We start from the raw sequence: 64,344 nt of genomic DNA on the forward strand, positions 1-64,344 counted from the left end.
TGGCTCAGAGAGCTTAGATGATGAGCTTGGTATTCCTTCTGTCAAGACACCAGGTGTACAGAGAGCTCATAATAATGTAAAGGCTCCATTGAGTGATCCAGTGGTATGCAGATCTAGCAGGGTTAGATACCCTGTTAAAAGATTTGGTTTTGAAGGTTATGCAGCTCACCACTATGATTATATGGTGAAACTAGTTGAGGATGTTGAGCCCACTTGTTTTGAGGATGTTGTTGGTCATACTCATAGGGATGCAACAATGGATGATGAGATGGCTGTATTAGAGGCCAATAAGACTTGCGATCTAGTATCATTGCGGAAGGGCAAGAAAGCTATTGGATGTAAGTGGGTTTATAAGATTAAGCACAATGCAGATGGTTCTATTAGTAGGTACAAAACTAGGCTGGTTGAAAAAGGCTATGCCCAGACATATGGCATAGATTATGAAGAAACCTTCAGCCCAATTGCTAGGATGGCAATTGTCAGATGTGTGATTTCTTTGGCAGCATCCAAAGGTTGGAGGTTGCAGCAAATGGATGTGAAGAATGCCTTCTTGCATGGTGATTTGCAGGAAGAAGTGTGTATGGATCAAGCAGCAGGTTATGAAGATTTAGAGCATCCCACGTATGTGTGCAGGTTGAAGAAGGTGCTCTATGGGCTCAAGCAAGCACCTAGAGCATGGTCTGACAAGATCAGAGAGTATCTTATCAATATTGGCTTTTATGTTTCTGATGCTGATCACTCACTTTATGTGAGAAAGGGAGATGCAGGCTTGGTCATCATAGTCATCTATGTGGATGACTTGATTATTACAGGTCATAGTGATAGTGGGATTGCTGAAGTCAAGGATTTTTTTAAGAAGAAGTTTGAAATGAAGGATTTAGGTGAGCTAAGGTGCTTCCTTGGCATTGAGGTGATTAGATGTGATGATGGTATATGGCTGTCCCAAAGACAGTATGGCTTGGATATGTTGTCCAAGTATGGTATGGCAGCATGCAAACCACTTTCAGTCCCATTGGAGCAGAATGTAAAGTTGAGTGCTAATGTTGGGGATGAGATAGAAGACCCTACTATGTTCAAGAGGATAGTGGGGAGTTTGATCTACATGACCATTACAAGGCCAGACTTGAGCTACGTTGTTGGTCTTGTGAGTCAGTTTATGCAAGTACCTAGAAAGCCACATTTGGATGCAGTCAGACGCATATTGAGATATGTGAAGTCCACATTACATTATGGACTTTTCTATGAGGCAGGTACAGATGTACAGGTGTTTGGATACACAGATGCAGATTGGGTTGGTAGTATGTCTGATAGAAGATCTACCAGCGGATACATGTTCTCTCTTGGTAGTGCAGCAGTTACTTGGAGCAGCAAAAAGCAACCTACAGTTGCTTTGTCGAGTACAGAGGCTGAGTATAGAGGTGCTGCTGTAGCAACATGTGAGGTAGTATGGCTACAAAAGTTATTGGCTAATTTAGATGTGCAGGTGGAAGGTCCAATTGTCATTTATTGTGACAACATGAGTAGTATACAGTTGGCTAGGAACCCTTTGTTCCATGCCAGGATAAAACATATTGAGGTACACTACTACTTTGTGAGAGAGAAGGTACTAGCAGGTGAGACTGACTTGGTGTATGCCAGCACACAGGATCAGATAGCTGACATCTTCACGAAGGCATTGGGTACAAAGAAGCTTCAAAAGTTTCGAAGCTTACTTGGAGTTGCAGAGATGCATTTGAGCTTGAGGGGGAGTATTGAGATGACAAGCTCAACACATGCGGACATTGATGATGGACCGCCTGGTTAGATGGGTCCACACATCTACACTTAGCACGTCGGTGATCATTATGACTCTCACATGGCCGTTGGCAGGGTACTGTGAGAGTCAATTACTGATCAAATCACTGCACCAAGTCAATAAATGACAGCCAAGACATGACCAGCCATAAACGGGCATAAATCAACACCAAACAATCATCAAGACCCTGAGCAAATACCTAAACATATCACCAAAGCATCTGTTAGTGAGTAGGCATACCCCTTGGACAGTAGGGCAAAGTATACATAACACTGGTAAGACCTGACACCAGTAGGTGTATGCTCACTAGAGTGCAAAGCTCAAGCTTAGGTCAAAAGCAATTCCAAGATATCAATGCATGAACCATGCAACATGTAAGTGTAAGAGGTCCCAAAGTCTCCAGTATCTGCAAAATGCTCAAATAGCATAAACCTCTTGCTCAATGTCAGTCAAGCATACAAGATGCTCCCACTGGCTCAAAAGGCGGATAAATGAGCTCAACAGCTCAAGCAAATCAAGTCAAAGTACCAAAGATAGGTAACCAAGACAATGCCTCAATAGTATTGAAGGTCGTAATGGAAAAAGCCAAGTCGTAATGAAAAAATCCAAGTCAATTTCCAACTGCTCAAGGAAATACTCAAATGAATGTCAAGACGAGCTCAAACAACTGCCATCCATAGCCAAAGCATAAAGCATTCACCAAGACATCATAACCCGTACTGGGTAGCCTAGGCATAAACCATGTCATAGATGAAATGCCAGCTGCAAAGAAGTGACAGTCAAACCCAAATCGAGCTCTAATTTGAGCTCAAAATCATTGCGGAGCATAAACAAGACATGTGGCATAGTCGAAATACATCATGACATCATACCGAGTAGCCGGAAGCACCCCGTGACCAATAGGCATAACCCAACTGTAGCATAAATAGCTTCAGCCCTGAAGTTTCCAGTAGCATATAACCTCTGTAAACTGAGCAAATCAATGCTCAATCCAAGCTCAAATCCATAGGCAAACCATAGGCATACATTTCCATATGTATAGGCACCAATCGGGCATAATCGGGCATCAAATGCCAAGACCTGTAAGCATAAAATTGAAGTAGCAGGTGGCTGCCCTATTTTGGACAGATCTGGAATTGCTCAAAACAGCCAATGGCTAAGCTAAATCAGCTCCAAATGTGTCTCACATAAGAGGCATAACATCCACAAGTGATCCGGTATCAATAGACATCAGTAGAAGCATCACATAAGCCATAGGCATACAAATACATGTTGTCTCAGACCTGACATCTGTTGAAAAATATTTTGTCATTAGAATTTGACAAATCCGACATCACCATCGTGTCCGAAGCGTACCAAAATCCCAACTTAGACTCTTACCTTGCCTGAATCGGGTTCCGAATGCCCAAGATATGACAAAAAGAGTGATTTTTGGGCCAGATTTTGAAACAGACGCAAAAAAACGTGAGCTCATTGGGGGGGTCTGCTGTCCCATGTGTCAACAATGGGGCCCAAAGGGGGTACAAATGGGGGCCAAAGAAGGCTTATACCAAGCCTCAACAAGCCTTGATAGGCTAAAAGCAAGATCCAGGTGAAGGAAGCTCCAAGAGGTGTGAGCTATGGCTGCCCATAACCTGTGAAAACCCTGTTTACCTAGACCTATGGACTGAAATAAATCTCTGAAACAATGAAGCAATACTTCAATGTTAATGCCTTGATGGTGCCTCAATATGTTGGGAAGAAGCTCGGGAAGCCGGGGAGTGATGGGAGCTCAAGAGAATGAGCTATGGCTGCCGGGAAGGAGACCCAATGCGAGTGGGGAGTCAATGGGAAGCTGAGAATGCCACGAGCCAAGCTCAAGAGTCGGGAAGCCGTGCTCTGATACCAGTTGAAAGGTGAGAAGGATCTAAGCTTGCACTCGAGAGCTATGGCGGGAGAGCAAGAGCAAGAAAGAGAGAGACAAGAAATGGGAACTCCAACAGTTACAATGTGTGACTGGGCCTTCCTTTATTCAAACTGTCATTAAAAGAATAAAGAATAAAGTGACAATGACGGGCACTCGCCACCTGCATGTGTCCCAAGGAGGTATTTTAAGATTTTGTATGGTCCACAATATCTCGAACTAAGCCTTTTGAATTTTCCGAGAGATAATGAGTTTTTCTTAGATGGAACCATTAGAAAGACCATGTCTTATTTCTTTAAGATTTGATTTGTTCTTTTTGGGTTTGTATAGACCTTTTACTAATCATAGGCTACCTTTATATCTTGACAATTTGTCTTGATTTGCTCTTACATGTCTTCTAGAATCCTTTCGAAGGTTTTAACCATCATAGTAGGGTCAGAAAATTGATAGGAGACAAGCATTATTATCCATATATGGTGTCATTCCAATGCTTTGCTCAAATGAAGCCATATAGGTGTATTACCAATGGGACGTATTCAATCCACCTTTTTGAATCCCTACTATAGTAAGCTCTCAAGACATGGTTGACTCTTTTTGTTTGCCCATTGGTTTGGGGATATAGGCCATAGAATCCTTGCCTAATCAAGGTAATCCTAGTAGCCACACTAAAAGTGTCAATATAAGTGTCTCTACAAAACCGTCGCTATATGTATTGCTATTTTGCGATAAAAATAGCGATGGTTTGCGACGTATATTGCGATGCCAATAGCGACACATGCAGAGAAATTGGCAACAGTTACAGAGAGAAAAAAAAATTGTAGTAGGGCAGCTTGTGTTGTATAATATTCTACAAATGAATTACATGTTGGGTACGCAATGATCATCAAGATGAGTGCAAAATGTACTTGAACCCACAAGACTGATACATAGAATAAATACAATATCGCTGATGAAAACTCATGGAATTATTGCAAGATACAAAGGATGGTAAGTAGATGTAAGGAATAGTACATGGAAGATGCTTCCATATATCATAGGACCAAAAAAGAAGAGGGTGTGTGCTCCACGAATCCAAGTGCAAGCTACAAATCCTTGCCATCGGAAAGCTCGCCTTGACACAAAGGAGCATCGAACGGACTCTGCAAAATGAACAACTACACATCAGTCTACCATACATAATGTATTTTTTAAAAAATAGTAACTACATACAAGAAAGATGATTGACTTACTAGGCTGCCATATGCATACAGTCTATCGATCAGTATAATGAGACCGTATCTCTCTACATATCAAGTCTCCAAGCCAATGGGATCGCGGTTTGTGATGGAGTGCTACAAAGAAAACAGAATACAACTGTTAGAAATACGATTATTAGTACAAGTGATATTGCAAATAAGAAAGTGAGAAGAACAAAAGAAAAACTTACAAAGTCCTTCAGATAAGTCCTGTGGCCGCCACTCCCCAAATGATGTATGACCCCTACCTCCAATCGTGCCCTCGCTGCCTTCCGCTTATTGTCGCCAACATCTTGGAGAACTTGTAGCCTCCTCCCTGAGTCTATGCCAATCATCTATGTCTAGCCACTCAGGCTTTGAGGCGCCACTCTTGAGTGCCTTACGTGCGTCCAATCATCTATGTGACATGTATGCACACATACACTCCATTATCCACCCAGTGGAAAACCTCTCTATTGTTGCGGTAGGTACCGAAAACTCCTCATACAAGGATGCCACTATATAGTCCTTGCTTTCCTTGGATATATTCTTTCAATAGTTCAAGATATTGTGCTAAAAAACTTGTTGGCACAACTCTCTCATGCGAGACAACACCCTCCTCCCCTTATCATTCATGATCACAGCACCTATCCTATCATCTACAAGGTATCCATACCCCTCTGGGGTACGTCTAAGGTGTGTTCTCTCCCACCTACGATCGCGCTCTTGGGCATAACGAGGAGACCCCTATACATTTGATGTACCCATAGAGGTGCTACCTACGGACGGCTGAGCAAAAGCCAAAGCCACTAGAGTAGATATTCCCATAGTTGTGACAAATCCTAGAGGTGACACGCCTCTACCAGAACGACGAGACAGAGATACTGCATCGGTGCCTCTACAACACCCATCTAAGCCACCCTCTCCGAAACCTGTACGAGAGCGAGGAGTAGCACCCCTATCTAGAGCCAACCGTGGGCTCACAACATCCACATCTCCATAGTACCCCCCGGAACTACTCCCTCCATTTGGGCCCATTCTAGAGCATCGACCTCGTCTACTAGAAACCAAAGCATCAGAGCATGTTAAAGTAGATCTCACGGAATGGACAACTCTTGGTCTCTACCTGCCATATCTCTGAATCGGGTCATATGATCTAGAGACATACGTGTGAATATCTCCTGCAACTCCTCGTCGCTCATCCCTCTGTTGGGGATAAAGGTGCCTCTGCCTAGCTGCCCGTGTATTACTACACTGACAATCACCGCCATTGCACACTGCAGGTGGCGGGTGCCCGTTACCATCACTTTATTCTTTATTCTTTTAGTGACAGTTTGAATAAAGGAAGGCCCGGTCACACATTGTGACTATTGGAGTTCCCATTTCTTGTCTCTCTCTTTCTTGCTCTTGCTCTCCCGCCATAGCTCTCGAGTGCAAGCTTCAATCCTTCTCTCCTTTCAACTGGTATCAGAGCACGGCTTCCCGACTCTTGAGCTTGGCTCATGGCATTTTCAGCTTTCCATTGACTCCCCACTCGCATTGGGTCTCCTTCCCGGCAGCCATAGCTCATTCTCTTGAGCTCCCGTCACTCTCGGGCTTCCCGAGCTTCTTCCCGGCCTATTGAGGCACCATCAGGGCATTGACATCGAGATATTGCTTCATTATTTTAGAGATTTATCTCAGTCCACACGTCTAGGTAAACAGGGTTTTCACAGGTTGTGGCCAGCCATAGCTCACACCTCTTGGAGCTTCCTTCACCTAAATCTTGCTTCCAGCCTATCAAGGCTTGCTGAGGCTTGGTGTAGGCCTTCTTTGGCCCCCATTTGTGCCCCCTTTGGGCCCCATTGTTGACACGTGGGACAGTAGACCCCCCAGCCAGCTCACTTTTTTTTTTGTGCCTGTTTCAAAATCTAGCCCAAAAATCACTCTTTTTGTCATATCTCGGGCATTTTGAACCCGATTCAAGCAAGGTAAGAGTCTAAGTTGGGGTTTTGGCACGCTTCGGATGCGATGGTGATGTCGAATTTACCAAATTTTGATGATAGAATATTCTGCAATAGATTTCAAGTCTGAGACAGTATGTATTTGTATTCCTATGGCTTATGTGATGCTTCTACTAATGTCTATTGATACCGGATCACTTGTGGATGTTATGCCTCTTATGTGAAACGCATTTGGAGCTGATTTAGCTCAGCCATTGATTGTTTTGAATAATCCTAGATCTGTCCAAAACAAGGCAGCCACCTATTACTTCAACTTTATGCTTACAGGTCTTGGCTTTTGATGCCCGATTATACCCGGTTGGTGCCTATACATACGGGAATGTATGCCTATGGTTTGCCTATGGTTTGCCTATGGATTTGAACTTGGATTGAGCACTGATTTGCTCAATTTACAGAGGTTATATGCTACTTGAAACTTTAGGGCGGCTGAAGCTATTTATGCTATAGTTGGGTTATGCCTATTGGTCACGAGGTGCTCCCGGCTACTCGGTATGATGTCATGATGTATTTGGACTATGCCACATACCTTGTTTATACTTCGGAATGCTTTTGAGCTGAGATTAGAGCTCGATTTGGGTTTGACTGTCACTTCTTTGTAGCTGGCATTTCATCTGTGACATGGTTTATGCCTAGGCTACCCAATACGGGTTATGATGTCTTGGTGAATGCTTTATGCTTTGGCTGTGGATGGTAGTTGTTTGAGCTCATCTCGACATTCATTTGAGTATTCCCTTGAGCAGTTGGACATTGACTTGGATTTTTCCATTACGACTTGGCTTTTTCTATTACGACCTTGGATGCTATTGAGACATTGTCTTGGTTACCTGTCTTTGGTACTTTGACTTGGTTTGCTTGAGTTGTTGAGCTCGTTTATCCGCCTTTTGAGCCAGTGGGAGCATCTTATATGCTTGATTGACATTGAGCAGGAGGTTTATGCTATTTTGAGCATTTTGCAGATACTTGAGACTTTGGGATCTCTTACACTTAAATATTGCATGGTTCATGCACTGATATCTTGGAGTTGCTTTTGACCTGAGCTTGGGCTTTGCACTCTTGTGAGCATATACCTACTGGTGTCAGGTCTTGCCAGTGTTATGTATACTTTGCTCTATTGTCCAGGGGGATGCTTTGGTGACATGTTTGGGTGTTTTCTCAAGGTCTTGATGATTGTTTGGTGCTGATTTATGCCCGTCTATGGCTGGTCATGTCTTGGCTGTCATTTCTTGACTTGGTGCAGTGATTTGGTCAGCAATTGACTCTCACAGTACCTTGCTGTCATTTATTACAGCAAGCATATAACTCTAGACTGACATGGATTTTTCATGCTGAAATATTCTGAAATGATGTACTTTCACTAGTACTTGGTGGGCAGCAGCTTTGGTTACACTTTTCTTGCCATTTTTCTCTCGATTTTGGTGATTTTTTTATCATTTTCTACAGTAAACAACAAGCAATTTTAAACTGTCTGCAATCTTCCAGCCTGCATTATGGCGAGTTCGTCCACTGATCATGCTATTTTCAACATCATTAAGCTTGATGGTACAAATTACTCTTATTGGAAGAGCTAGATTTGGCAGGTGTTGGTGTAAAAATCACAGATCAAAGGTAAGAATTTGGATGCCTCTCATGTGTCGCATGCTATGAAAGTTAGAGGTAGGAATGATGGATATGGAAAGCATGGCAGTGGTAGTGGTCATGGACGGGATTCTCAGAAATCTTGGTCCAAGTCTCGTGGGAAGTCACGTAGCAAATCCCATGGCAGGAATGTAGATGTTACTTGTCACCATTGTGGGAAAAAGGGCCATATTAGGCCACAATGCCATGAACTGCGCAATGAAAGGCGCAAAGATAAGGGGAAAAACAAAGTGCAGGATAAGTCTTCTGATTGCAACATAGTGCCTGCAAAGTCCAGTGTTAAAATTGAAGAGATCAATGTTATGTAGCCTGAGGATGTTGATGATGATTATATCCTTGCACCTTCTTCTAGTGCTTCGCAAATGACAGAGATACACTCTATGTATGCACAGTGTTGGCTCTTGGACTTAGTTGCGTCCTTTCATGTGACACCTTACCGAGAGTGGTTTCATTCATACCATACTTGGGCATTGGTGATGTTAGGCTGTAGTTTCCTTCTAGCAACAGTTTCCTTCTGGCAGCAGTTTTGTTATGCAGGATATACGTCATGTACTTTCTTTGACACGTAGTCTCATGTCAACTAGACAACTTAATGACACAGGTTATCATGTATCTTTTGGAGACTCTGCATGGAAGATCACTCGTGGCAGACTTGTGATTGCGAGAGAGATGCCAAGGCTGCCATATGTCTTTGAAGGGAATGAAAATGCTTTCTGATTTGCAGTACTTACCGCCCCTTGATTATGCATGTTTTGATTCATGTGAGCATTGCCTTTATGGTAGGCAAACTAGGTCTACGCATAAGAAGTCTCGTAGGCCATGCATGAGTGAGCCCTTGGCAGTGGTACATTCAAATATCTGTGGGCCCATGCTTTGTCAGTCTATGGGTAGTGCAAAGTATTTTGTTACGTTTATAGATGATTTTTCATGAAAAGTTTGGGCTTATCCCATTAAGGTGAAATCCGATGTCTTGGTTGTGTTTCAGAGATGGCTTGCATTGGTTGAGAACCGGTTTGGGTATAGGCTAAAATGCCTAAGAACAGATAATGGGGGTGAGTATGTCTCACATACTTTTGAGCAGTTATGTAATGAGAGGGGTATTAAGCACCCTCTACACCCCCTCCCAAAATGGTTTGGCTGAGCGGATGAATAGAACCATCCAGGAGCGTGTACGCAGCATGCTTAGCCATGCAGGCCTACCACAGAGCTTTTGGGCTAAGGCAATTAGTACATTTGTGCATATCATAAACAGAGCACCTTCTAGTGGTTTGGATTTTCAGGTTGCAGAGGAGATATGGACTGGAAAACCTCCCTCTTATGCGCATCTCCATGTCTTTGGATGTGAGGGATTTTGCCATGTGCCCAGGGACAAGAGAAGTAAGCTGGATCCTAAGAGTGTCAAATGTATTTTCTTTGGTTATGGGGATGCAGGCGAGATGGGTTACCATCTCTGGATCCGCAGGCGCGGAAAGTCATCCGCAGTCGTCATGTAGTCTTCCATGAAGACAAGATGCATAGGCAGCCTAAGAGAGTTGTTGAGATCCATAGGGTCATATTTCAAGAGGAGCCGAGAGCTCCCGCACAACCAGTTGGACAGCCTACAACTTGCAGCAGATGCTCATGGTCAGGGTGTTGGACAGGTAGCTGGGCAGGAGCAGAGCCTGCCATGAGATAGTCTACTAGAGACAGACGTCCACCTAATAGATTTCAGCCCTCGATGCATTATGTGTTGGTTACAGATGCAGGAGAGCCTTTCACCTATGATGAGGCTATGCGTAGGGGTGACAATCACTCCTGGGAGAGGGCTATGCAGTCTGAGATAGACTCATTGTATAAGAATGACACTTGGGATTTGGTTTCCTTGCCTTGGGCAAGAAGGCTTTGCCATACAAGTGGGTGTACAAGCTGAAAAGTACCCTTGGACACCCCAAGCTGGCATACAAGGCTAGACTGGTAGCAAAGGATTTTAAGCAGGAGCATGGTGTGGAATTTGATGAGGTCTTTTCTCCTATGGTTAAAATGACCACCCTGCACTTAGTCTTGGCTTTGGTTGCTCAGCTTGACTTGGATTTATACCAGATGGATGTCAAGACGACTTTCTTACATGGGGACTTGCATGATGAGATTTATATGGAGCAGCCTAAGGGCTTTGCAGAACCTGGCAGGGAGCACCTAGTGTGCAAATTGAAGAAAAGTCTTTATGGCTTGAAGCAGCCACCTAGGGAGTGGTATCATAAGTTCGAAACCTTTTTGCAGTCACAGGGCTACATCATGAGTACTATGGATCCGTGTCTTTACACAAAGAAAGCTCATGATGGTTCTTTATTGATTTTGGTACTCTATGTGGATGATATGCTGATAGCAGAGAAATCTCATGATGAGCTAGATGCTCTTAAGGCTTAGCTCAAGAAGAGCTTTGAGATGAAAGATCTGGAATAGGCCGCTCACATACTTGGTATGCGCATTAGACGTGACAGGCATCAGGGACTCCTCTACTTGTCACAGAGGGAGTACATTCATAAAGTCCTTGAGCTCTTCCCTATGCAGGACATAAAGCCTATTGGATGTCCATTGCCTTCTTATGTGAAGGTCTCACAGGCTGAGCAGAGGGCCGAGATGGCCAAGATTTCCTATGCATCTGTAGTGGGCAATCTTATGTATGCCATGATAGCCACTCGTCCAGATATTGCCTTTGCAGTTGGTGTTGTGGCATGCTATATGGCTACACCTAGCAAGAAGCATTGGGATGCCGTGAAGGGTATCATTGGGATGCCGTGAAGGGTATCATGAGGTACCTGAAGGGCACTGCAGATATGTGCATATGCTATGGCAGCCAAGATACAGGAATCGTGGGGTACACTGACTCTGATTATGCAGGACATGTAAATAGTAGGAAGTCCACTTTCGACTATGTATTCACCTATGCTGGAGGTGTTGTTTCTTGGATGTCCAAGGTGCAGAAATGAACGGCCCTTTCTACTACAGAGGCCGAGTATGTTGCAACCACTGGGGCTTGCAAGGAGGCCATTTGATTGGATCGTTTGGTTGCTGACCTTGGTATTGATGCTATTCCTACACTGCATTCGGATTCTATGAGTACTATTCAGTTAGCCAAGAATCCAGTGTTCCATGCGAAGACGAAACACATTGAGATGAGGTATCACTTAATACGTGGGGTCCTTGAGGACAAGTCTGTTGACCTTGCAAAGATCTCGACTGACCAAAATCCTGCAGATCTGCTCACGAAAAGCCTCTCTACAGAGCACTTTGCCTTCATCAGGAGGTTGTTGGGGGTGGGATGAGATGACGTCTTTCCTCATCCTGTTGTACATGTGTACATGTTGTACTATCTTTTTTTCTATTTTCACTCCTCACTAGGGAAGATTCGCCTTTAAGTGGGAGGTTGTTGGGGATAAAGGCGCCTCTGCCTAGCCGCCCGTGTATTATTACACTGATAGTCACCACCATTGCACACTGCAGGTGGCGGGCGCCCACCGTCACTTTATTCTTTATTCTTTTAGTGACAATTTGAATAAAGAAAGGCCCTGTCACACATTGTGACTGTTGGAGTTTCCATTTCTTATCTCTCTCTTTTTTGCTCTTGCTCTCCCGCCATAGCTCTGGAGTGCAAGCTTCGATCCTTCTCTCCTTTCACCCTCGACTCATCCTGCTCTCCAAATATCGTCAAAGGTAATCTACACAGACAGAAAATGATGTTAGCATAATCAATATAAAGATTTAAGTAAAGCATGATAATATAACTCCTGAAAAAAATGATGATACTTAAAATGCATATTCTAAAGTACTCTTAAAAGCGATTCATCAGAATTGAGTAGGTGGATGTAGCAAGTATGACCTAGCCTATGGTCCCATGTCAATCTCCTGGCACAACTCCGCATACATTGGAAGCTCTATAGATAGGTCACCATAGAAGGAGGAGTCCACTTCATTCTCAAAGAATTCTTGGCCTCCTGTCTTTCCGTCATCGTTACCCGAATCTGCCTCCTCTACACGCTCCAACGCCTCTTCAACCTCCACCCTCTACAATATCGACCCCTCCATCTACATACTCTTCTCATCTACACTGGGAACATCGCTTTCATCATACACTCTCACCCTCTAAGGAGTTGAAGGCACAACATACCACCATTGAGATTGTCTGGGGTTTTGATAGAAAATTACCTGTTCAAAATCACATATAAGAGTAATTCAACATTTGTGACAGTTCTGTATCGTTAAAAAATTTTAAAAAATAATCCATGCACCTGTTGACAATGGGCTGGCAAGACAAACCTGTCCCGCAGATCTGTCTATCTTTTCTCGAAATCTGTTTTCAAAAATCCAAATGGACCTCACCGTGAACGGTTGCCTAGCTCCTTCCAATACCACTTTGAACCACTGTATATCGAATATGATCATGGAGAAGCTATGGTAATCCACTGAGATAACACTTTGCAACTTCCCAACATACTCCATCTCATCTATAATGGTGTTTGGATCTGTGGCTCACTTCTCGAACTTTGCCATGACACTACAATCCGTCGTGGAGTGCATTTTGTCGATGCACCCAATGAGGAAATGTCGCTTGCACGACTACGTCGCACTGTAGATTTTGTACTATACATTGAAACGATTAGATTAGTTGTCACATATAAAATCAAGATATGATAGCTTATAAAATATACAGTCACCTTCGGATTACAGCCCCTTGAGAATTCCCACTCCTCAATAGAGACCTCCACCCCTTTGCAAGAAGCTGCGATCAAAGATCCATGTAACCCTCGCATAGACATAAACCGTGGCATCTCCTCCATGCCCTCAAGATATCAAATCGGTCTATGGCATGTACTGCGTCAAAATTTCGATCGTGCTTCTTTCCGATCTTTCCTGGCCTGCTCGTACCTAGCAAGCCATGTCTCCATGGATGCATGATGTAACATACAAAAATGATTCACTTTGTTCTCCATTGCAACATCCATCATCTTTTCTACCCCATTTTCAACCATCACATCTCCGGTCAGTCTATCATCATCCTTTAGCAACCATATCATACTGTTGTCTGAATCCACCATTGGTAGCCACTGCGAAATATGCACTAACGCCTCTGACACCAACCACAACCTTCAGCTAGGCTACCTTTTGGCCAAGCTCGTCGTTGCACAAAGCCTTTTAGGGTTTTCATGAAGCGCTCCAATAAGAACATATATCATGTATGGATGGGTCTCACAATCTCCACTTCATCTACAAGATATACCAGGAGGTGGATTTGTATTGTGAGCATGTTGGTGGGTAGGTACTTCTCAAAGAGACAGACTATCTCCACCACTCCCCACCTTGCGGATTCAATAGAGGATGTCTTAATCTCCTTCTATGAGATCCATTGCACTAAATTCGACAACCTATAAATCGCCCCGCGTATTTCTGGAGTGAGGCATCCCGTGATCACGATTGGTAGTACAAACTACCATAAATGAAGAAGCATTACAAATACCGACTAGACACTACATAGCAAAATACACAGGTCACTTACAATTGAGGTCAGTACAAACCTAACATATCTTACGCCAATCATGGGATTTTAGCCATAATGTTGGTGTCTTTAGAAAAAGTGGATCCGAGAACGCATCATACCCGTTGGGGTCTGGATAGATATGATCATTTGCTTCATAATGTGCTCTTCTTTAATGGATAGAACCCAAGGAGCACGAAGTAGTTGCAACCGACCATCAATGCTCGATTGTGGCCAAAGCATCTCCATCTTGCCTACCTCCTTCAAATCCATTTGTGCCCCTACAATGTCTCAATTTCCTGTGATGTGGTCTCATAATAAGTTGCCCACATTCTTGAAAATATATATGGGATCCAATAAGTGGTTGATCTGTAAAGTGGATCCAAGACGGCAATTTGTAGAAAATCAAGAACCACCGCAATCCATTTGGATATGACTCATGTGGAGCATTTTTAACTCTTACCAGCTTGGGCGTTCATTTGTATTGGAGGTCGTCCAAGAAAACCTTCCCTTAGTTCATGACCCTCGGGCACAAAAAAGTGGCATGTCCTTGATATATCATCTTCTTCATGGTTCATGACCTTCGAGAGTCTAACTGTGGCCCACACAATGGACATGCATGATAACCTGAGATAACCAGACTTGTCCCAACACCCCTATTTATTCAACACAAACTTGAATGAGCTATGAACTGTGGCCCACACAATGGACATGCATGATAACCTCCCAACACCCCTATTTATTCAACACAAACTTAAATGAGCTATGTTAGATATCACCAACGAGAATGGAAGCTACTTACCTGAGCACTTCCGAATCTCGAAAAATCATACATGGTCCATATGAGAATGGATCAGACCGTCGACTATCGTGCTTTGCTTATATCTTCCACGGTGACCCCCTCCTCCCACAAAATCTTAAGCTCATCAACTAATAGATAGAGATAGACGTCCATAATCTTGACTTTGTAGCGCCCACCAGGAACGAGCAAGCTAAGGATCACGTGTCCTTTCTTCATAGAAAGTCATGCAGGGATGTTGTAATTAACAAGGACTACAAGCCACACACTATAAGAAGTTGAGTGGAGACCAAATGGATTCACACTATCTATAGCAAGATCGAGCCAAAGATTGCTTGGCTCTCGTACAAATCTTGGAAATGTAGACTCAATGTGATTCCATGCACGTGAATCTACTAATATTCGTTGGACTCCATTTGTGAATCTATTCTACGCATGCCACGTTGTCAAGCTCGCCATGCCTGATGTACGAACATGTGACGTATACGTGGTATAAGTGGAAAGTATCTAAGAACTTTCTAAGGGATGGTTTGCCCTTGTAAGTCCTGTCGATACCTGTGAGCACTACACTTTGGACATGTCTCCATAGTCTCATAGTCTCCTCGAAATAGCACGCAATCGTTAACACATGTATGGATGATGTTGTAGTCCATACCAAGCTTTCGTAAAATATGTCACGTATCATCACGAGACTTAGGCATTGTATTTCCAAGTGGTAATATATAATACTTTAGCAATCTGAAAAAAGATCATAAAACACCTTGACAAAGCACAAGTGTTTTTTTATAATGGAGTCAAAAAGATCAACAGAGCGTACATAGAATGTACCTGAACAACTCGGTCACACTCACATCGCTTCACCCATATTTTGCCCGCACACTTAGGAGCACAAGTATCATCTTGAGGCAAGATACTCGATACCCATCATATAATAGTATGGCCGCTTCCTCTCTTAGCAGATCAAATGACTCGGTATCCATGGGCATCAATGCATCGATCATTGCCTCCATCTTATGTTCCAAGATTGGAGGAAGGTCCGAAAGGCTGACTGTCTCCTCTGATATCGAGGGTGTAGACTGAGTCATACCTTCTAAGTGGTGGATTGGCTCGAGCACTCCATCCATCGCATGCCCACAAACTCTTCTAACTGTCCCAATAGGTGCATTCCTCCTTGGGATGAGCACCTCCCTGTATAAATTTTACGAGCGCATCTAATGTTTTTGTATATGATATTCAATTAGTTTGTGAATGTAAGGCATGATTGATACATACTTTTCTTACCATTTTCTCAAAGTTTGAGACCGCCTAATCAATGATCTCAAATTGGAACTCATCGAAGCATCATACATGTTCTATAGACAATAGACGCTTTCGTTTGATTGCCAGCTTGCATTGAGAGCAAGCACAGGGGATACACTGATTGAGATATGCCTCACAATCTTGGACATCACGACCATCATCGTTCTCTATTTGGTCTACATTATGACAAATAATAGGTTTTTGTTTTCTTTCTCTTTCTCTTTTTTTATTTGCCTCTCTTCATCCTTATTTGCTTCTCTCTCCCCCTCTCTTTCTATAGATATTTCTTTCTTTCCGCCATCTTCCCACCCCACTCTCACTTCTTCTCTCGTTTCCTTTCCCTCCCTTCTTTTCTCTATGTCTTTCTCTCTTTTCCTCTCCACTCGCACTCGACGTATCTCGTTACAATCAAAATCAAAGATAGAAAATAAAAAACTCATAAAACAAGACATTGAAAGACCCTCTCTCCCCACCCCTCATTGTGCCTCTCTTCCCCCTCTACCTTTATTTTTCTATCATTCCATACTCTCTAATTCTCTCGTTGTTTCCATTTTTCTCTCTTCTTCTCTCTCGCTCTCTATTTGTTGTTTTCTCTCTCTCTCTTTTTTTTCCCTCTTTACGTCCCTTTTTCTCCCCTTCTCTTTCTAGCTCTCTCTTTTTTTTCCACTCTCCTTCCTCTCTTTACTTCACCCCTTTATCCACCTGTCCCTTCACTCTTCCTGTCTTTTTCTCTCCCCCCTCTCTTTCTTTCTCTCTTTCTCTTTCTTTGTTGCCTCTCTCTTTATTTCTCTCTGCCCCCTTGTTGTTTCTCTCACTCATTCTCCCTCCCTCCCTCCCTCCCTTTCTCTCTCTCTCTCTTTCTCTCTTTCTTTGTTATATTTCATACTCTCTCTCTCTCTCTCTCTCTCTCTCTCTCTCTCTCTCTCTCTCTCTCTCTCTCTCTCTCTCTCTCTCTCTCCATTTTTCTTCCTTCTTCTCCCTCTCTTTCTCTCTCATTGCATAACATTCTCAAGAAAAATAAACAAAATAAAAAAAGAAAGTAGAAGAACAAACCAAGAAGAGGCAATGTCCCTACCGCAAAGGCCCGAGGATGGATTTTTCATTCCTCTTCGCAACGTCCCCTTTTTCTCCCTCATACACTTCTCCCTCCCTTCGTGTACGATGGCGGCAGTGGTGGCGGTGGTGAGAAGCTCTCCTCTCTCTTTCTCTCTTCCTCTCCTCTCCCTCCCAAAGCTACGATTTTTCTTGTTCTCTCTTTCGCTCTCTCTTGAGCTGTTTGTGGCAAAATGCCGTGCTCGGGTTTTCAGTGCATTTTTTGCGAATTTTGACGCTAACATGGGGTACTCGCGCTAGTTACAATATGGTTTTATCTCCACCCCATCTTGCAAAGGCTCATGCATGTGATCGAGGTCTATTAACAAGGGCTCGATATATTACAAAAATATCAAGTTGTCCCATAAGCAACCAGACCATGTCCTCAAGGGTCCATAAGGAGATATTAGGGAATCACTTATACATAACACAAAGACTAAAAAGTTAAGACTAGACATGTACAAGAGAAGAGGAGAGTATTGGTCCAAATACTAGTATTAGAACTCAATCAATTGGCTCTAAAAATTGATATATTGAAGGAAGAGGTAGTCACAAGCCATGTGCAAGACATGTACTCAAAAGCCATATAAACTACCATAAGGCCAATAAAGGAGGATGATGTGAAGAGTTTAAAGAAGAAATTAGCCATAGCCAAAGCTGCTCTTTGTATATGTTTGCCACAGCATCACCCAAGACAAAATGGAATGTGCCAAAGAAGATCTTATCAAAACTTACCATGGATGATAGTGCAATAATCGAGAGATCAAATATATGGGCTTCAGCATGGCAACTACATTGAGAGAGTCATCTAGCTCTATTGTTAGACTTTAAGAGCTAGAAACGAAACCAATAGAGACACTACAATCACCAATAATGGTTTCTCCATCACTAGTTTTTGATTATCAACAGAATATGGACCTAAAGGACAAGTCTCAATAGCAAAGTGAGAAGTACACTAGTAGAGATCTCTTAGTGGATTCATTCCACCCACACCCAGAAGTAGCTAGCAAAATCATACAAACCTTCATATCCTCAACCAAGCATGTGTTTGACATTCCCTTGGAGATACTTGAGATGGAAGAAATTGAAGAGTTCATAAAAGTCTTGCATTTAGGAGATGGTTTCACTAGATAGACAAAGAGGCTTTTGTCAAGGCAAGAAAAGATAGCAATGCTTTGAGAGCTAAATACACACTCGGGCTTAAGGATGCTTGCAAGGACTACATGGATGCTTGGTTTGATTTTTGTAGGACAACTACAAAAGGGAGAGTTGTCTTGATTTGTTATCCTATCCAAGGTCGCACGGAGCTTCATTCGACCCTAAAAAGCATGCAAGGCTCAACTTGTCAAAATTCCCCAATGTCAATGCCAATAAGGACACTAACACCACTTACCTATTTCAACCAAGGGACTAGGTACCATCCTTTATTTCCTTCATTAGAACATTGCATTGCACAAGTACTCATCACTAGCGCACTTAGGTTAGAAAATACCCTTGGATAACACAAGGTTTTATTTCAAGTACATCTAGAAGACACCACCATAACTATCAACATGCATGTCCCTCCCTTTAGCAACTCCAAATCCATCCATTATCTCTTCATTATTTGTGTTCCTAATGTTGAATTCTTTGATGCTTACCACGCATGCTACCTCAAATTGGTGTGCCATGAGACTATCATTAGGTAATGTTAGCTCCAAATAGAGAAGGTTAACAAAAGGACTATGAAAACTTTACTTCAAAAATTCAAAGCCAAAGGGATGGTCAAAGCAATCAAAATGTAACGGAGGAGTCAACAAAGACTAGTCAGAGGACTAAAAGAAGCCAAAAGGATGGTCAAAACAACTAAAGAGTAATGAAAAGTGATGCCATGAGGCATATTTCACGGTGGATTCCGTGAGGTTTTACGGTGGATTCCGTAAACTTTGATGACCCTGGTGCGCAGATCGGTCGCTGTATGCTCGCGTAGTGAATGCCGGAAGGTCCCCAAGAACAATGAACTCTACTTTTTGCACAAGTTACAAGGTAAAAAGCATGAACGACAAGAGCAAGAGACCAATTGGGTGCAATCTCCCCCCATGCCTTGTGTGAGCGCTTCACAAAGCATGTATTTTATGTATATTTCATCTTCATGCTCAATAATAGCCCAATTTACAAAAATATAACAAGCTTTTAGCTTTTGAGTTTGCTTTTACACAAAAATAGGAATAAAGCTAATGGACGGTGCCCAAAGAGTCTGGCACGCCCAATACAATGTCCAAATAGAAATAACATAACCGTGCGCCCATGCGCATACAAAATAATAATAAATAATCGATGCCTCAATAAATAGGCATGACAAAATATAGGCGTGGCGCCTATCAGAATATAATCCATAGATTGAATACTCGCTATCCTCCAATGCTTTCCTCCGCCACTGCTGCTATCTCTACACATCAACTGAAGCATTCACAATCTCTAGTAAAATAATACAATTAAACCGACAAAAGTGAATACCTAGTAGTCTTCAGCTACATAAATAAATCAGCTGGTTAGAAATAAATCCTAACCTTAATTTATTACGAGTACGAGTGCGCACTCTAAACTCATAAACGTTTATTAATTTAATATGCATTTTGCGGAATCGCCCGCTATGGAATCACCCATGTACACACTAAATTAATGAAACGCCCGAAAAGGACAGGCGTCCCTATCAACTTCTCGCACAAAGAATCCACTTTGTGTATGAGCCCCGGTCATCAAAGTTTACGGAATCCACCGTAAAACCTTACGGAATCCACCTCAATTGCTATCCCACCCCGGGGGTATGATGCCAGGAGGCATATTCCACGGTGGATTCCGTGAGGTTTTATGGTGGATTCCGTAAACTTTGATGACCGGGGCTCATACACAAAGTGGATTCTTTGTGCGAGAAGTTGATGGGGACGCCTGTCCTTTTCGGGCGTTTCATTAATTTAGTGTGTACATAGGTGATTCCATAGCGGGTGATTCCGCAAAATGCATATTAAATTAATAAACGTTTATGAGTTTAGAGTGCGCACTCGTACTCGTAATAAATTAAGGTTAGGATTTATTTCTAACCAGTTGATTTATTTATGTAGTTGAAGACTGCTAGGTATTCACTTTTGTCGGTTTAATTGTATTATTTTACTAATAATTGTGAATGCTTCAGTTGATGTGTAGAGATAGCAGCAGTGGCGGAGGATAGCGAGTATTCGATCTATGGATTATATTCTGATAGGCGCCACGCCTATATTTTGTCATGCCTATTTATTGAGGCATCGATTATTTATTATTATTTTCTATGCGCATGGGCGCACGGTTATGTTATTTCTATTTGGACATTGTATTGGGCGTGCCAGACTCTTTGGGCACCGTCCATTAGCTTTATTCCTATTTTTGTGTAAAAGCAAACTCAAAAGCTAAAAGCTTGTTATATTTTTGTAAATTGGGCTATTATTGAGCATGAAGATGAAATATACATAAAATACATGCTTTGTGAAGCGCTCACACAAGGCATGGGGGGAGATTGCACCCAATTGGTCTCTTGCTCTTGTCGTTCATGCTTTTTACCTTGTAACTTGTGCAAAAACTAGAGTTCCTTGTTCTTGGGGACCTTCCAGCATTCACTACGCGAGCATACAGTGACCGATCTGTGCACCAACGGGGCTCATACACAAAGTGGATTCTTTGTGCGAGAAGTTGATGGGGACGCCTGTCCTTTTCGGGCGTTTCATTAATTTAGTGTGTACATGGGTGATTCCATAGCGGGTGGTGCGCAGATCGGTCGCAGATAGCTCACGTGGTGAATCCCGGAAGGTCCCCAAGAACAAAGTACTCTACCTTTTTGCACAAAAAAACCATGTAAAAGCTTGCACGACAAGAGACAAGAGACAAATTGGGTTCAATCTCCCCCATGCCTTGTGTGAGCGCTTCACAAAGCATGTATTTTATGCATATTTCCAATCTTCATACTCAATAATAGCCCAATTACAAAAATATGACAAGCTTTTAGCTTTTGAGTTTGCTTTCTACCAAAAATAGGAAAATAAAGCTAATGGACGGTGCCCATAGAGTCTGGCATGCCCAATCTCAATGTCCAAATAGAAATAACATATCCGGGCGCATAAGCGCATACAAAATAATAATAAATAATCGATGTCTCAATAGACATAACAAAATATAGGCGTGGCGCCTATCAAAATATAGTCCAAATGTCGAATACCCGCTAGACTCCAATGCTTTCCTCCGCCATTGCTGTTATCTCTACACATCAACTGAAGCATTCACAATCGTTAGTAAAATAATACAATTAAACCGACAAAAGTGAATACCTAGCAGTCTTCAGCTACATAAATAAATCAACTGGTTAGAAATAAATCCTAACCTTAATTTATTACGAGTGCGCACTCTAAACTCATAAACGTTTATTAATTTAATATGCATTTTGCGGAATCACCCGCTATGGAATCACCCATGTACACACTAAATTAATGAAACGCCCAAAAAGGACAGGCGTCCCCATCAACTTCTCGCACAAAGAATCCTCTTTGTGTATGAGCCCCGGTCATCTAAGTTTACGGTCACGGAATCCACCGTGGAATATGCCTCCTGGCATCATACCCCCGGGGTGGGATAGTAATTGACCTCAATTGCTATTAGCTCAATGTGGAGCTAACAGAGTGGGGAAAGCATTTAAGTCTCTAGCGTGCATCCATTGTGCTTCCTCTACAGGATGGTTCTTAAATTTTACTAGATATCTAGAATACCTTCGGCCAATTCTAGTGGTCATGTAGTCAGTGTCTATGATGGCTTCTGGTTCAAGTATTTCAGTCTCTTCTTCTAGTAAAGGTGGATTTTCATTAATCATCAACTTTGAAATTCATGGCTTGTCTTTTCTTGTTGGCTTGTTTGGTATATGATTGTTGGGCTTTAGCAATCATATCCTTTACCTCATCAAAAATACTGTTATGCATAGTAGCAATATCATCAGCACTCTGAATTCTATTAGACAAAGATGCAACAGGTGTAGATAATCTATATCCATAAATAACTTCAAAAGGTGCTTTCTTTGTAGATGTGTGGGGTGTATTGTTGTATGCAAACTGTAATAAATGCAAATGAGTATCCCATGTCTGAGGTTTAGAGATAGTGTATGCACGTAAAAGATCTAAAATAGTGCTATTTGTGGCTTCTGTTTGTCCATTTGTTTCTGGATGAAATGCAGATGAGAAATCAATCTTTGTGCCTAGATTTGCAAACAGTGTAATCCAAAAATTATTACAAAATCTAGAATCACGATCTGAAATAATCACTTTTGGCAATCCATGGTTAGTAAAAACAGTTTTCAAAAATAACTGTGCTGCTTGTGATGCTGTTAAAGTTTTCTTACATGCAATGAAATATGCTTGCTTACTAAATCTATCTACAATTGTCCAAATCATGTCATGGTTAGATTTAGTATTTGGTAAACCAGTAATGAAATCCATAGATATATGTTCCCAAGGTTTAGATGGAATAGACAAAGGCATTAATAATCCATACTATTTACCATGATGTCTCTTTATTCTTTGACAAATCAAACATTCAGAAACGAAATTAGATACATCTGCATCCATATGCGGCCAATAAAAATCTTCAGTTAACATGCGTAATGTAGAAATGATACCTCTATGACCTTGATATGGGGGACAATGAATTTCATTCAAAACAAAAGATCGGAATGGAATAGTAACACACAGTCTCTTTTCAAAAAACATGAATCCATCATTATATGACAATGAATCAACAGGAATGAAATTATTTTGAACTAATTTTTGCCAATCAGAATGAAAAGTAATATCCTGGTGATATGTGTCTTTCATAGCAATCAAAGAATCAAAAGATATAATAGAAATATTATGAATTGCAGGTCTTCTACTCAATGCATCAGCAACTACATTTTCTTTTCCAGGTTGGTATTGAATGATAGGATGGAAACTTTGAATGAAGGAAGCCCATTTGATATGACGGTCAGAAATTTGGGGTTGGCTAAGTAGATGTCTAATGCTTTGCTTGTCAGTTTTTATCATGAATTCTGAACCCATTAAATAATGCTTCCATTGTTTTAATGCTTGTACAACTGCTAATAATTCCTTGTCATAAATGGAATATTTGAGCTCAGAGGGTTTCAGCTTAGAACTAGAATATGCTATTGGATGGTTGTCTTGCACTAATACGGCTCATATTCCTGATCCGCTAGCATCGGTCACAACTAGAAAGAATGGTCTGTTAAAGTCAGGCAATTGTAGAACAGGGGCATTAGTTAATGCACGTTTCAGTAAGTCAAAGGATTTCTGCTAGTTTTCAGTCCATTAATAAACAATTCCTTTCTTAAGAAGTTTTGTTAATGGTAAAGCAAGTAATGAGAAATTACGTACAAACTTCCTATAGAAACTAGCAAGACCAAGGAATGAGCGTAATTCATGTACATTTTTAGGAACAGGCCAATGCAATATTGCATCAATTTTCTTAGGATCAACTTTTATTCCTTCTTTTGATACAATATGACCTAGATATTCTATTTCTGTCTTAAAGAATTCACTCTTTTCAGGATTTGCAAACAATTGATTTTCTTTCAGTAATTGAAAAACTAATGATAAATGCTCATAATGCTCTTTTTCACTTTGACTGAACACCAAAATATCATCAAAGAAAACAATCACACAATATTGATATTTCAGAAAGATACGGTTCATCATTCTACTGAAAGTAGCAGGTGCATTAGTTAATCCGAATGGCATGACTAAAAATTCGTAATGGCCAAACTGTGTCCTGAATGCAGTCTTAAATATGTCAGATCTATCTAGCCTCACCTGATGATATCCAGACTTAAGGTCAATTTTACTAAATATAGAAGATCCTTGTAGTTTGTCCATAAGGTCATCAACTCTAGGTATAGGATACCTATTCTTTACAGTGATCTTATTTAATGCTCAGTAGTCAATACACATACGATAGGTATTATTCTTTTTCTTGACTAAGAGCACAGGTGCACCGAATGGAGAACTGCTAGGTCGAATTAGGCCTCTATTTAGTAATTCTTCAACTTGACTCTGGATTTCTTTTTGCTCTATTTGATTGTGCCTATATGGTGCTTTGCAAGGTGGTTGTGTGCCAGGTATTAGATCAATCTTATGGTCTTCTGGACGTGTAGGAGGTAAACCTGGTGGTAGGTCTTCTGCAAAACAGTCCTTAAAATATGCAAGAAATTCCTTATGCCTAGGGTGCAGATGATTTTCCTTTGCATGCAATTCATTCACGCAAATGAGATATGATTTAGTATTCTTGCGTAATGCACGTTTTGCTTGAGTATGCGAAAGCAGTGGAAAAATATGAGATGCATGCATACCAAATAATGTAATAGATTTTCCTTGAAAATTAATATTCATTGTGTGTGTAGAATAATCTATATTTGGATTATGCTGGTGTCTCCATGGCATTCCTAGAATAATGTCACTTGACTGTAATGGGACAACTAAGAAATTTCTTCTTTTAATATATGGACCAATTTGAATTTCTAAATCTTCAACTTCTTGTGTGCCATTGTACCTAGTGCCTAAAAATGCAGCTTTTATGCGATAATGCGTAGGTACTGTATGCAATTTTAATTCCTTTACCAATTTTGCTGAAATAAAGTCATGGGTACTACCGTCATCATGCAAGATAGTTCTTTCTTTTCCATGCACCATACATTTCATAGTCAACAATGAATGTGAAGTAGGCATACCTGGTAAAGTGTCGGAAGTAGTAGTAGGATCATCCTCATCTTCAGTGAAATCCGGCATATCCTCATGCTCTTCTTCGTCCATAGCTCCAAGGTAGTTGATATGTGCTGATGGCTTCTTTGAATGACAATTTGCTGCGAGATGCCCTGGCTGGTGACACTTGTAGCATACTATTGGCTTGGCTTTGGTCACATTATTTGCAATGGCTAGAAGTCTGGGTACATTTGGATTTGCTTGTGGAATAGGCTTTGGATTTGGATTGACAGCGGATGGTAATGCAGGTAATGTCCAAGAAGCCCAAACATATACGTCCGCTTATGTGTCGTCTCTGGTACGTCTTCAAGCATGCGTAGCTGTAGAAGTGCATTCCAAAAACGCTCTGTATACTGTGGAATAGGCTCATGATCTCGCTGTTGAAGTAAATCCCATTGCTTGATAGCCTTCTCATGAAATTGCGGTGGAAGGAAATTTTGCATGAATTTCTTCTTGAATTCTTCCCATGTAGCAGGACATTCTATACTCTTGCGGACTACAGTCCACCAAAGTGATGCTCTGTCTATCAGATGATTAGTAACACACTTGATTTTATCTTTTTCGGGATAAGTTTCCTCATGGAAATAGTCATCAAACTGGCTAATGAATGATAAAACAGTCTTTTCTTCTCTTATGCCATTGAAAGTGCGAAACTTGAAACTTCGTTTACTTATCTTGGATTCCTTGCGAATGGTTTGTGCTTCAAGAGTGGCGTCGATGGTACGTCGAATCAAATCTTCAGCTTGAGGTTCTTCTTTATCGGTGGACGCTCTTTGTAGCTTTGTCAATTGCGCTTGCAAGGCTTGCCTAGCTCTTCGCTCTTCTTTCAATTGTAGCATGATTAGATCCAGCTTTTGTTCCATGGTAGGCTCAGGTAGGTCGTCTTCAGCCATAGGATCATCCATATGTGGGGTAGTCATCCTGTAAAACTCAACAAACCTTTCTCACTCAAAATCAGTTAGCGGGATGAGCGTAGCTCAAATTTGGGGTTACAAAGCTATGTATTTTTGGGTATTTCTTCTTCAATTTTCAGAAATTCTGCAATATTTCTGTCTCCATTTGCTGAAAGTACTTCAACGAACTTGTAGATAGGTAGAACAGCTTGTTGTGAACAACTTTTCAGTTCAGAGTTTTTGCATACGAACAAGTCTTCTAGGAGTTTTAAGCATTAGTCAGTTCTGATTTAGTCTGACTCGCAGAGTTGCAGACTTAGCAGACTTGCAGAGTTGTTGACTTACTGAACTTAGGCCGACTTGCAGAACTTGCAGAACTTGATTACAATTGACTTGCTGAACTTGACTTTGACAGCGCAGGACCTAGAGTTTGTGGACTTCCTTGTCCTGTGTGATTTGCAGAACTTGGCTTAACTTGACTTGGGTAATTAAGCTTAATAGCTTAATAGTTGATCAGGCGGCGTGAATTTTTCGTGGGGGGGGCCGTTTTTTTGGCCGCGCGATAATTTCGGGCCCATCTTCTGATACTTCGAAGTGATTTGGAGAAGCTTAAGCTTCTTTTAAGCTTTTAAAGCTTTGTAATTAAGCTTTTAGTGAAGAGGATTAAGAGTTTTCTCACTGGTTTTCAACGACTTGTTGATGGAAGTGGATGTGTGGTTCTCCGCCTGCAGAGCCTGGTCCTTCGCGATCTGACAGTGGAAACAGAGGTTCTTGATCGCCAGAAGTCTGTCTGTATCGACGGTTCGCGATGAGATTGACTGTAGAGCCCGTTTGTTCCTGGAGCTCCGCCTTCGCCCGAGATTGGTAGCGATTGGAAGCTCTTGATCTCTACTCCGCTCTGATACCACTGGTGCGCAGATCGGTCGCAGATAGCTCACATGGTGAATCCCGGAAGGTCCCCAAGAACAAAGTACTCTACCTTTTTGCACAAAAAAACCATGTAAAAGCTTGCACGACAAGAGACAAGAGACAAATTGGGTTCAATCTCCCCCATGCCTTGTGTGAGTGCTTCACAAAGCATGTATTTTATGTATATTTCCAATCTTCATACTCAATAATAGCCCAATTACAAAAATATGACAAGCTTTTAGCTTTTGAGTTTGCTTTCTACCAAAAATAGAAAAATAAAGCTAATGGACGGTGCCCATAGAGTCTGGCACGCCCAATCTCAATGTCCAAATAGAAATAACATATCCGGGCGCATAAGCGCATACAAAATAATAATAAATAATCGATGTCTCAATAGACATAACAAAATATAGGCGTGGCGCCTATCAAAATATAGTCCAAATGTCGAATACCCGCTAGACTCCAATGCTTTCCTCCGCCATTGCTGCTATCTCTACACATCAACTGAAGCATTCACAATCGTTAGTAAAATAATACAATTAAACCGACAAAAGTGAATACCTAGCAGTCTTCAGCTACATAAATAAATCAACTGGTTAGAAATAAATCCTAACCTTAATTTATTACGAGTGCGCACTCTAAACTCATAAACGTTTATTAATTTAATATGCATTTTGCGGAATCACCCGCTATGGAATCACCCATGTACACACTAAATTAATGAAACGCCCGAAAAGGACAGGCGTCCCCATCAACTTCTCGCACAAAGAATCCTCTTTGTGTATGAGCCCCGGTCATCTAAGTTTACGGTCACGGAATCCACCGTGGAATATGCCTCCTGGCATCAGCGGGTGATTCCGCAAAATGCATATTAAATTAATAAACGTTTATGAGTTTAGAGTGCGCACTCGTACTCGTAATAAATTAAGGTTAGGATTTATTTCTAACCAGTTGATTTATTTATGTAGCTGAAGACTGCTAGGTATTCACTTTTGTCGGTTTAATTGTATTATTTTAGTAACGATTGTGAATGCTTCAGTTGATGTGTAGAGATAGCAGCAGTGGTGGAGGAAAGCATTGGAGGATAGCGAGTATTCGATCTATGGATTATATTCTGATAGGCGCCACGCCTATATTTTGTCATGCCTATTTATTGAGGCATCGATTATTTATTATTATTTTGTATGCGCATGGGCGCACGGTTATGTTATTTCTATTTGGACATTGTATTGGGCGTGCCAGACTCTTTGGGCACCGTCCATTAGCTTTATTCCTATTTTTGTGTAAAAGCAAACTCAAAAGCTAAAAGCTTGTTATATTTTTGTAAATTGGGCTATTATTGAGCATGAAGATGAAATATACATAAAATACATGCTTTGTGAAGCGCTCACACAAGGCATGGGGGAGATTGCACCCAATTGGTCTCTTGCTCTTGTCGTTCATGCTTTTTACCTTGTAACTTGTGCAAAAAGTAGAGTTCATTGTTCTTGGGGACCTTCCGGCATTCACTACGCGAGCATACAACGACCGATCTGCGCACCAAAAAGAGTCAACAAAGACCAATTAGTGGAGTGAGAGAAGAAGCCAAAGCTAGTCATAGCATAAAAGGGTATTGGAAATGAAGACCATGAATTTCTTTAAAGATATTGGAAACACATGCACCAAAATAGTCTAGACACAAAATATAAATTAATAACTGAATCTAATTTTAACCATTGTGGTGTATCTTGTTAAAAAGTGAGAGTTGAGGTCACTCATGTACAATCATAATGTGTCCTAGAGTCACATTTTTACCTTTTAAAATGTATATTCATGTATACATGTGAGACCACAAAAATATGTGGATCTATAGACAATCTATCCATCTAGAGAAAAAAGCCAAGGGCATGTAAAAGAGATGATTCTAAAATATGTGGATCAATAGTAAAGTCTATCCATCTAGAGAAAAAAGCCACGAGCAGGTAAAAGAGATTATTTGAACATGAAAAAAGGCCAAGATTTGAGGCTACTCACCCAATAAACCATATGTATATAATGTGTGAAATGAATAAAAAGTTTCATTTCTGTGTGTGTAATTTTTAAGTTCAAGCTTCCATCTCTACATTCTTGCTTCTACCATAAAATTGCTTGAGAGAGAGAGAGAGAGAGAGAGTGAGTGAGTGAGTGAGTGTGTGTGTGAAGGACCAAGGAAACAAGCTCTTCTTATTTTCATTCTCATCATCATCTTCTTCTTCTCCATCCTTGCAAATGACCCATGCCACTTTTTTGACTTTACTATCCTTCTTTGTGGCTTGGATAGAAGCAAATCAATAGCATAAATTCATGATTGGAGCACAAGAGGATCTTCATACGGATCATGAGGCTATCAAGCTCTCTTTTGGTGGCAAACTAAAACAAGAAAGATGATTTTTGGTGATTCTAATATAACCTTTTAAATACATATTGCTTTCTTGATTTCATGGAGTTGAAAGCAGAGGATATAGATGATTTAGAGCTGGAGTCTGAGTTGCCTACATGAGAGATAGCCTAAAATCACAAAAGGAGGGAAGCTCTTGAATGAGTTAGTTGCTTCCAACGTCCCATCTTGTTATATGCGCAAGCCCAACATTATGAGGATCATCACAACAACTATCAAGATCCAAAGGATTGTCACAATGACTATTGTGATTGTGAGGATCAACACAAAAATTGACATGATTGTGATGTGTGTTGAGATACCAATTGTCATTGACCTTCCTCCTATCCTCTATCCATACACATTTCCTTTCTCCTTTCTCTTTTAAGGCATCTGTTCATTATCTCACCCTTAAGGCAACCTAGTCCAAATCCATCCTTCCCAAACCAAAAGTTGGATTCGATCAAATTGTGCAATTTGATTACGTAAGGTTGAGACCATCCTCAATACCTTTGATGTATGGTATTTCATTGCAATCCCTGAGTCCCAACCTACTATGAATCCATATTCAAGTGATGCCATATACTTGACAACTTTTTGGGATAGGCTGAGTTGGCATGCTGACTCCTTTCTCTTCCTAAATTGTAGTGACCATGTTCTTGTGTGTGTCAAATGTATCCACATTGCTATCAAACTCTAAACCCAATTATCTTATACCAAGTCAAGACATTTGCTCATTGAATGGCCCTTGAGATGAGGCTACTACAACTGTCTATTATAGATTCCCCTACCATGAAGCATCACATCAATAAAGTGAAGGAGATTCAGGATGAGTTAGTATCCCTTGTGAAGACCATACAATTGGGGGACATGGCTATGACATGCTTTCGTCCCCCCAAGTATAATGCATTCTACAATAGCCCCCCTCACCTCACATATGTGGGATATCATCAAATGGGATAAGTTAGTGCTGATGATTCTAGAGTAGGACATGAATCACAAAGGAGACAAGTTCAAGTGAAGCAAGTATAATTAGTCATGCTTTTGTGACTCCATCATCTAAGAAAGGATAAAATAAGAGGAAAGAAAGAAGATGAAATCGAACCCATTATTTGACTCTAAGAGAATAAGGAATTTTCCAAGTGTCCTCACTACTACAAGACTTCACATCTTGAGGAGAAATGCTGGAAGAAACTCCCTCACATTTGTCTTGGTGTAAAGAATGGAAGGGAGGAGCTTACATCCTCATCCATGTCTACTCTATCCATTACAATAGAGGTTGTCTTCCTTCACATTCTTAAAGTGGAGGATTGTCATTTGGTTTGCTTATCTTTCAAGAAGCCTTAGATCGTGGATAGCAGTGCATCCAATCATATAACCTTCAAGAGTGTGATTGGATCTAGGATCTTTGTCATGAGGAGGGCTGTTGTCACTATAGGTGGCATTACATCATAATTTATTGTGGTGTGGACATCGAACTATTCCTTCACAGTTGTCCTCATTCATTGAAACCTTTAAAATATTCTTTAGTCAACCAAAACTCCTAGTTCCATGTGCAAGACCATTTATCCCCCCTTCCACGAATAGTGCACTTACCTAAACTTGGGAGTTTTGTTTCTACTTTACAGGGAAAATGTCAAGAGGTCACCTTACAACATTCTAACACTCAAGTATGGTTGCAATCCTACTCCAAAATGGCAAGTAGCCACATAGCCTCCTTTGTTGATGGTCCCAAGGTTGATTAAATTAGTGAATAAATTTTTGTTTTTTGAGCCTCTTGAGGGTGTGTTGATAACACCTACAAGGTACTCAACCAAGAAAATATATGGTACAACTTACTCAAAATCCTTATATAGTTTTTTATGGATTTCTCTATGGCTTACAAAAGCTTATAGGAATTGAGAGGGAGGAAAAAATAAGGTGTGGCCTTCTAAAAACATCCCTAAAAAGGGGGGGCACTCACCCATGTTTGCACGTAGCACGTGTGCAAAGATTCCTACATTGGGTGTAGAACTTCAAAAGGCCATAACTTTTGATCCAAAACTTGAAAATTCAAAATGGATCAAACTGTTGGAATTGTACCAATGAGCTCTATGATCTTTTCTCCTCATGTTAAGTGCTTGAGTGATATTTAAAAAAACAAAATTTGATCTGAATATACTTTACCATCAAGAAATTCTACAAATACCAAGAAAATAATTAAACCACCTGAGGGAGTCGTGGCATAGTGGTTTGGGTGTGGGTCAAGTTGGGGCATGCATGAGTTCAAACCCTGCGTCCTGCCTCCCTAGAGGCATATTATCAAATCTATCCGCATCTAAAATAACAAAACCAAGGTTTCGAAAACCCCTAAATAATTTATGGCCTTACCCAACTCAATACCGAGGAACTTTGTGCCACATTTGAAAACTGCCCACCTGGGATCACCAACATATGACAATGTATGGAATGAATTCACTTGCTATTGTAATGCCAGGTGATCTACTAGATAGGAGAAAAGAGGGACTATTAAGACCAGGATAGATCTACGCGGGTCTGAGAAACCCAATTCCCCACTTGATATACTTAGGGTGAGGGCTGCTATGAGAAACAAAGTCTTTGAATGGTCAGAGAGAGTCACAAAGCTTTGAACATCCTCACGAGACTTTGGGGTTGGCTCAGAAGTAGGAGATGGATATAGAACGAGACAGAAGAGGACATGTTCAGTAACACCCTCTCTCAGATCTTGGGTGTTGGTGAAGGCTAGATATGCAAAGACGATGGAATCCCAGGGGGAATGAAAGAACAAATCCAACCAAGCAGCATGAGCCCTCTCCAGATGGAAACCCCAAAGAAATGAATGGCAAGGAACATGCCAATGGAGCGGAGAGGCCTCAAAAGGATCACACACAGGGTACCCAGGGACCGAAGGGCATGGGATAGGCATGCTACATAACTAATATCGGCATCCTTCGCAGAGGGAATCCACAACCGCATAACTATTGTCGGCATCCCCCTGCGAAGGATGCAGGGGGGTTGACAAACCATCAGAGGAGATGGTGGGGGATGGGATGGAACCTCTGGGGATGGAAGGGAGCCTTCATGATCTTTGCATTCTTTCTTCTCTCCGTTTCTTGCTTTCTACACTACACATTCACCAGCTGTTGTCCAAACATGTGGAATGCTAGAAATATGTTGCTAGGGTTCTAATTTCCAGGCCATAGGATTAGTGGGTCGGTTTGAGCCTAGTTTTCCTTGCAAGTATCAGTACTTTTACTGTTGTGGCGCTGGTTTGCTTTTTTTGCTTGTAACTTAAACAATGTTACAGGAGAGACAATGTAAGACTTTAGAATTGGCATCCATTTCTGCAAAAGTTACTGCTAGTCCTTTCAATTAAGAATCTTATTCCTTTTGAATCCAAATTAGTAATTATAGGCGTAATTGGGCCTGCTGCTAGTCTTTTTTGTAGTGAATCCAACACTAAACCATCACATTATAATCTTATGCATGTGCAGATTGTTGGGTTTTTTGACTTGGATGGCATTCTGCAGGGGGGTGTATGAAACATCCAAAGATTCAAGGTGTTCTGCTTACGTGATTCTGCAGTAACATGTATGAACCATCCAAGGATTATAGCTGTTCTGCTTAAGTGTAGTCTTGGGGATTGTAGGTCTCATCTTCTCTGGTTCTTTGATCCAAATCTGAGGACACCATAAAACAGGATGCGATAGAAAGTGCCCCATGCAAGCAGTATCCACAGATCAACCCACTTGCTGTTAGGTTTATCTATGGATAGGCGCTCCAAGATGGAAGATCCAGGCAGCACACAGTCTCCACTTGTTGGGAGCCTGGCATAGCAAGAGTTCTGCACATCAAACTGATTGATGAGGAGGGCCTCATATGGGTACTTGATGGTGGACATGAAATGCAGCCAAGACCAGTATCCTGGGATGTCACTGCGCTTGAGGAAGTAGCCGCAGGTGAGGAAGAACAGGGCAGTGAAGGCAATGACAGCAGCATAGCCCAGGATGTAATTGGGGACAACTGAGCTCACAAACATCACAAAGGAATTTGTGGTGATCAGGGAGCTGAACAGAATCAGCCAGAAGAAGACAAACTCGCCCAGCCGGTGGCCATCATTGCCCAATGCCAGCGTCCACCATACTATGATGCAGTATGTCATAGCTTGAACAGCTAGGAATGGAAGGTAAGTGATCAAACTAGCAATCACATACGAGGACGATCGATACGAGTTGTGTGAGGTTTCTCGGATGAAGATGAAGCGCTCTTGAATGAAGGCTGGGACTGCATCGTTGGATGAGAAGAAGAAAAGACAGACCGTGAAAATGAAGAAGGCTAGGAAATTAGTCACGCCTTGCTCATCATGGTGTGTCTTTGTGAACAGACTGGCCAGTACAGCTGCCATGACAGTCAAAACCATCTGACGTGAGAGAAAAAGCTCTGGGGTCCTGCGGATGTTGAGAAAATTTCGACGAATCAAGACTATAAGCTCTGCTGTCCATGTGTTGGCATACTTCGGACCATAGTATGGTGGGTCAAAATCCTTCTCTGAGACCTCCAGATCCTCTATCTCATAGTCGTCCACATACACATTGCTTCTTTTAGGAGTGGGTGTTGCAGGCCCAATTTCACTAGTGTCCCCATAGTAAGCTCCCATTTGTGAAGAAGTCCTGTATCATTCAGCTGATACTTTAGAAGGCACACTTCCTGCAGATCTGAACTGACTACTACTGATCATATTAACATGCATCACATTGTCTTCATATGGAACAAATAAAAGTGTCTCAGATCTGTTTCGGCATTCAGCTGTTTAGTACTTTTGTATGGAAGGCTTCTTAGTTATATAGCAGTTGGATGAATACTAGACAGACATCCCAAAACACGGGCATCAAACATCAGGTCACCTCCTACATACTAACTAGACCAAATGTAAATAATCTCAAGTTTTCCACGCCATCTAATTAATGAAAAGACAAAAGCAGACATTATTAGATGTGGTGAAAATTTATAACCTGTTCACACCTCGATGAGGCTGCCCTCCTACTGCTTCCCCTTGCATAGCCATCAAATTGGTTGAAGACTCTGACCTTTTAGTCCGGGGCGTCCATGCTTTTGGTGTCAATCGGAAAGTCTCTGCAAGCCCCTTGTAGTATGTGGACGCCGCACTAGTTGGTGTTCCTTGTGCAGATCCCACCCATGGGCTCTTCAGTGAGTGATCATATTCATCCAGGTGACTCATCTCTTCATCAAAACTCTGCAAAAATGGGTTAACAGGAGCCTCCACCCCACGTGGTTCTGAGACAATTGGCTTGACAGCCACATTAGGGGAGAATACAGGTATTCCAGGTGACACCAGGCCTCCATGCAGTGACTTGATTGTGGGCTGAGTGAGTGGGGTTCTTGGTGGTAGAGGCCCCTTGTAAGGGGGTGGAATGCCATCACGTGCATATATCATCAAAGGTTCAACCCCAAGAGCTGAGTTATCAAACTCTTGAATCACATCTAAAAGAAACTCAACACTGTTTTCACCTTTGGGTAGTTTTCTGTCCATCCCGGCTAGATGAGCTGCCACTGTCGAGGGAGGTCCTTGATACACCAGTTTACCCCTAACAAAATACCATCCCAATTTTGAGTTTGATTGATAAGACAGATGTGAAGAAAGAAGATTGTGTCACTCTAACTGGTAGAGTCCTTGAAGATTTTCAGTTATCCGAAAGCATACCTGATGCAATCACATGATTTATAAAGTGTACTATTGTTGTACATGATGAAACTGATGTTAGCCTTGTACAAACCTTGCCAATACTAGAAGATGATTGAGCAGCTGCAATATGCGATATGAGGGTTGATGGATAGTGAGAATTACTACGCTGCCACTTTCTGCAATAGCATGCACCTTCTCAATCACACTGAATGCACTAGTGGAGTCCAACCCGGATGTGGGCTCATCTAAGAAGAGCACAGATGGACCATGGATAATGTCCACGCCGATGGAGACTCGCCTCCGTTCACCACCCGAGACTCCCCGATGGCCTTCATCTCCAATGAATGTGTTTTGTGCACTCTGCAGTTCCAGTTGGCCAAAAATGTTACCATTTGGTAAACCTGGCTGTTTTGTGTGCAAATGTGCACACCTAACCAATTGATGTGTACAAAGACATATAAAACTTTACCCACACATATCATAGAGAAACTCAAACTGGAAGAGCAAAATTGCAGAATTCCACCTAATGCTGAAATATAGCTTGTCAATGAATTTTCAGTATTTGCGTGCACATGCCACATGGGCATATCCGATGCATCCATATGTACAAATACATGTATATACACACATCTTATGTACAGTAACATTCATTTGATAGCAGAGAAACCCAATCTGTAAACACACTATCATAGAGAATACTTTGCTCACACATATAATAGAGAAACTCAAACTGGAAGAGTAATTGCAGAATTCAGCCTTGTGCTCGATCTTGCCTTGTCAATTAGTTTCCAGTATCTGTGTGCACATGGCCACATCTGATTCTATCCATGTGTTCAAATCCATGTAAAATATACACACATGTTATATGCAATAACATGCATTTCATAGCAGAGAAACCCAAACTGTAAAAGCACTATCCATGTAGAATTCAGCCTTACATTTAATCCCAGCTGGTCAATGAGTTTGGCAACACGTTTCTGTTTCTCCTCCCGGCTGACTTTGTCACCAAGGCGGACCTCAGCAGCAAACATGAGGGTTTCCCGGACAGTGAGCATGGGAAAGAGCTGGTCATCCTGCATGACATAGGCAGAGGTCCTCTTAATGAGACTGGGGCTGACTCTCTGCCCATCCAATTTGACAACACCACCAAGGCTGCCACTGGCAATGCGCCCTGCAAGAGCATCCAAGAAAGTGGATTTTCCGGCACCACTAGGGCCCATCACCGCAGTGACCATGCATTTGGGGGCAATTCCTGACACCTCATGCAAGAGATTGATGTTCTTAGTCTCCCAATTCCCATCTTTCTTCACCTTCTTGGCAACTGTGTATGTGAGGTCCTGAAACTCAAGCCCCCCATGCGCATACAATTGCCCCCTCATCACATTGTTCACCTCAGAGCTGTTTGAAGGGGGTGCCTGGCCATGATGAGCTTGGGCCCCCACTCTAGCTGCACTGTTCTTCTGTGCCATCATCATCATTTGCTCATCAAGCGAGATCAGTGTCTCAAGCGCACGGAGCTCCTGCGAGGGGGGGGCATTCTGATGTCTGTAATTGTTCTGTGAAGGAGGAGCAGCACCACCATTGGCATGGCTTCTGGCGTGGGTGTAATTAGGACCAGGGGGGCCAACATGACGCTGACCCATGGTATGTGGGAGGTGACCCATGTGGTGATGAGGATGAGCCATGGGGGCGGTTCTTGTGTGGAAGGTACCTGATCGGTTCCTGTGATATTGATCAGGACTAGCCCGGCTGAGATGCTGAAACAGGGGAGGGCAAGGTCAGCATCTATGGCAGATATAAGCACTGACCTTCATCTGTATGAAAGGGAAAACTAGATTGTGTGCGTGTGTATGTGTCTCTCTCTATGAGAGAGAGAAGGGGGGGGAGGCACTCGCCTGGGTTGGTGCATGGTGATAGATGGGTAGGCAACCCCGGGGTGGAAAGACCAATGTGTTTTGGGCGTCTCCAACTATGTTGCGAAGGGCCCCAAACTTATTCTGTCTTTTGTTTTTCCTCCCAACACTAGAGGGTTAGCTTTCCGACTATATTTCCCAAGTGAGTTTCATAATTTCTTTTGAATACTCTACATACATACATACATCATAGGTCACTCAAATTATAAAAATCACGAGCATTTTCATATTTTTATGCCGTAGACCTAGTTACAGATGAAGGGCTCACAAACTACTGCCAATCAAATAACACTGTAGGTTGCATTGTTTCAAGGTTTTGCAAAGTCCCCATCCTAAAATAAATCACATGATTCAATGTGTGACCTGCATTAACTTTTATGTCATACATAAAACCTTATATCGTAGCTTTACTTGGCTTAAAAATTGTGCATCTTTTCTACAAATGCAAAGAGTGGGTTTTATATGTTCACACACCAACTCCCTTAAATAAGCTTATGTCCCTGTCTTATTGGGTGAAACACATGTTGAACTTCCAAAACTTATCGATGCACTCCACAACTTCAAGTCTCAGACAATCTCTTTAACATTTTTTTAATTTTCATTTGTACATTCCACTAGGAAAATACAATGTACAACATTCCCTCTTAGGGAATACAACTTTCTTAGAAATGAATATATTCATTATTAATACTTAAAAGTCATTCAAAAACCATTCCATTAGGGCTAAAACACATTAAAAATGGCACTTTTGTTAATCACTAGATTTAAAAATGGGTCAATAAGAGTTTGCCACGTGTGCAAGAATATGGTATTCTTGTCTCCTTTGCTTTGGAGATAGTAGAGTCCATTTCATGGATTTCTTCTCCTTTTTAGTCAAAATCTCTGAAAGCTGACATCTCTGCTAGTCCCAAAGCAAATAAAGCTAATGAAAGATGACAAAATATGTGATAAAAATGAGGTGTAGTAAATATCATCTATTTTATAACTTTCGAGATGCATTTGAACATTCTTCTTGGCACCCATTGTATTTTCATTAGCCTTGTTGACATTCGTTTCAAGTTCATCAACATTTCCTCTCTAAGTTTCTTTCTTTGTATATTCGCTACACTCTCTTTTTTTCATAGCTTCCACAAGGCATCCTTCTCAATCGATAAACTCTTGTTGTCTTTAACAAAAGTGTAGATGGAAAATGGAAACCCAAAATGTTTATTATAAATTATTGGATATTACCATGTTGCCAACTTGCAAGGGCTCTCACAAGGTGATGAAAACAAAACGAGAGGATATCAAAGATCATTGAAAGGAACATATCATTAGTGTCAAAATCATAGCTCAAGGATGGGTTACTGGAGTGCAACATATTTACATGGCGAAGGAGATGTACTTGCCTCCAAATGAACGTTTTTTTTAGCAAAGCCATTATAAGTTTGATTTTGAGTTGGATAATGTATGTGGTTATTATTTTTTGTTAAAGCACCAAGGAAACAATAGATTATTGGTGTTAGACATCTTTACACAAACAAGTTTTGAATGGTAGCTTGTGAAGAGCCTTAATGGCACTATCTATGCAATTTTTAAAGAATTTACGGACATTATCTATATTGATCAAACCACATGTTTTTTTAAAAGTGACAGTAGGATTTTTGTATATTATGCACAATATGTGGTTCCATCAAGAGAAGATATGTGGACATATTAAGAATTTAACATTGCCAAACCTTGCATCCTTGAATCGAGATCCTCTTGATGAAGTAACAACAATAAAGAGCTTCAAACTTAGAATAGTCAAACACATTCAAAAGGCCATGACTCCTAAAAGGATATCAAGAAGAATATGTTTATCATGGTTTGTATTCTTACACATCTTTGTAGCTTATTTTAAAACAACAACTTTGTAAAGGACCAAGGTTTCATGGTTAAGTAGAAAGTTTTTAGAGGAGGATTTGGACAACTTTCTAGGGCTATCCTAAAAATTTAGGAAACATGACAACAAAGGTGCTTTTATATGGTGCAATGCATATGCTAAGTCTTTGGCTATATCTTACAATATCTCTTGATGATATCTTGTTGTGTGTTTTGATTATAGGAGGTACAAACTTAGATATAGTACTTGGGTTCCTTTAGATTCTGATATTGACTATATTCCATTAAAACTAGAGGTACAAGTAATTGAACAAGAAGCAAAGGAGGTTAATGTAACTTCTAACTGAAGTCTTAGGATGTAAGAGACACTTTGGAGTTTCTAGACAATGCAACTCATGGGTACAAGTTCAAGGTCAATGGCATTACAATTAGAACAAGAGTTGAATGCTCTTTCTCTTGTATGAGATGCTTGTATCCTAGCATTTGGAGTTTTGAACTATAAATATACAAACAATTTCAATTTTTTTCTTCTCACAAACATTGTTGCCAAAGGTATTCTTCAATAGACACTCATAAGCATTGCAAAGAATTCATGTAAATAAGATCCAAGAATCTCATCACATGTGGGTTACAAAGTTAAAGTACAAATGTACAAAGGCAATGTAAATGTAGTATAAATATGCAAAGGTTTAAACACAAGGCTAGTCCTTGGCTTTATCATCTACAATTTCTCCTTCCTTTGAACTTTTCTCCTTCATTGGCTCACATTCATCTTCATCACTTTCGTTTATTATCACTAGTTTCCTTATTGCAGGCTATTTTTTCCATTGCTAGAAGGGTTTGAATTTTACAAGCACCCTCTTCTCTCGAGGCTTTAGAGAAGATGGATCAAACTTTAAAGTAGAAAGATTCACCATACATTTCTTTGTAGAGGCAATAGAAGTCTTTTTGGTGGTTGACTTGGCTATGCCCTTAATCAAAGGAGAAAGCTTTGGTATATCTTTCTTTATAAAGACAATAGAGGTCTTTTTGGTAGTTGACTTGGTAATTCCCTTACCCTTGGCTTGCCCTTAGAAGATTTAGGAGAAAGAGGGGAGTCAAGGTCCATCGGTGTTTATCCAAAATTATCTCAATACATCTCTGCCTTATCCATGACATATATGACTTAGGGTAGTGGGTAATCTTTACACTGAAACAAAGCACATGATAACTCAATTGAGAACACAAAAGAACTTTAACTTAAAAGCAAAATATAAAAGATTTACATTCACTCTATCTATGCTCAATAACTTTGAATATAGTCTTGCAAATATTCAAGATAACTCTCCATCCACAATTGTATGCATCACTTTGTAGTGGGACCTCTTAAAAGAGAAACTTGAAATGTCTTTGAGAGTTTGTAATGTCTTCAAAACTAGCATCCAAGTGGGTAGTAACATAACTAATAACACTACAAGTAAAAACTTGTTAGGCAATAGTAAAGACTACCTACAACAAATCTAAAAAATAAAAGAAAATAATTGATGATACATGTTTGCCATGCCATGAATTCCTAAAGGACAATTCATAAGGATGACCTCTCGACGAGTAACTATGTTCAATAACTTACATTCACTCCATCTATGTTTCGTAACTTTAAATCTATACTCCTGCATATATTTGAGATAACTCTCCATCCGCAATTGTGTGCATCACTTTGTAGTGGGACCTCTTAAAGTAGGTCTTTACAAGTTTGCAATGTCTTCAAAACTAGCATCCAAGTGGGTAGTAACAAGTCTAGCAACACTACAAATGAGCACTTGTTAGGCAATAGTAAAGACTACCTGCAACAAATCTAAAAAACAAGAGAAAATAATTGACAATCTATTTTTTCCATGCCATGATCAAGCAAGAATATCAAAATAGAATAAACTCCAATGTCTGATGTAAAGAAAACAGTAGTTAGGAACAAATATGAAAACAAATCACCAAAATTATCTTTGTATAAGGAACTTACCTTTTAACATACAAAAAAAACATATGGGAGTGTGTAGCACTACCCAAAAAAAGTTAAAAAACTTGCAATATTTGGACTAGACTTTGAAAAAGAAAATCCATAGAGAGAAGTGGATCAATGATAAATATGTTCTTAGCAATATCATTGTTGAGAAATTTGAAAAAGTCAATAAAACCAAAGACTAGTCTCACCTCAAACAACAATAAACAATTGGATCTAATAGCTAAATATCTTTCTTCTCTCACATACTCTTGTCTTTCAGAGATATGCTATGGTAATCCCCTTTATTTGCATCCTAATAAACATTCACAACCATTTAGCCAAATATTTTTGCCCACTTTATCATAGTTAATTGGGCCAAGAGGATCAATCTTTCTCTTGCAAATCACATCCTCACTTTCAATCTCCTCTTGGATTTTATCCTCCACGGTAGTCTCACTCTAAGCTATAGTTCTTGTGGGGTATAAGTGAGTAACATCTTCCATGACAGGCTCTTTCACATTTCTCAACGTCGGGGAAACATTGAGGATCTCAAAGGCTTTATGACTAGTAGTGGGTAAGGGATTCAATACTTTGTTAAACCTATACCTAAGTCTACTCAACATACTGAAGTCCTTGTTCATCAATGCAACCTTGTGTGCATGGATAGCAGCAATATAAGCAACATTCATGAAATCAACGGTGAAGTCCTTTGTAGCCTCTAAGAAACCACTTCTTATTTAGTCAATCAATTGTAGCAACCTTGGACAATCTATTTGAAATATGCTTGACCACTCTAACAATTGTGGCCTTTGGGATAAGGTGGTTGCTTCTAGGCTTTTTAAATTTCTCTAAACCACCTTGACTTTCTTTTTCTCTTAGCTGGGGATGCTTTGGAAGGTTCCTCAATTGGTAGATTGAAGATTCACCATGCTCCGGAGCGTTTGGAAGAGGTGAATGCTCCCCGTGGCCAGGAATACTAGGAGGAGTTAAAGGCTGGGAACTAGGAGAAGTTGGATGTTTTTGACTATCATTTGAATATATGACCTCAACTGGAGTTTCAGTAGGAATCTCTTGAGGCACTATGGAAATATCTAGGATAGCTTGGCCAACATTTTGTTCTAAAGGAATATTAGAAGCTTGTGGTTGTGGCTATTGGATATAGACATTTCTTGTAGTCTGTTGGTCTTGGCCATTGAAGGCCAATATGGTGTGACATGGAGATTTGAAGGAGCTACAAGGGGTGCTATCACGCCATAGGGGGAAGTCACCAAGGACTAAGTCAGTACGGTGCGAGAGGGAGAGCTGCTCAAGCTAGAAGGTGCACTACCATGCCGTAGGGGAAGTCCTCAAGGAAATAGCTAGTATGGTGTAAGAGGAAGAGTTGCCTGTGGCCAAAGGTGCGTATCGCACTATAGGGGGAAGTCCTTAGACAAAGGAAAGAGTTGCTTGAGCCCGAAGTTATGATATTGTGTCATAGGGAAAGTCCTCAAGGAGATGACTAATACAACATGAAGGAGAGCATTGGTGGAATTGCAAGGGCACTACATGCCATAGGAAAAGTTCTCAAGGATGTGAGTCACTAGGTTGATTAGTGTGGGAGAGCTCGAGTGTAAATGAGATGTTATGCAAAAAAATATGTCTTTTATAGTCAACCACACACCATGCCACATGTCAAGCTTCTATTTGCAAGACAAAATAAGGGCACTAACTAGGTTCCCGCACTGTTGAGCCTCATGCCCTATTGACACATATCATGTGCCTTGTAGTCATGAATTCCAACACCTTCAATCATGTTTGAAGATTTAAGATCCCTCACCATTTCTTCTACCCAAGATAATTAGTCCTAAAAGCAAAAGGTTATCACCTCCACATCATCCAAGGAGTCATAAAAAAAAAGGGAAAGCCTTGTTCCTAATGTTCTTTCTACCACCTCTCTAGGGTCCATAAGAAGTGTAAAAGTTTCAAGGAGGACCCCACCAAGCAAAGCAAAATCCCCATTGAGATGGAGCAACTTGACAAGACTCTATGCATGTAAGAGAAGCCAATGTAGCATAAAAGTTGAGATAGAGGACAAGGGTAAAATTTGCAAAGAAACTAATGGGCAAACCCCCCAAGGGCAGCAAAGAAGAGCTTCTTCTCAAGGAGCCCAAACGAATATAAAGACGGCTCAAAAGATGAAGCCAAACCTTTAATTAGTAATTACATTGCCATATGTACAAGGAATAGCATCTTTTAAAAAAATATGGAGCTTTGATCCCTAAGGTTGTTTGGTTTGAGCTACAAATCTTCTTCCATTGCTTCATGTTGATGTCAAAGCTTATAGATCTTGATCCCTAAGGTTGTTTGTTGTTGGACAAGCACCACACATGTTGCTTTGATGCCACATGGATTGTAGGGAACTCAGTGCAAATTGCACCGCATTTTTTAGGCTATCATCTGCTATTCACTACCTGCTACTTTTACAATATATGCTTCATCCCATGGCTTCAACTGAAGGTTACCACACTCCACATGAAAGAATCATCAAGATTTCAACATATTTCAACTCGTGGATGGCAACATAGGAATCCTTTAAATTTTTAATTGAATCTTGGCCATATCAAGGGGCTTTTGTTCTCTAAACACTTTCAAATACTTCTTCAACAATATATCTCAGGGATCAACTAAGATTTCATCAATTTCTTCAAAGATTGCAGGGATTTCTCCTCTCTCTTGACAACCATTACAGTAGGACATCAAATATTGGTTAAATATTGGATTATTGTCATCCTAATCATGGGGCTTTTATGATAAATTACTTCAAAGGCATAGGAAGAGATCCATTCCATAAAATATTGGCCAACATTGTTGAACCATGAAAGAATCTTGTGTCATTCGACATCTTGAACAAGGACATCAACCATTTAACAAGTATTGCTTCAAGTATTTCAACAACTAATCTTGTACCAAGGATTGGAGTATTCTCTTGAAGTTTGGATTAATCTTCAACTTTCAGTGAAGATATTGATTAAGATTTATGTAGATTTGATCACTCTTTAGCCAACATATGGAACATGGGTTCAAGATTGGTACTATGGAAGATAGATAAAGGCTTCAAGTGGATTCAACATCAATCTCAACATACTTCATAACGTCAAGCATTGAGCAAGGTACTTCAATCACTCTTTTCTAATCTCTCCCATTGCCAAGCGTTGAAGCATAACCTATTGTTGATGGAGAGATTGAATTGAGTATATCTTCTTTGCTTATAATGGAAAATTTTAGTCAACCTATGCTGAAATTTAATGCATACTCATTGCTGATTAAATTTCTATCATTGTGTGAATGATAATTCAGCCCCTTAGCTTGATTTTATATTCTTCATGATTGAAACATGCATGCTAGTACAATACAATTTGAAATTTTAGTGAATTCTTTGCCCATGTGATTGTCTAATCTCTAAATTATGATCTCTTGTGATCATTTATATTGAAAATGCCCAAGAAATTGTAAAAAAATGAGTTTAGGAATTCAATGAGTCATTGATTACTAAAGGTAAACCTTTCTCAACCCGTTTGATTCATTTGAGCTTTCAAATTCCTACATATCATTGAATGTCCAAAGCCTTATTTCAATCATGCATATCATACTTATTTTCTAGAACACTAGCAGTGCCATGCATACATACTAACTAAAGAAAAAAGTCAAAGCACGGATGAGGTAGCAAGACAAGAGAGAGGTGACCCTCCCTTGCTATTTAGGACTCCATAGGGGTACACAACTTGGCCCAAAAGGAACTTTGAACACCTTCCGGAGTTTCAAAGCCCATTTAGGTGCCCTTTCCACCATTTTATCCCTCAGCATAGGTGGTGGACCGCAAAAGACCACTTGGGATAGAGTGGAAAAGATTTGATAACCATTGGGATCCGTTAGCACTAAAACAAGGTAATTACAAATTTATTATGAAGTGTTCCAGTCTATTGTACCATTTATTAGCATGATACTCATCTACAAAGAGTAATAAGACATTTTAGTAGTGATTTGGGTTGAAAATCCAACCATTCAAGGTGTTATAGGTCATTTAAGGCTGAACTACATGTGTATTCAAGTGGTTTCAGTCAAACAGTGAAAGACGAACATTGAAATTCAGATAGGAATTCAGGTTTTACACAAGTACTAGTAGGTGTTTTTCCACTCTTGGAGTGGTATTATAGGTCTTACATGAAACTTACAAATGTATTTCAAGGTTACTCAAATTTGGTACAATTAAGAACAATTTCAAAAGTGCTTATAGGTGGAAATGGGGCTTGTACAAGTGTCTGAATTATCCTATCTGAATTATCCTGGACAGATTGTTAAAGATTAATTCTAATATCACACTACAAGGTTTTCTAACAAAAAAAAGTACATAGGAGGATTTGGGACTATTATTTAGGTTTCAAGACTAAAATCGTCCTATTTGGACACCAAAATCAAAAACTTATCACAATTTTGGTTACTGTTATTCACTATAGACAAATTTACATTCAAGATGGCCAAGAATAAAAGAAAATATCAAATCTTGGAAATTATTAATAAATATGTCGACTTACCAATCAAAGCCTAATGAATCCACAATCTTGGGCTAAATCAACACCAACAAGTTGCTGAAGGCTCTAGTGCTATCAATGCTTAGTAGACTCATCCTAAAAATATAAAGTTTCATGTATCTCAAGGTTCTAACGGGTACCAACAGTTGTCTAAGGAGTTGAGAAGCATGAATGAGGGGATTCTTGGGGGTATATACATGCTTAACAAGTCTATGGATGATATATTTGATGAGTTGATTGTTGCTATTAAGAATTTGGGAAGAAAAATGCAAGAAGTATCATCTATAGTTGGTAGTGTTCTACCCCCTAAAGACCCATATTCCACCCCACTTCTTGATCCTACAATCTTTGAGAAAGGAGAACCTTATAAGATCAAAGATACACATCAACCTAATGCATATCAGCCCAAGAACAAATCAAGACCTCAATTTAGTCACTTGTTTTCTAACACCAGGTGTTGTTAGAGGAGTTTCAATACACAGTGTGAAAATGGACACTTAACTAGAAGTAGCAATACTAGAGTTGTTATCTATTTCACCAAGTAATAATGGTCTACTTGAAGATTGACTTATCTTATGGCCTTGGGAAGCACTTGGCGAGTTATGGTAGTGTGTGGCTTGTTGACTTAAGCCTTGATTAGTCACTCAATTGGCTCACTAGGGAGTTAAGTGGTAGTTGAGAAGTCATGGAGTATGGCCAGGATCTTCACAGCCTCTTTTGATAAGCGCCATGGTGCTCTCCCAATCGTGGAGAAAAAGGGATGGAGGAGAGCTCATGAGGGCCATGCAACTCAAGTGGCAAGTGAGGAGGAAGCTCTCAACCATTGGAGTGAGGAAAAATGACTCTTTATTCATGCAAAGGGGCTTTTTTGGAAAGAGTGTGCTTTTGTATTCTCAGTTAGAACATGCTTTCCAGGGTTGAATACTCAAATTTGTTATCTTCTTCTCTATCTACGCTATGTATAGCTTCTTATGCTTGCATCTTGGACTTTACCACAATAGAAGATTCATCTTTGTGCATGGAAGGAGAGTGTTATGTGTCACGAGTACCATTTGTGGAATGATTTGGGACTCTTTTGATAGCCAACAATAGAGCATACATGGCTGAAGAAAACCTTTTGATTATCCTATTCTCTCTTTGAACCAACTATGTCATCATCTATTGAATGCATAGCCTCTAACTATGGAAGATTGACCCTTGATCATTGGTGGATTGGTCTATGAGCTTTGAGCTCCATTTGTGGGATATTTTGACTATTTATAATAGGGAAAAATAGGAATGAATTATGTATATTGGTTTCATGCACTCTCTTTGATCACTTTATGGTGGATTATGCTTGGTTTTCATGGTTCGAGAGAGTAAGAGCATTTGAATGTTTCACCAAAGAGGAGTTTTTGGCCATGTATGGACTTGATTTGGGCTCTTCTTGGCTGTAATGAACAATCAAAATTAGGGCAACTTCCTATGATTTTTTATTTGGATGCATCAAAGTGATTCTTTTGAAGAGCTTTTGACCCAAAAAAGGTGTCTAACAGTAATAGACATAGTCTAGATATTTTCGACCATATTTATCTTGGAGTTTATAGGCTATCAATATGCTTGTGAAGGGAGAACGAATGAGATTGAGGTTGGGTACATGCTCTATGCCTACAGTTCCCATAAAATGGGCTAAATTTGCAGCTAAGCCAACTTTGCCTTATGAATGGACCATCGATTATACCTTCTGGTCCAAACTTAAAAGGCACCTAATGCTAAAAACAGATTGTATGGGAATGCTAAATGTGAGGTCATGGCTGAAAATGTCATGGTGGGCTACACTCATTAGAGGGGGAGCATTATTTAGAAGGGAGATGTGCAGCTATAGGCACATGCGGAAGAGGATGGTCATTTTATTTCTAGCAACCACTACTTGCATACACATTGGGCATGAGCAACAACAGCAACTATTGTGAAGATCGATGAACAAGAGATGCCATGAAAGCATGGCTCTCTTGGATCATGGATTTGAAATAAACATCATGGCACATAGTCTTTTTATGAAAATGGAGGATGTTCTATTGATGTAGATTCGAACTGGGGTATGCAGGTAGCAAACAACTCATTTAGAGAACTCTATGTAGCATGCCCAAGTGCGCTAGTGACTATTGGAGATGTTAGAGAAGCTTATCACTTCTTATGCAAGAGTCATGTAGCTACCTAGTTATTTCGGGGTAGATGTACATTGTAGAGAAAATTATGGAAACTAAAGTATTAAATGACGGTTCTTCTTATGCTCGTGTGCATAGTAGGGATGGCAAAAAGGCGGTCCAATTCTTGACTGCATGTATTAACCATCCCCACAATCGTCGAGATATGCTAAGAGAGTATCTGGCTCCATCCAATGCTCATGAATTCAAGGGTTTTTAGATAGCACTATTCTAAATGGGGGCTATGGTAGTGCTACCAAGAAGATGTTTTTACCTCCAAGAAAAGGGGAGTTTATCTTTGTGGCTAGCTTGTAGGGATGGACAGCAAGCAATGTAGGCAGATTGAAGAGTATTTCAGCCATGTGCACAGCCAAAAAGAGTTATATATATCAAGCTGAGAAAGAGATCAAGAAACATGGTATTTTGGTTTGCAGATGAATGTGTTTCAAGAATGTTTACAAGGTTGAATGCTATTGATACACTTGTTGAAATTAGATAAGCTATTTATGCTTAAAACAGGGCTGAAATTTAGGTTATTTTCATGTATGTTCATTGGATATGTTTTATGTTATTAGAGATTTTGCTAAAGAGGAGTGCAATGTGCTACAAAATAACGCTAAAAATCACATTATTCATGTATGTTCATTGCATATGTTTGATGTTATTAAATATTTTGCTAAAGAGGAGTGCAATGGGCTACAAAACAATGATGAAGTGTTGGTAGGGATTTGCCTTTGCCTCTAGAAAGTGATGGCTAACTAAGAAATTGTCAAAAGAGCCAAGCCTATGAGATCCAAAGGGTGTAGGGCATAAATTTATAGCAACTAGCTTGAGAGAGCTAAAACTTGGTGGTGATGGATTTCTCTTGTTGGTAGAGAGGGCTTGCTTTTTGTAGATGCTCATTGAAGCATGGTAAAGCTTTTGCATCTCAGCCTAATGAGATTGGGTATGTTGACCCGAGTGTGGTTGCTCTGACGGTTATCTTCACAGTGTCGCATGCTCCATGGAACATAAAATCCTATTTTGGTGCCTTTTGCCTAAGCTAGTAGAACTCTTGAATGAGAAGATCAGAATGTAGATATTGGAGCCATCCTCAACTCCATATTCGAATCATGAGTTGCTGATTGCAGGGCACATGTGTGATCCCTATGGTCGAAAGCCCTCATCAATTAAAATTGATGGGATTAGTAGGATGCAGGAGAGGTGCTCCAATGGCTCGGAGTTTATAAGCTTTTTAGCCGCATGTGTCTTTTATTTGATTTGTATCTCTCATTTTGTCCATGTGGCTAAAAGCCTTTATGTGATGCGTGAATTTCACGAAAGCTTATGGGCTGGACACAAATGTATTTAGGGTACTTTTGCAAAGATCAAGGAGAAATTTTGGTGGCAGAATATGTACATGGATGTAGCTAATTTGTGGAGTGATAGCCTCCAATTTTGTCATCAAAAAGGCTAAAAGCATGGACTCTACATCGACAAGTTATTCACTTTATCAAAAATGTTTGTGATATTGTATCTAAGTTGTACTTCATTGATATATATTTTTACCATTGTAAATGCTTGGCTTGGAGCTATAAAAGCCATTGCATATGTTCTTTTATTTTAAAAACCTTAGGAATCTTGCCTAGAATGCATGCAACACATAAGGGCTTCAACCTTTGCTTTTGTATGGTCAAAATATTTGATTTAATAAAGGTTCAAAAGGGTGCAATTGGGGTTCTTGGGAAAAAGTGGTTGAGGAGGTTGGAGCACGGCAGATTGTGGTGCCTCTTTAACTTCCCTCTTCCCTCTTTTCCAAACTCTCTTTGTCCATCCTTCTTCTTGCTCTTCCTTTGTGCTGCAACTATGGATCTTGAGTGTGTAGAGGAAGAGGAGGAGCCTCCTGATCTTGTTTCTTGATTGGTGAGGGTGTGTCTTGAGTCTTTTGTGTGTGTATTCATGGCAAGAGAGGCGTGTTTGCAGGTTTCATGGTGAGGAGCAAAGCTCCAAGCATATACTTTGCTGCTCGGTACCTTGGTTTTATGCTTGTTAGAGTGCTGGGTGAGAGCCAATCATTTTTGGTTCCGTTGCCGGGACCGGGCTAGCCATGGATTCTGCAAAGTAAAGAGCATGTGTTCAAGATCTTTGAAGAGCAGGGAGTTGTATGCAAATTTGTGCTCATATATTGTATTTTCCAAGATTAGAGGAAAGTAGGAAGAAAAAAGAAGGAATTGGAAGGCGAGGAGGAGGAGAAGGCCGATCAACGATGACCTCCATGTGCACACTCTTCTTCTTTGGGGCTGGAACTGTCTATGGCATCTATCTGGTGTAGAACTACAACATTCCTGACATTCGCAAGCTTGTGAAGACGGGCATTATTATCGCTCGCGTCTATGAGGAGAATTATAGGAAGAAGCCTAGTAGATCAGACGATGATCCATAGAGTCAAATGTGCAGAAGATGAAAATCTGGCAAATCAGGCAGAGGGAATGCAAGACGAGGAGGGAGAAGTAGAAAGCTCGAAAAGGGAAGCCCCTCTCTTTTGCTCTTGCATCACATGGAGATAAGGCACCTTCCTTCATTCCTTGCCATTGCCATCTCCTGATCTCTTGCTTCCTTCCTCCTTTGTCTCCTCTGTTTCGGGGCCCTATTTGTGACCAGAGATCAGCATCTGCATTGAATAAGAATGCATTCACGAAGAAAGAGTTAAAAGATGGGATAAGCATCAAACGAGGGGAAATCCAGTGAAAAAGGAAGATACAAAATTACTACCTATTCTACTCATGTTCTGTCATCCATGGCGATCTGTTCTGCTCTCGCCTTTCTTGCAGATTTATAGCAGATTGATGGATTCATTGCAGAGAGCTCTGAAGGAGCCAAGCCGAAGCATTGATGGAAGGCCCACAGCACAGAAGAGGAAATACGAAGAGATTCATACTGCTGATTGAATAGTCGTCCTTCTTCTTCTCTTTGATCCGGTGATCAGAGTGCTTCTGGAGCTATGGTGTACTACTTCAAACCCAGGCCTGCAAATCAATCCTAGGAATCTTGAAAGGTCCTTGATGTTAACAAAGTTCGTAGCAGAATGGATAAGAAAGAAGATGACGAGGGTATGGCGGGAGACGAGTTCTCAGAGGGCCTGCACAACGATGAGAAGTGGAAAAATAGGAGATAAGGTTTTGGAAAAAAGAAAAAGAAAAAGAAAAGGAAAGAACCCTAAGGTTTGATTATCCTTTCAAAAAAAGAAATAGCATGTTCATATGCAAATATATTACAAATGCTTCATGTCTATTTGTTTGAGTAAGCCAAGCTCGAAGTAACAAGGACGGGAGTACTTTAAAGATAAATCTGATGAATTGGGAGTGCTACTTTGAAGATTTTTTGCGGGGTTTTTCACCTTTTTGGTGTCAAATTGGTGGATTTTCAATGTTTCTTCTTCATGTAGATAGTGTGTCTCCCAAAATCAAAGTGTTGTGATATTCATCCTTATCAGTATATTAGTTAGTGATGGGTGTTTGTGATGTGAAGAGATAGTGGTTGGTGAAGAAGTGGACAAATGATCCATGGAAGTGTGAAGAAATGAGAAGGAGGATATGAAGTGTTTATTGAAGCTTACAATGGAAGTTTACTATGGTTCTTTGGTTCGCGGGAGCTCACCAATTTAAGTGTGGGAGGAATGATAGCCTCCAATTTTGTCATCAAAAAGGCTAAAAGCATGGACTCTACATCAACAAGTTATTCACTTTATCAAAAATGTTTGTGATATTGTATCTAAGTTGTACTTCATTGATATATATTTTTACCATTGTAAATGCTTGGCTTGAAGCTATAAAAGCCATTGCATATGTTCTTTTATTTTAAAAACCTTAGGAATCTTGCCTAGAATGCATGCAACACATAAGGGCTTCAACCTTTGCTTTTGTATGGTCAAAATATTTGATTTAATAAAGGTTTAAAAGGGTGCAATTGGGGTTCTTGGGAAAAAGTGGTTGAGGAGGTTGGAGCACGGCAGATTGTGGTGCCTCTTTAACTTCCCTCTTCCCTCTTTTCCAAACTCTCTTTGTCCATCCTTCTTCTTGCTCTTCCTTTGTGCTGCAACTATGGATCTTGAGTGTGTAGAGGAAGAGGAGGAGCCTTCTGATCTTGTTTCTTGATTGGTGAGGGTGTGTCTTGAGTCTTTTGTGTGTGTGTATTCATGGCAAGAGAGGCGTGTTTGCAGGTTTCATGGTGAGGAGCAAAGCTCCAAGCATATACTTTGTTGCTCGGTACCTTGGTTTTATGCTTGTTAGAGTGCTGGGTGAGAGCCAGTCATGGAGTCATGTAGTGTTTGTCAATTATACTTTGTAGTATTGAATCATAGAGATGGTCTTCAACTGACTTGCCCATTATCTATGCATTACAAATGGGTAATAGACTTGATTACCATGCCCACATGTCTTTGGAATATGCTCTATCTTCTACTTGCATGAGAGAATCTGACAAACCAAGTTGAAGGAAGAGCCCTTAGCATAAAGACTACTAAAGTTGTGTGTAAGTTTCTCTTGGAGGAGAATTTTTTAAATATATGGATGTGTGGGAAATGTGACAATTGATAGAGGTAAATTAGATACTGATGAGGCTCTCAAGGTTTTCTCACACTGAGGCATTAAGTTGGCATTGACTACATCCTACAATTTGGAAGGGAACACTGAGAGAAAAAGAGGACACCTGCCAATCATAAATGCACTAAGTCATGTAGGGAGAAGATCAAGGACTAGCTTAGAATGCTACTATTTGCTTTATGGGCTGATAGGACTACTCACAGTGTTGTCCCAAGGTTCATGCCTACTGAATTAATGTATGGGTAGTAGGTTGTTATGCCTATTGAAGAGACAATTGCTACATGGTGTGTCTTACCAAGGAAGGAGGGTATCTACCACTATAAGTTTAATGTCTACATGAGGAGTTGAGGTGAATACCTATAGCAACATATGGATTGAGTTAGTAGAGATCATGATATGTACTTGTGTATGAGCTAAAGCTATCACCTCAGTGTGTATTGGGCCATCATCCCACCTTCATGGATGTGATTTTCTTGATTTGATTATGAGCTGATGTATTACATGTATGTTAGGATAGTCTCATCTAAATCTTCTTCTCTCAAAACTCTTTCCTTTCATTTGTTCCTATCTCTAAATCCCTACACACCCTTCTATCTTGTACCCCTACGATCGACCTTTCACTAAACACGCTCTAACAACGTAGTAACTTATGATATACCAAGTTCGTTGTTTGAGCTATCACTCCTAGGTGACTCATAACTAGAAGTAAGTGGCCCAATTGTTGGGGGTAAAGGCGTCTTTGCCTAGCCGCCTGTGTATTACTACACTGACAGTACCCGCCACTACACACTGCAGGTGGCGGACGCCCGTCACCATCACTTTATTCTTTATTCTTTCTTCTTTTAGTGACAGTTTGAATAAAGGAAGGCCTAGTCACACATTGTGACTATTGGAGTTCCCATTTGTGTCTCTCTCTCTTCTTGCTCTTGCTCTCTGCCATGGCTCACTTCCAAGCAAGCTTCGATCCTTCTCACCTTTCAACTAGTATCAAATCTTGATCATGGAGCTTGGCCCGTCATTACTTCAGCCCAGATTGAAGACCTGGAGCTTGGAGCTTCAATGCCACCCATGGCTTCTTCCCCCAAGGTAAGATTTCATCTCCTGCCTCTCCCCGGTCCTCATAGGCTCTTTGCAAGTGTTCCTTGGATTTATTGAGGACCTTATATGCCCCCATTTTCCCCCTTATCCTCAGCATAACTAGCAAGTCCCATAGTAGTAGCTCACGTTTTTTTAGCACATGTTTTAAAATCTGGCTCAAAAATTCCATTTTTTCTCATATATTGGGCATCTGGAACCCAATTTAGGCAAGGTAAGAGTCTAACTTGGGGTTTTGGCCTGCTCCGGATGCGATGACGATGTCAGATCTGCCAAATTCTGATCATAGCATTTTTTGCAACAGATCTGAGTTGATTTATAGCAAGAAAATGTCATGCTCTTAGCTTATGTGATGCTCCCGAGGCTTGGTATTTGATGCCCATATGCTTTGGATGTTTTCCCAATGTTTTGAGATGCTTTGGGACTTTTTTTGAGCTTCCATAGCTCGATTTATGTAGGGATTTAGTGATGTACATTGTTTGGGCAGCAAGGTTTTATCAGGGACAGTTTATGCATAGTGCTCTTTGTGGACATTCGGGTGCTATGTTGGATGTATTGATGTTTGGTCATCATGGTTTATGCTTGGATATGCTATTTGAGAGCTATTGAGCCTTGATTTTGATGCGGACACTTCGTTGTTGGTTGGGATTTATGCTACCTTGGTTGACAGTATATTTTACCTCTAGTTTGGTTATGCCTATTGGTTTCGGGTTATGTCTTTAGGATATGCAATGAAGTATTGACCTTCAGGGTACAACATCGAGCTTATCTTTGGTTCCGGATCTTCATTTAAGCTTGAGCTCGGCTTTGGAATCCATTTGATGCTCCATCTTGGATATACATATGCCATGTATGTTACCTATGTCTCACCAGTCTTGACATGCTTGGCCTATGCCACTACTACATGCTAATTACATTGTTTGGAGCCGATTGCTACTAGTGTCTTGTCTTGGCTTGCGTCTAGCTTTCTGAAACTTAGTTGAGATATTTCTTGGCTTGCCATAGTTGTATTTGGGATACATTTGATGTCTATGGATGCTCTAATTGGAGGCTACAGAGCCTATATGCTCATGATATCTTATTGATGTCTGGTCTTGGATCTTTCATTCACCGGTGCTCTCATATGCCTTTCTTGAGCTTCTTGGATTGATCCATATGGCTTTTGTGCTAGTGGGAGCATCATTGGATGTTTGACAAATATCCCATAATCAAGGCTTTATACTCCGCCATGTTGTTAGTGAATCCTACCCTGAGATAAGCAGCTAACTTCATCGTAACTCTACGTCGGGGATCTCGAATTACTACTCCAACACTCCCTTTTTTATTAGGGCCCCTGGACGCTCCGTCAAAATATAATGTGTACATCCACAATGGGTTTACACAGCTTGCCATCACGAACTCCTCTATTCGTAATTATGATAGTCAAAATTTAGCATGTTTAGAGGATGAACTGACGGCTCCATCCCACCTTCTTCATTAAACTCAACAGGGATACTTGTCAACATTCGTAAGCAGTGATGGCAAAAGACTTTGATCTCCCACACAAAGGTTCCGTCTTCTTGCTCAATCACTTTGTATCCTTTGCTCCACCAGATAAGTTTCCCCTGATGGTATCTCTACTCTAGATATGGGTGCTCCAAACAAGGAATTAACCACCCCATCAACCAGCTTTAAGCTCTTTTGCAGGTCTCAAGTCAGCCCCAGCATGGACTTGCAATGCATTTCTTTGTCTTAGTATACTTATAAATAATAAGGTTTAATCTTATTAAGATTAACCTTATTTTTAAATTCTACTCCCTGCAGATCAGCTAGTAGAGCCGTAGACCTATTTTTTCCTATCCTAACAATCTTGTAGGGGCCATCCCATCTAGGTTCCAGCTTCCCTGGAAACAGCTCCCTACGCACATCGTAGTACAGAACTAATTGCCATTTTTTAAAGGTATACTTCTTTGCTTTAAGGTCGTGCAACTGCTTCATCCAACGTTTAGCTAGCTCCTGGTGTAATAAGCTCTGCAATTTTAGCTCATCCAAGTGGGCTATGGTCGTGAAACGTTCAAAGAGTAAATCCTCCTCTCCCAAAGAGTGGTTAATTGCAAACCGTATGGTTGGCAACTCGATTTCGAGGGGTAACACACACTCTTCCCCATAAACTAATTTAAATGGAGTATGGCTGGTAGCTCACTTGAACGTTGTATTGTATGCTCATACTGCCACATACAACTTCCTGTCCCAATCTCGTTTCTTCTTAGAGACTATTTTAGACAAGATACCCACAAGCTGCTTATTAGTACTTTTGACTTGTCCGTTTGCTTGCGAATTATAGGGGGTCGTTTTATTGTGCTTGATTTGCCAAGCTTTAGTCAAGCTTTTGATCACTTTATTCAAAAAATGGGTTCCACGGTCCGACACTAGCTCCTTCAGGGAACCGAAACGGCAAATAATCTGCTCTAAAGGAAAACTTGCAGTCTCTTTTGCATTGCCCTGTCTCGTCGCCTGCACTTCTGACCATTTTGTGAAATAATCAGTTGCTACTATAATGTACCTCTTCTGAGTAGTAGACGACAGGGTGATAGGACCCACAAAGTCGATGCCCCACTTCTCAAATGGAAGGATAGCCATAATAGGCGTAAGTGGGTGTTTCCTATTCTCTCTGCTGCCATGTCTTTGACAGGTATCACATCTCTTAACATACTCAAAGGAACCTTGGAAGATGGATGGCCACCAATATCCAGCTCTTAAAGCTTTCTGCGCCGTCAACCATCCAGCGAAGTGCCCTCCACACGCAGAGTCATGGCACTCTTCCAAGATGAAAGGAACCTCGTCAAGCATCACACATCGGCGATAGATATCATCAACACTTTCCCGATATAGTGTTCCTGCGATCAAGGAAAACTTCAAAGCCTGTTGTCTAATTTTCCTCTTTTCTAACTTTGATAAACCAGCTCCAGTCTCTCCCGTTGATAGAAAATGCATGATAGCAACATACCAAGATGGGATAGAGGCTGTATCAATTTTAAACATTTCTTCAATATCACTTCCTTCAACCAACGTCTCTTTCGGCTCCCCGAAATCCACAAGGCATTCCACAATACCCTGCAACCTCGATGGCTTACTCTTAATCTCATAATTGAACTCCTACAAAGTGATTAACCACTTTGCCAGACGACCAGGCGGTTGCAGATTATTCATAAGCAATCTAAGCCCTTCCGCCTTCATATAGAAAACTACCTTCTCATAGAGGATGTAGTGCCTGAATTTTTTAGTCGCAAAGACCATCGCAAGGCACAACTTCTCCATGTAGGTATAGTTAATTTCTAATATGCCCAATTTTCAACTAGCAAAAGCTATCGGATGATACCACTTTTCCTCCTAGATTTGGGCTAAACAGCTGATACTATGCATGGTGGCTGCTGAAAATATGTAAAATACCTCACCTCTTTTAGGTGCTTTTAAAACTGGTGCTTTTACTAGCTCTTGTTTCACATCCTTGAAAGCTACCTTACAAGGGTCACTCCATACAAATAGACAGCTAAAAGGATGATAAGTTCATTAGTGGCAACGTCTTTTCTGCCAAGGCATTTATAAACCTCCGATAGTACCCTATTGATGACAGAAAGCTATGTACATCTTTCGGAGTGCGTGGTGGACTCATAGCAACTATACCCTTGATCTTTTCAGGGTCAATTGCGATCCCTAGTGAACTGACCACATGGCCTAGCAATAGCCTATAAGGCACTCCAAAGACACGCTTCCGTGGGTTAAGAGCGATACAAAATTTTCTGCAGCGCTCAAAACACTTTCTTAAGATAATCAACATCCTTTCCCTTACAGTGGCTGCCCCTAGGTCATCAATAAATACTTTCAACTCATCTGGGGAGATGTCACCAAAGGTCTTATCTGCTATTCGTTGCCATCATCCAAGTGCATTGCACAATCCAAAGGCCATCACATGGTATGCAAAAGTACCAAAGACAGTAATGAAAGTTATTTTCAACTTGTCCTCTTCTGCAATTGCCATCTGGTTGTAACCCGCAAAGCAATCCATAAATGAATATATTTCCCTACCCGCTAATTGATCCAAAATCTGGTCAATAAATGGCAATGGGTAGTAATCCTTAACCGTCTGCTTATTCAGCTCTCTAAAATCTACACATAGTCGGATCTGGTTGTTTTTCTTCTTCCTGATGACAACTGGTGAACACCATTCTGTGTGCTGTATAGGGAAGATTATACCAGCTTTCCGTAACTTCTAAAACTCCTCAAATAGCCCGTCTCTCAATTCAAAAGGTATAAGCCTTACTTTGTGACGCACAGGACGACTACCTTCTTTTACAGGAATAGTATGAACAGCCAGGCTGGGAGAAATGCCTCTTAGCTTGTCATAACTCCAAGCAAAGATGTCGCGGAATTCTTTAATCAAGGACACATAGTCCTCCCTTTCTGCTAAACTGAGCATGGAACCTAATTTAATTGGCCGCAAATCATTCGGCATGCCAAGGTCCAACTCAATCACATCCGCATCTCTTATCCTATCTTGCGGCTCTATCGGCTCATTTAGAGTTATCTAATAAATATCCTCTGTAGTGGACCCCTCTTTAGATTCATTGCTGGATGGTGTCTCACTACCAGATGGATCATCTGCTGTTTCTAATTCAGTAGAGGATAAAGGAGCTCTCTCACTCTGAGGAGACTCAGGGTAAGCATCGACTATTACTCGACTAGCACCTCTACCTAGAACCACTCGACCGGCAGGTATATCGACTTGACAGCCTGTTCGTAAGATCCAAGGCCTACCTAGCAAGACTCGATAGTTAGGACGTCCTGCAAATCTTATCACCCTAAAGTCCAAGAAGCATTCTACACTTGCAACTATAACATGGACTTTAGTAATGCGATCTTTTGGTTGCCTTAGACTATCATCAGCCATTCTAAGAAGGGTGGAGCTATCTTTTTGAATGCCTAGACCCAACCTCTCCATCAACTCTAAACTCATGATATTGATGGAGGACCCAGTGTCTACGATGGCATGCTCCACTAATATTCCATCCACATATGTTGGAACCCTAGGGCAATTCTTTTCAGCATAATCAAACCAATCTTCCCCTACTCATGCTATGCCCAAAGGCTCTACAATATACCCAATATGCAGGATCTTCTTGAATTCCTTGCGTACTCCTGGAGATAATTTAATCAACTGTAAAAGGTTTACATCTGGTTTGACTTCGCAAAGAGAACTTGCTAAATCAAAATCATGATAGGTAGCCAAAGCTCTCTTTTCTCGCCAAACCATTCTCTCTTTTGGTCTCGGGACCGGCTTTGGTGCTTCTTTTTTAGCTCTTGCCTTCTCTCATGGCACTTCCTCATCCTTCTTAGGATTGAATTTTTTGTCAACAGACCTTAAAGGTCCACCTTCCACGCCAGGATTCAGGACTTGCATCCCCTTATCCCCTTGCTTAGGGTTTTCCTTAACCGGTTTTGCATTATCTCTATCACCCTCTTTAGCCTTTTGGCCTCTTGTCACGGCAAATAGGTTAGAGGTTTTAGCGCCATTGACGCGTACAGCCTCGATAAGGTTGACTCCATTGCCTTGTGGCAACTCCTCTATAGTGGTCTTTCCCCTTTGCAGTATTTGTCTTCGTCCATCATTTTGCTGCAAGATATTACCTTACGCTCTATTATTAATTGGACCTGGCTGTTTACTCCCTTGTTGGAGGGAACTAATCTTACTCCAACAGGTAGCGGCTAAGTGGCCCGACTTCCCACAAATATCACATTTAACATTTGGACAGTTTCTAGGGAAATGTTGTCCACCACACCACTTACAGCTGAATCTTGAGGGACCACCCTCTTCAGGGCGTCAACTCCCTATCAGATTCTGCTACTTCTTCAGGAAATTGACGTCAATAGCTATTTGCCGATACAGAAATCATGTTCATCATATCCTTAACTTCGCCAAGGACATTAGAGGCACTCGACTCATAGCCTTAATCGTCTATCCGTCGTTCCATTGGCCTAACAATTTGATTGGGCATTGGTTGTTGACTCACAGGAACAACATTAGGGTTCGAAGCTTGGCCTCCAACATTTGGTGGAGCCAACTGACTAGCCATAGGCATAGTCACACTGTGAGGAGCTAGCAGCAAAGGTACATTTTGGACCATGCTTCCTCTCCCATTAGGGTTATTCATAGGCATCCCTTGACTTCCATTTGTCAATGGTAAATTTCCTCCAGGTACTAGACCCGCATTAAGATTTATTTGAGAGGAGTAGGCCATTTGTAATCATGACTCTACTCCTTCTGCCCATGTGATGGCGGTGTCTATATCAGCCAAACCCACACTTCTCAATTGTACCTGAATATTGAAATCCAATCCATGCAAGAAATATTGCAATTGGGCAGCCGACGGAATAGGAATGTAAGTTTGTAACTTACGAAACACTTCCTTAAGCTTCTTGGCATAGGCTTTCACATTCTCATGGGGGTCTTGGCGTGTTACATTCAAAACACGCAACCAATATTGGCCACCTCTTTCAGGGGCATATTCTCCTCGGAAAGCTGCATAAAATTGGTTGATTGTGGTTATGGTTCTAGTCTCTATGCTGTGATACCATACTACAGCCCTTCCTTTTAATGTCATGTTAAAGAACATCATAAGATGTCCCTCATCTTGGATACAGTAATTAAACATTAATCTTTGGAATTCACAAATGTGAAACTCTGCATCTTCTTCGGCTAACCCATTAAAAATGGGCAAAGGAACTTCTAAAGCTGGCAAATCCGACATCCCTGCAGGAATTGCAATGGGTTGTGCCATTACGACAATCGGATTGACAATAGGAGTTTGGACTGATGGAATCACACCCCCACTTGAAGTGGGTTGACTTGGTGAAAGAGGGGAAGAACTTGTGCTTCCTCCTACACCTAAAGGACTATGTGCAGCAGTTGGGTTACTAAGACCACTGCTTCTTATGCGTATCGGACTACTCCTTTGAGGAGAATAACGACTTACAATCTCCAACCGCCGTCTAGCCCTCTCAGCATGTTTTGCTTTTTGTATTTCGGCTTGACGGTCCTTGTCAGAGGACATAAACCAACTTTTTGGTCCCTAAAAACCCTAGATTCGAGAACCACCACTCATTGGCAACTCCCAGCAAACGCACCACTAATGGGACCTGAAATGGGCCGGCACTAGCTATGGCACTAGCCAGACCTCATGCTCATAACAAACAAACACACCCTCACGGCCTCACAGACCAGGAGCGTCTATCCACTGCTAAAGGACAAACTGCCCTAAAGCCTAATCTATGTGTTTATGGTTTTATAGTTTTGTAGTCCAACATTTCCCGTTCTATAAACTCCACAGAGGGAGAACCTATACACATTGGCAATAAGTACCATGATAATCACATACATGAGAGGCAACCTCTCGGTAGAAACACCGCGGCCCCACTGCAGCTCTCCTATATCGCAGGGATACAAACGAACAAAGTCCACTCTTTCATTTCGAATCCAGGAGATACCATGTGTCCTCACTAAATAGTCCCCCAAGAATCGAACGTCTATCCTACAGCTTAGGATGCCTCTCCACACTCAAGCATAGGTCATTGTCATTGAAAACAGGTGCTATGCATCCACTTTTTCTTACTCCGATACCATGGTTTTATGCACATGCAAAGTGAATGATCCTAAAGTCCTCAAACATCATTTTCAAATCAGCAACGTGCTTGTGCACAACCAAGCTTTCTTAATGCTTATTCCCTAACCCGTTGCGGCGATGAAAGGATAGCACCGAGATAACACTCGTGCTACTATCCTCTTAATTAAAACACACGGACTCTATGACATGATATGCATCAGAAAATCAGCAACAATCTGCACGCAAATCACACCATTCAAACCTCCCAACCCCCTATGTTTAGGTATTGCTTTCGTTGCATAGGTGTAGAGGTTCATTTTGTCATATTTTGATGTAGAAAAAGTAATAAATCACAAACTTTGACAAAGAGATAGGGCAAACTGAGGCTAAACCTCATGCTTTACCACTACCACACATCCACAAACAATCCTTATATTTTTTCTTATTTTTCCAATACGTATTTCTATTTTTCCCTTATTTTTTCTATTTTCTTGATTTATTTGATAATAAAATATACTATTTTTTTATTTTTCTTATTCCAATCACTTCAACATACTAACATTCAATTTAGCTTCCATTTTTTCCCCATGGAAACACTTTTTACCCACCCGAAATGGAAAAACTGCCATTTTGCCACTTAAAAACTGCATTTCGAGTTTACGGAAATTAATTAGAGCATGTAAATCATTGCAAAACTAAAATTTTCTAATAAACAGCAATTACTCATATTGCAAATAGCACACAAACAAAATTTCATCCAATAAAAACATAATTATCATCATAAACTATCAAAAATCCTTCATTTTCTTCATAAAAATTATCATACCGTGTTTTTACGTAACCCGAGACGCCTTGAATGAATGCATAACCAGAAGACGGAGCCTCCATTGCTCTCAATCCAATGCTGTACTTCAATCTTCAGCATCTCCATCAATTTCCATCACCATTTTCTTCATTCTCCTTCCCTAGTTCCTTCATCAAGATGATACACATGAACAGCCCATAGAGAAGAGAGAGGGGGAGGAGAGAGAAAGACTAGAATTGTTTCTCTTCATCCGGACAGCCATTCCTCACGCGAAGACTGGCGATAGAGTCAGCAAAGAGAGAAAAGATGCCGTGCATTGTCAGTTGGATGGATTCTTCACAGCCAGGAATCACCATCATGAGGAGAGAGGGCGCAATTTTCGCGTACGTGCTGTCGCCATGTCCTCATGATTTTCTCACGTTTTTTTTCATCCAAAATTTTAGGGGGGGGTCAAAGGTCCCAAAGGGCACCCCCCCTTTGGTCCTCAAAGTTGTCCACCTTTTCATATCTTGGCCAATTTGTGGCCTTTTCCTCGTCCAGGCTCCGATTCGAGCTCTGAAAAATCCTGGGCGTCCGGCTTGACATCCCACATTGTCAGAAAAATTATCAAAAATCCACAAGTGTCACTCGGGCGCCTTTTAAAAGTCATCTTTCACTTGGTGCTTAAAATCGTCCTAGCTACAACCGCCGCCTTCGATGTTAAATATTTTTCCCCTAAATTCTGAATTTTTTGGAAAATTTTAGGCACATCCCGGGCTCGAAACTCCGCTCTCACTTCCCCTCGACCAGAAGTGGACACCTCTGTAGAAAGAAATGTTGCACTTAAAAGGAAGAGAGAACGGATGGTAGAGCAAGCATGTAGGAGGCTGAATGCTCAACCAACAATAGTGCCAACAGTACATATCCCACCAAGCCAAGATGACTTCCCAGCAAGCTTTAATGTTGAACTCATAATCTGGGAGTAACAAGAGATTGCACTTAAGCCCTTCGACTTTAATTTTTGATTTTTTGCCAACTTGTGTAGACTACTACTAGTCAAGGTGGTGGAAGAGGTAATTAATGTGAGAAGCAACTTGGGAGACAAATGAATATGCGAGAGGGCACAAAAACCCTACCTTATGGGGGAAAGAGGACCCATATTTTTAGAAGAACAAAGTTTTTGAAGCATCCAAAGCAATGAAGGGCTATGAATGCCAAACCAACGTGGAGAAGGCACATTTCTTATGTAAATACGGATGCTTGGATGGCATTTTGTAACACCCTACCTTTGAAAGGAATAATCTGACTTTCATGCCATATCCAAGAAGGGTAGGAGTGGATTTCAATCCAAGAATCCACGGTAGGTATGACTTTCCATGAGTCTATAATGCGAATGCTACTAAACTCGAAGAAGCCCTAGTATTCATGGCAGAGGACCTATATGACTCAATAGTCCGCTTCATCGATGAATTCTCTTCTTGCCCCAATCTCACTTTCATCACCACATGTAACTATCTTAGGTTGCTTAGGATACTACTAAGGCAGGATCCAACACCACAAGAGCACCACCTCCCAGCCCTCTTTTTTAATCCCAACGGCATAGACATCTGTGCCATGGCTAGATTAATGATGTGAGTTGCTCTACTCCCCTCATTTTTCCTAGCCCTCCTAGAAGATATGAATGATAGCCACTTCACCTGTTGCAATCATCCATTTCTTTCCAGCACCACTCTCCAAGTATGTCTGAACCTCAAAGGGTACATCCAGAGCTATAAATTCCTTGAAAAATCTCTTAAGCTCCCAGAACCACCCTCTCACGACTCGAATGACAAAGAATAGCTTCTCGTCATGTTTATGTAATTATTTCATAAAAAATAAAAAAATTAAATGAAAAATAAAAGAAAAGAAAATCACAAGAACAAGCAACCAAATCCTCAGCACAAGAAAAAGTGAAAAAAGTGAAAAAGCGCAAGTCACGAGTTGAAAACCTCAACAGAAGAAAAAGTGAAAAAAGTGGAAAAGCGCAAGTTGGGAGCTAAAAGAGGCAGCCCAAAAGAAAATCGAACCTAGAAGAGCCCAAAAGTGCAGGCATGGCCACAAGAAGTCCAAGGCACAGCCACCGGATCCCAAAAAGTGCTAAAAAAGAGAAGGCGCACCTTTGAATGTAAAGGCACAACCAAAATCCTTGTAAAGAGTGCCAGGCTCCCTCTTGTGCAAATTGTAAGGGTAGACAGGCAATAGAAAGGAAGCTAGGAAGATAGGAGAACAATAGGAAAGAGGGCCTAGGCCATGGTCCGCCGGCCGAAGCTCATTCTTTAGTGTGTGGCTAAAGTGGACTCTTCTTCTTCCCTTCTTCTCTCCTTCTTGCTTGCTTGTGTGCGCTTGAGAGAGGGAGTGTCAGAGTGTGAGGGAGTGAGTGTATGAGTGTATGAGGGTGAGGGATCATGAAGAATAAGCTCTCCATCATCTCCTCCCTTCTTCTTCTCTTCTCCTCTCTTCTCTTGTCTTGCACACGGCTATGGAGAATGGAGCTTGAAGGTGGAGGCTTGAGGTTTCTTGAGCTTGCATCTCAAATCGTGGAGCTACCAGGTTGCTTAAGGGAGGAGGCTACTCGTTCGAGCATCAAGGTAAGCTCACTACACCCCCATATGATTGAAGAGCACGTCAGCTAGGTGAGAGATAGCCATTTGTGCTCGCTTGAAACGCTTGAAAGAATAAGAGGTCCGTGGGTCTTGGCAGTTGAGAGTGAGTTCCCACTACATATTACTATTAATTCTACAACTAGTTATTG

General features: G+C 40.9%; 1 protein-coding gene across 1 annotated transcript; it reads right to left on the reverse strand.

Annotated features, from left to right (window-relative positions):
* Positions 1-32,535: 32,535 nt before the first annotated feature.
* LOC148035950 (ABC transporter G family member STR2-like) lies at positions 32,536-36,794 on the reverse strand. The gene is made up of 4 exons (XM_087677936.1): positions 35,888-36,794; positions 35,041-35,309; positions 34,258-34,851; positions 32,536-33,915 (listed from the first exon to the last, which is right to left on the reverse strand). The coding sequence occupies exons 1-4, from the start codon at positions 36,632-36,634 to the stop codon at positions 32,898-32,900; spliced, it is 2,628 nt and encodes an 875-aa protein (XP_087534062.1). The 5' UTR covers positions 36,635-36,794; the 3' UTR covers positions 32,536-32,897.
* Positions 36,795-64,344: the final 27,550 nt, after the last annotated feature.

This window comes from Lygodium microphyllum, chromosome 5 (assembly GCF_053477565.2).
Source record: "Lygodium microphyllum isolate KBCC chromosome 5, Lygodium_microphyllum_v1.1.10, whole genome shotgun sequence".
Lineage (NCBI taxonomy): Eukaryota > Viridiplantae > Streptophyta > Polypodiopsida > Schizaeales > Lygodiaceae > Lygodium > Lygodium microphyllum.

Excerpts from the sequence above, each read along its gene's own strand:
- LOC148035950 (XM_087677936.1), bottom strand. The coding sequence starts at position 36,634 with ATGGCTCATCCTCATCACCACATGGGTCACCTCCCACATACCATGGGT. Across the intron at positions 34,852-35,040 it reads CATCTTCTAGTATTGGCAAG|GGGTAAACTGGTGTATCAAG; the intron begins GTTTGTACAAGG and ends GTATTTTGTTAG. Across the intron at positions 33,916-34,257 it reads CCTCATCGAGGTGTGAACAG|GACTTCTTCACAAATGGGAG; the intron begins GTTATAAATTTT and ends TGAATGATACAG.